The sequence below is a fragment of the Vipera berus genome, assembly GCF_964194415.1.
Source record: "Vipera berus genome assembly, chromosome: 3".
Lineage (NCBI taxonomy): Eukaryota > Metazoa > Chordata > Lepidosauria > Squamata > Viperidae > Vipera > Vipera berus.
This window is the reverse complement of record NC_138204.1, coordinates 125207276-125279364: the sequence shown is the minus strand read 5'-3', so window position 1 is coordinate 125279364 and position 72089 is coordinate 125207276.

Genomic DNA, 72089 nt, shown 5'->3' with positions numbered 1-72089 from the left:
TAACCTAGTGGAAAGTAGAGGACTTTTGTTGCTGCAGGAACTGCAGTAGTCTGCAACATGACAGTAATTGAATGTGTGTGTATGTGTGTTTTGCCTTCTCTTACAGTTAGGGGGAAAGTAGTGATGGGCTTGTGGTATTTTTTTGCCTGATCTCTGTATTTTGAAGTCTGCAGGGGCGAACATAATTGCACAGTCAGATTCAAGGTGCTTTGAAGGCACTAGGGAATAGAAGTGGAGCCATGCATGTGAATGTCGAGTGATTAGGAGCTGAGCGTGTGGCATTGTGCACAATAATTGCATCTCACGCTTCCACCGGACCCAGAGGATGTCGAGAGTGCTTGCATCACAGCTGGATAACTCTCATTTGAAGAGCTCCTGCAGATATTTGTTTCAACCCCATATCTGCAATAATAAATTTCATGGCCTAAGGTTCATACTTAGGCTGAAGGAGTGCGGGTGTACTCAAGCCTTTGAACAAAATGGGCAACAGTTTTTTTTTCCCCCAGGAAAGGATAGTATTTTGTTTTTAAAATTGGCCATCCCCTTTCCTTTAATTAAAAAAGAGGAAAATTATAAACCTTGCAGTGGTGGTATATACAGAGATTCACCTTGAGACTTAATTGCTACTGTATATTGGCTTTTTAAATTGGGTACTACTGTGAGCTTCCAACTTCCAAATTACTTTTCAATGGGAAGGTCCTGGAAATTAGCCACTGAGTGCAGAAATCCTTATTTAGCAGAAACAACGAGTTTCTTTTAAAGATGCCAACCTTTTTCCCCATTCCCTGCCTTTCTTGTCTGTGCAGACTGTGAGTCTTCAAATCTAAGCACTGTTTAATTATGTTGTGAAAAGATCACTGTCAACACACTGGTCTGACTGGGGTTTATAATACATGAAAACAACACACATGTACACATACATTAAAAAGGTCTTTGCATTTTGCTTATGAGTCACAGCTTGGCTTAAGCAGATGAGGAATCCAGCTAACTCTTCCCATTTCTTGTCAAAACAGAAACATGTTCCCAAATGAACCCTGTGACAAACTACAGCTTGCATGCCAAATGGGCAGACTTGCTGCCCTCCATCTGATTCATGGGCTTCGCAAATTTCTGAGGGTTTTTTTTTAATAGTGAGTGCACTTTAAGTCCGATACAAATATGTTAAAGAAATATTTTAATAATGTCAGCCTTGATCCATAAGTATAGCACCTTGCAGCCCTTATCAGAGTCAGCTTTGATTACACAGGCAAAAGAAAAAAGCTGTGACTCATAAGCAAGGAAGATGGACCACCGGAGCATCCTGGGGGACAGAATCTGGGGGGTTTGCCTGTCTGTGGTGAACAGGCCCAGGAGTGGTTTGTGGTCCGTGAAGACAGTGAACTCCCTGCCAAGCACACCCAGACGATCCACCCGTCCACACAGGACACCAGCCTACCTGTCGGACTATGTGTGCAAGTGACCCTCACACAAGGACACCACTTTTTTTTATATATATACTCATAGTTATAGTAGTTGCATGTTGTTGTTGTTATGTGGGTCTTCTCTAAGGGGGGAGGGGTGTTATGTATGCAGGCATCTGCATAGCAACAGCCATCAGGGGGCGTTGGCCTGGACAGTTTTGGCAGGAAACCTAGGGCCAACCCCATTGGCTGTTAGCTCACCTGGCCAGGTATATAAGGAGGCCAGGTAGCCCTCATTCCCCAGTTCACTTCCCCTTCCAATAAAGAGCTGAACTCACACACCGGCTGGCGTCTCTCTTGCGTCGGACCCACTACACAATAGTGGCGATGAAGGTGGGATTGCTGCCGACCAAGAGCTGAAGTCACTGGGGAAACGCTCCGCGAGCTGAAGGAAAAGGCATTTTTCCTTCTTCCCCACACGACCGCCAGCCGAACCGGCAACGCCAAGCGCCACATCCACGACCAACTGCCGCCATGGCTAGAGCCGGACAACCCCGCGAATTCGAGACCCGCCGCCCCGAAACCTGGACCCGTTACCTGGCTCACGTTGAACTGTACATGCGGTTCAATCAGATATCGGAGGACGGTGCAAAGGCGGCCGCCCTGCTCTGCCTTGGGGGACCAGCGCTGCTGGAAGTCGCCGCGAACCTGTTCCCCCAGGAGGCCATCAACACCGTCGCGTACCGAGACCTCGTGGCCAGGCTCAATGCACATTTCAGGCCCCGGCGCTCCAAGGTGGCCGCACGGTCACAATTCGAGAAAAGGGACCAGCGGCCTGATGAGACCGGCGCCGACTTCCTCGCCGCCCTGCGGGAAGCTGCCGTCGCTTGCAGGTTCACAAATTTGGAGGAGCGACTACGGGACCGGCTGATTTGCGGCCCACGCGACAGGCGGTTGCAGGAGCGCCTGTTCGAAAGAGAGGAGGTCTCCCTCCAGGAAGCCGAGGACGCCATTCTAGCACACGAAGCGGCCTGCGGGGCTGTCCAAGCCTGCCAGGGAACCCGGCCCGGCAACCAGTCAACCAGTGTCCACCGGCAAGGGGCCACCGAGGAGGACGACCTGAGCATCGACCTCCTCCAGCGGAAGTCGACCCCCGACCAGCGAGCCAGACGCCCAGACAGGCCCAGGCCTCCCAGCAACACCGCCGTTCCCCAGAGGTGCGCAGGGTGTGGTGGGAACCATGTGCGCAGCCTCTGCAAGTTCCGGTCCGCCACGTGCCGGGCCTGCAAGAAAACAGGCCACATAGCCGCCGTCTGCCGTAGCCGCCGCCCCCGGGAGGAGATCCACGAGCTGCAGCCGGAGGAACCGCCGTTCGAAGGTACTGGGGCCCCCACCAAAACAAAAATTGGCTATGTTGAGAGCCGGCTGGCCATTAACCACACAGGTAGCCGCCGGCTGCTCAAACCCAAAATTAGATTAGCAATCCGTTTGCAAGGCGTCCCTTGCAGCATGGAGCTTGACTCCGGATCAGCGGTCTCGATTATTTCGGACGAGACCCTTAACCACATAATTAGCCGGAGCAAGCAACGGATTAAATTACGGCCTACTAAATTAAACCTGACCGATTTTCAGAATTCGCCGGTCAAGGTGAAAGGGGAGGCCACCATTTCAGTGGGGTTTAAGGGTCGTGAAGGGCACCTGGACGTTGTAGTGGTAGAGGGCTGCAGAGCCAGCCTGGTTGGGCTGGACTGGTTTGAGGCCCTGGGAATCTCAGTATCCGGGATCCATCGGATCCAGGGGGACTCCATTGAGGCCGTTTGCCGGGAGTTCGCTGACGTCTTCGATGGGTCATTAGGCAAGTACACCGGGGCCCCCATATCGTTCAAGCTTAACTCGAACGTCTCCCCCATTAGGGTCCGGCCGCGGCGAGTCCCATTTGCGCTCAAACACAAAATCGAGCGCGAACTAGACAAGTTGGTGGCCCAGGGAATCTTAGAGCCCGTAGATGGAGGGGAGTGGGAAACCCCCATCGTGACCCCCCTCAAATCCAACGGGGAAATAAGGATCTGCGCCGACTATAAGTGCTCGGTGAACCGCGCCCTAAACCCGCACGCTTACCCGGTTCCCGCGGTCAGCCACGTTCTCGCTTCCCTCCAAGGCGGCGCCATCTTTGCAAGGCTCAATCTTGCACAGGCGTACCAGCAACTCACGGTCACTAGGGAAATAGCTGACATCCAAACCATAGTAACCCATAGGGGGGCGTTCCGGGTGAACAGGCTGCAGTTTGGAGTCAGCGTTGCTCCCGGCATTTTCCAGGAGGTTATGGAAAAGACACTCAAGGGCATTCCAGGAGTCTGCCCCTATTTTGATGACATCCTGATCGCAGGAGCATCAGCAGAGGAACTGGCAGGGAGGCTTAGGGAAGTGCTGGCAAGGCTGCGCACAGCTGGCCTCAAAATCAAAAAGGAAAAATGCAGCATAGGCATTCCTTCCACAGAATTTTTGGGGTTCAGAGTAGACGCCAGGGGAATCCACCCCACAGAATCCAAGGTGAGGGCCATCAAACTAGCACCCACACCCAAGAACAAAGCAGAGCTTCAGGCATTCCTGGGTCTGCTGAATTTCTACCATACATTCCTCCCACACAAGGCAGCCATCGCTGAACCGCTCCACAGGCTGCTAGACAAACAGGCAACATGGGCCTGGACGGCCACCCATGATCAGAGCTTCAAGGCCCTGAAGGCATTGCTGTCGGACAAGTCCACAGTAACCTATTTCATCGAGTCCAAGCCCATTTGTATCGCCTGCGATGCATCCCCTTATGGTGTGGGCGCTGTCCTAAGCCACCTTGAGCCCAACGGGGCACAAGTCCCCATAGCATACTATTCTAGGACACTGTCTGGAGCAGAAAGAAACTACGCCCAAATAGACAAAGAAGCCCTGGCAATCGTGGCAGGAATCAAGAAATTCCACGATTACTTATATGGCAGGGAGTTCACTGTCTTCACGGACCACAAACCACTCCTGGGCCTGTTCACCACAGACAGGCAAACCCCCCAGATTCTGTCCCCCAGGATGCTCCGGTGGTCCATCTTCCTTGCAGCATACAATTGCAAGCTGGTACACAAGCCAGGGAAGGAGATGGGCCACGCAGATGGTCTAAGTAGGCTTCCCCTAGACACACACGACCCAGACCCAGCACCAGCCACACAGATCCTAGCCCTGCAGGAACTACCCGAGTGTCCAGTTGTTGCCAAGGACATTGCCAGCCACACAGCCACAGACAACATCATGGGCAGGGTGCACTCATGGGTTTGCACAGGGTGGCAGGACAAATCCCTGGGACCAGAGTTTCAGGCCTATTTCATTAGACGCGATGAAATCTCCACACACAAGGGGTGCCTCCTTTGGGGTAGCAGGGTCATCATTCCACCCGCACTACGCGCCAGGGTATTGGACTCCTTACACGAAGGGCACCCGGGGGTGGTCAGGATGAAGGCACTGGCTAGGAGCTACCTCTGGTGGCCCGGGTTGGACAAGGAGGTTGAGGATCGGGTCAAGGCCTGTTATACGTGCCAGAGATCCAGGCCAGAAGTGCCACATGCACCAGTACACCGGTGGGAGGCCACACACACGCCATGGTCCCGCATTCACATTGACTATGCGGGGCCATTCCAGGGTCAACTATTTTTAGTAGTGGTGGACAGTCACTCCAAGTGGTTAGAGGTAGTCCCTGTCCCCAACATGACCTCGGGGAGGACAATCCAGGTGCTCAGAGCTCTCTTTGCCACACATGGCCTCCCCGACGTAATTGTGTCTGATAATGGGCCTCAGTTTACTGCTGCTGATTTCCAGGCGTTCTTGAAGGCGAACTGGATTAGGCACGCCACCTCCGCGCCTTTCCATCCATCTACCAACGGGCAGGCCGAACGGATGGTAAGGACGACCAAAGACGCACTCCGGCGCATCATCAGCGGGGACTGGCACCACAGACTGGCCAAATTTTTACTAGCCCAACACACAACACCATGCGTGGCTACCGGAAAGAGCCCAGCAGAACTGCGATGGGGACGGCGCCTCATCACCAAGCTGGACCGCCTACACCCAGACCGGGTAGCAGCCGAAACCGGAAGGGCAACATCACCACCATCACCATCATCACCATCACCACCAGCATCACTACCATCACCATTGCCATCATCACCCACACACAGGGTCCTCAACCTGGGGGACCTGGTCTGGGCAAGGAACTATGGGGCTGGACATCCTTGGGTTCCGGGGACAGTGGTCGGGAAAACAGGACCCCTTTCGTACATTGTAGGGGTGGAGGGGGACAGACGCATAAGGCGACACATCGATCAGCTCAGAGGAAGAGTCCCTGAGCACGTCACACATGCCCCTGAGCGCGTCACACACGTCCCTGAACTCAACGCACACGATCAACAGGAGGACCACACTCCAGGAGGGGTCAACCCAGCTGAGGACGTCACAGGGCAGGGACCAGAGGAGGAGGACTTCCTGATGCCGGCTCCTTGCAGCCCTGCACAAAGGCCTCAGGAACCCACGGTCCAAGCCCAGGGGCCAAGCACACCCAGACGATCCACCCGTCCACACAGGACACCAGCCTACCTGTCGGACTATGTGTGCAAGTGACCCTCACACAAGGACACCACTGTTTTTTTATATATATACTCATAGTTATAGTAGTTGCATGTTGTTGTTGTTATGTGGGTCTTCTCTAAGGGGGGAGGGGTGTTATGTATGCAGGCATCTGCATAGCAACAGCCATAAGGGGGCGTTGGCCTGGACAGTTTTGGCGGGAAACCTAGGGCCAACCCCATTGGCTGTTAGCTCACCTGGCCAGGTATATAAGGAGGCCAGGTAGCCCTCATTCCCCAGTTCACTTCCCCTTCCAATAAAGAGCTGAACTCACACACCAGCTGGCGTCTCTCTTGCGTCGGACCCACTACACAATAGTATATCTTGGGGGAAAACGAGTCTTCCAACCTTTTCTGCTTTGGGACAACCCAGCCCCAGTAAGCTTTGCAAAATGCAGGACTTATTCTCTGTCTTTTGAATGTATAGGCCAGACGGGTTATTTCACAACTCCAAAAATCTCCACCGCTGCTAAATCCTCTGCTTGATTTCCCTGTTTAGACAAGAAGCAGGGATGTACAAGGGCTACTTGATCTATTTAATTATTAGAGCCTCAGCTTCAAAGGTCAATAGAACCATCCTGTGGTGTTTTCAGGATAATCATTTTACAGGAGTAGATTGCAAGTAATCTGTTCAAGGAGGCACTTTACCCTATGAAGGCACGTCACTCTGCCTTGCTCTAATAAAGCATCTCTCAAAGGAATATTGCTCTGCCTTAAAGTTTTGGGGGGCAGGGCACTCTGTCTCAGTCAGCTAAGACATAATGGGGTTACAAGCAAAGCAGCGTGCCCCCTCTACTCTTCTAGTTAGAACCGGGACATCATTTAGCTTTGGAGCATTGCTTTCATGAGAACTTTGCTTGAACATTCAACAAAGTGTCACTTCCAGGGTTAGCACTACCTTATTGTCTTAATTCTGCAGCATACATACCTAATGTTCCCACCTCCTGTTTTCTTCCACAATAGCCCTGTAAGGTAGGTTAAGCTGTGAGAATGTGACTGATCCAAAGCCAGCTGGGTAATAATAGGGATTGTTGTGGGGAAAATAGGTGGTGGGTGCATTGGGTGTGTGTGCTGCCTTGAGCTGACAGGAATAAAGGCAGAGTAAATAAAACAGAAAAAAACAGAGTCTGCCCTCACATTTTCCAGCATGGGGAAAGCATACAGTAAGTACCCAATGCTGCAGATATATAATAACTCTTATCAGCATTGATTTGTAGGAAAATTAGATTGTGATGAGGGAGGAAATGTGCTCAATTTCATAGGTGTTATGTTCCGCTGATTTGATTTATGAAAGTCTTTTGCTTTTTCATGAGGATGGTATGGAAGTTTAATCATTATTAGGAGATGAAATCTGTCATAGTAGAGTCCTAATGAGCCAAAATGACCAGTCCTAAAGGAAATTGATGGATGAGAAATATGAATTTTTGAAGGAAGGATGGACTTCTGTTAGTCAAGCCATTATCGTAGGGACAGGAAGTTCTGCCTCAGGTATCCTCCAGGTTTGATCACCACAATGTCTAGACAGCATGGCCAATAACAATATTTTCTGGAAATATATGTATTGCTTACCTGGAATTTTAGTTCTTCAGATGGTTTATTTGTGCATCAGGGAAACGGATGGTGTGCCTGTGGAGAATCTATTAAGTTCTGCAAGGGAATAAATAGGAAGATGTGCAAATAATCACTTGGAAAACAATAGTTATAGGTAAATAAGAAATTATTCAGAGCATCATATATATAGTATTTGTGATTAGTGAGCATGGTGGGATAGAGAGTGAGTAGCCAAAATTACTGATAAATATTGATAAGGCAAGCCTTTAAGATTTAAGAGGTGAAAACTATTTGGAAAGTTGAAGAGGGCAGATCAATTGTTTATAAAATGGGGAAAGAAGATTCATTTTTAAGCATGCCAACACACTGTAGATAATTTGTACATGATGCATCTGAGTCTTTGGATACATCTAAGAGGGATTAAGCAATACAATGTTAATGAGTCTAAGAAAGGGATGCACGTGATTCTGACATACATAATCTCTATAGCAGGGGTGTCAAACTCAATTTCATTGAGGGCCGCATCAGCATTGTGGTTGCCCTCAGGGGCCGGGTGGGCGTGGCCTGTGTGGGTGTGGCCTACTGGGTGGGTGTGGCCTACTGGGTGGGCATGGCCAGCTCTACATGGTTTGCATCAAGGGTGCCTATGGGGGCCTGGGCAGGAGTGGGACAGATCTGAGGGTCTCTGGCAGAAGGAGGGTCTCTGGGCCAGGGCCAAGTCAGTGGGGGCCGTTACCTCACTGTTTCCAGGATGGCTTCGCGGGCTGCATGAAACCACTTTGCGGGCCGGATCCGGCCCCCGGGCCTTGTGTTTGACATGTCTGCTCTATAGTATTTTAGTAATCGGGGATGAGAAGAAAAGCATTGATTTCAGTTTTCAGGTGTAAAGGGGGCACCCATTCTGACTTCAGATCATATTCTCATTTCGGTATTGAGAACAATGTGCTTTTATCTAAGAAGTAAACAGATTTATCATTGCCTTTCCTCATAATCTGAAAAGTTTGTTCAATCACTGTGTGGCTACACCCCCCCTCATATGATAAGATTTATGATCATAAGCCCAACACCTATCTCTTAGGAGTTAGATCATGGCGGGAACTGTAAGTTGTATATATGTTATGGAACTGTTGGGCTTAATCATCAACTCCAAATCAGCAAAATAAAGTAGAGAAGCAAGGGGTACATCCTAATCTTGCATTTTTGGGATAATAGTTCACTAAGTGCTAACTTTGATTTGAACAATATGGGTGCGAGAGCAGGAGGAGATTCCAGACTGGAGATTGCTTTGATGATGGATAAAGTCTCAGAAGTTGGTTTAACTGGAACTCTATTTCATATCCAACTTGCATAATTAAAGGCACCCAGCCGTCTGTGGTAATAGCCTCCCATGCTGACACAATGAATGGAATGATACTCCATCCACCCACTCCTGAACTTGTGATATACCACTAGCAAGGTGCCCCGTGGAGGAATTTAAAATCCATTTAGTAGGTTATCCAACCAATTTGCCAAAGCAAGCATGTGGATGGGAGGAAGGGGTAACTCTTTGACAGACATGTGAAGCTTTCCTCCCTCCCTTCTCCCCCCTCTTTCTTTCTCATTGTCTTGACAGTACTGCTTATGAAAGTGAATTTGTATAAAAATAGGAAGGTTTCTTGAAGGGTGAGAGAACTGTTACTTTTTCCCCTCCCATGTTTATGTATACAGACACAGATACACTCCCACACATATCTTGTCTTAATTCACAGAGGGATTTTGAGAAGAGATCGAAAATATAGGGAGTTCATAGCAACCAATTGGCTACAGTTTTGCTTCTTATACTGCAAAACAAGGGCACTCTCCCCTCGGAGAAAAAAAATAATCTTAGCTGTAAGCCACCCAAAGTCATTGATTGAAATGGGAAGCTCTAGAAAATAAATAAATAAATAAATATATAATCAGAATAAGGAGGACATTGAATGAATTCTACAGCTGTATTCTGTGATTACAGTTCTGCAAACAGCCTGCCTAACTGTGGGCAAGAGTCAGTCTCAGCTCATAATTGCCCAGATCTGTTTTTAGCAGCAAGAAATTAAATTTGTGTAGCTGTTTAATAGCAACTTTTATTTACTTTTATTTCATAGGAAAGATGAAGAATTTATATTTTTAATCTGACTGCATTCAAAAAGCTTTGGCAATACTGTGGATGTAGCATACTTAGACTTCAGTAAGGCATTTGATAAAGTAGACCACAACCTACTCCTTGGTTAGCTAGAAAAAAGGTGGAATAAACAACATCATCACCAGATGGATCTGTAGCTGGCTGGCAAACCGTACTCAATGAGTAGTCCTCAATCCAGCAGTGGGATTCAGCCAGTTCACACCACTTCGGCAGAACTGGTAGCTAATTTTTTGTTGCCCAGGCCCAGAATGGACTTCTGGAAGCAGCATCCACACAGAGAACCGGTTGTTCACATATTTGAATCCCACCACTGACTACATCCACATGGAGAGAAGTAAGCAGTGGGGTACCACAAGGTTCCATCTTAGGCCCAGTACTCTTCAATATCTTCATCAATGACTTAGATGAGGGAATTGAAGGGGAACTCATCAAATTTGCAGATAACACCAAACTGGCAGGAGTAGCCAACACCCCAGAAGACAAACTCAGGATCCAAAAAGATCTTGACAAACTTGAACAATGGGCCCTATCCAACAAAATGAGTTTCAATGTGGAGAAAAGAAAAGTTTTACATTTAGGTAGGAAAAATCAAAGGTACAAGTACAGATTGGGCAAGACCTGGCTTAAAACAGTAACTGTGAGCGGGACCTTGGAGTCCTAGTGGACGATCACTTAACCATGAACCAGCATTGTACAGCAGCAGCCAAAAAAGCTAATACAATCCTGGGTTGTATAAACAGAGGCATAGAATCAAGATCACATGAGGTATTAATACCACTTTATAAAACCCTAGTAAGACCACACCTGGAATACTGCAGCCAATTTTGGTCACCATATCACAAAAAAAGATGTTGAGAGTTTGGGAAAAATTCAGAGAAGCGCAACTAAGACGATCAAAAGCCTGGAGACTAAAACATACGAAGAACAGTTGCTGGACTTGGGTTTGACTAGTCTACAGAAGAAATAGGGGAGACATGAAGCAGTATTCCAGTATTTGAGGGGCTGCCACAAAGAAAAGGTGGGGTCAAATTATTCTCCAAAGTACCAGAGGGTAGGACAAGAAAGAATGGTTGGAAACTGACCAAAGAGAGAAGCAGAATTAAGGAGAAACTTCCTGACAGTGAGGACAATTAACCAGTGGAACACCTTGCCCCAAGAAATCGTGGGTGCTTCATCACTGGAGGTTTTTAAGAAGAGACTAGACATTCACCTGTCTGAAAAGGTATAGGTTCTCCTGCTTGAGCAGGGGGTTGGACTAGAAGACCTTCAAGGTCCCTTCCTTCTATTCTAACTCTTCAAAGCTCCATCAAGTTACCTTTAGGGTAAGAATTCATAAAGAATCAAACAGTTTCATTTGGAAAACAATTAGTATTTTACTGTGTTTCTGTTTTGGATTTCTGCTTCTTGTATCACCTTTTATTAGTCTAGTAGAAATTATTTGTTTCTTGGCTCCCCTTTGGCTGCCCAGAGAAGAATGAAGTGTCTGTAGCAGTTTCTCAGACTGTGGCAACTTTAAGACGTGTAGACTTCAATTCCCAGCATGCTTCAATTTCCCAGCCTACTGGCAGAGGAATTTTGGGAGGTGAAGTCCACACATCTTCAAGTTGCCAAGGTGATGAATATTGGTTTATATGGGGTGGTTGGGGAGTAGAGATTGCATTCAATTGATGGTCTTTGGCTGGATGGTGGGCAGAAATGACCTGACTGTCTAGACCTTCTGATTAATTATGGCAATTGGTGGTATGATGGACCCTTTGACCAGGATGTGGGGGAGGATGGGGGTCAGGTAGGTTGTTGAGTTAGTGGTGATGGGCAATTTTTTTGTGTGAAGATGGGTTAGGCCATTGATAAGGAAGGAAACGTTGTTTAGTGTCAATCCTGTGCTTTATCCTCTTCCATTCCACTTTAGTGCCCAATCATCAAAACCTCAGAGTCCCTTATTTCCAGCTATTGCTACTGAATACACAGTTGACCATAACCAAGGTACTCTCCATGATTCAGTTGTGGATGAGAAGGCTCACTTTGTATGCATTGCCAAAATCGGGTTGGACCTCAGTAGGGGAAGTCCACAAGGGTTTCATGGGTGCCATCAGCTGCAGTTCCACGGCAGGGGCAGTAGAGTGGCTGTTGTCATCTAAGGAATTCCAGTTACTTCCATGGGCACAGATAGGAGATTCTGTTTGTGAAGCTAGGCTGTAGGAATCTCGTGGGGTTGCTGCTAGTATACCAGAGGCCTCCTCCTATAAACAACTCAATGCTGTGAGGGAATTGGCAGGGGAGTTCCCTAAATATGTGATGGTGTTGGGGGGGGCTTCAATGTGCCATATCTATATATAGATTCAAATCCAGTTTGGCAGTTTATGGTCACCATGGCCCTGACCCAGATTACTAAGGGACTAATTCACAGTCGGGATCTCATGCTAGACTGCAGTGTTGTCTCAGGGTGATCATGATATGGTGTGAATTTGGACAATGAGCCCTTTGTTGTGATTATTTCAATCTTTTGGAGTTTTGCCCCAGTGGCACCCTGCCCAGCAGTGAAGGCTCTACTAGACTGGTCCACCCGCCGGCATCTAATGGGCCCAGTTGAAAATCAATGAGAGCCTGGACTTGGAAGTAAATTTGCACTCCCGCAGATTCTCTGTACACATGGATCCCAGAGCAACTCTTGAGTTTCAGAGGAACTCTGGGCGATGAAGTGGTATAAATTATAAAAGATGCCTAGAGTGGGAGTCTTTAAATTGAGTTCTGAGTCCTATAAGGGATTAAGTTGGGAAGAAACACGCTTGAATACACTTCCCTTCCCCTCTTTGACATTGGCTTCTCCCCTCTCATTTGCTGGGTTTTCACTTTGTCCTGTAGCAGAGAGAGCCAGGGTGGTTTTAAGAGGTCTATTCAATCAACAAGGTGGCAAGTTATGCACACCTACTTAGGCATAAATTTAATTTAATTTTTAATTTAATAATATTTCTATACCGCCCTTCTCCCGAAGGACTCAGGGCGGTGAACAGGGCAAGAATAAAAATACAGACTACAAAAGTTAAAACAAGATTAAATAAATGCCCACATACTAAAATACATCTTTAAAACCTAATAAAATAACAATAACAACCCCCCCCCAATCCCCTCATCAGGCCAGGCCAGCTTGTTCAAAAAAGTATGTTTTTAGCTCGCTGAACTTTGTGGGAATTACAGGCAGTCCTTGACTTATGATCACAGTTGGGACAGGAATGCCTGTCATAAGTCAGGGTGGATGTAAAGCAAGCCATCACATAACTGAATCCAATTTTATGACCATTTTTATTATGGTTGTTAAGCAAATCACATGATCATTAGGTGGATCCAGCTCCCACAATGGATGTTTTTTTGTTGCAAATCACAATCGTGTGACTGCAGGATGCTGCAAATGGTCATAAATGTGAACCAGTTGCCAAGCACCTGAACTGCAATCACATGACTTGGGTGGATAAAAAACCTCCACATACTAAAATTAATTATAAAAGATTATCAAAAAAGATCTAAAATGATTATTTATGTTTCTGGCGAATCCCGAATGCTGCTGCACAGAATCTAGCCACCTGCGCTGTGATCACTGCCTGCTCATCCTTAAGCAGCCACTGGAGATAAATACTTTTCGAACAACCAGAATACCTATCAATTATGGGGAGGATATGTTTTTTTCCAAATAGCTCTGTAGAAGGAACATCGAAGGAGTATGTGTGTAAAGGTCTCTGTTGTGTAGTGGGTTCTTTGGAAGCAGGAGGCGAGACGAGAGGAACATTGCTTTATTGAAGTAATAGGAACAGAGGCTTCTACACAGCTACTTATACGGTTGGCCACTAGGCGGCGGCCAATAGGTTTGAAGGAACCTATTCCCACCCCAGAGCCAACCAATGATCGTCTTGGAGACTGCATGTCTGGGCAGCCAGTGACCATTACACAGACACCCTAATTAAGCAATCTCAAGCAGCAGTCAAAGACACATGAAAACAGTTCAAGCAAAAGGCCCAATACATTACAGTCTCCACCTCTGCTGAGCCACAGGAGCAGAGTCTTTCAGTCGGTGGTGTCTTTTTATACTTGTCGTACAGGACGGCCTATGGAAACGCAAGCGAGAATGCTTTCCAGTGGTTTACTGACTCCCACTGACTAAGATACCTGGCAGGTGTAATCACGTGACTTGAGTGGTGCGCCAATCCTAATTGTGATTACAGGTCATTAAGAACCTTTTTCAAAAGCCATCATAAACTGTCATTAAATGAATAGTCATAAGCTGAGGACTATCTGTAATAAATTTAATCCATATGCATTGCATCACATGTGCCTCAGATTTCCTTAGAGCAACACTGCCTTCAGAATGAACATACATGAAAATGATGTTTGCAAAGGCAGGCAGGCAGGCAAAAGGAAGGCAGATGCTTAAGTGGCTTATGCCAGGCATTCACAATGGGGGGGGAAAAATCCAGTTTAATTTCAGTATATTAATCTGTTACTTCTATGCATATTATTGTGCTGCATATCATGTTTATCTACATCAGGCTTTCCTAAATAACATCACATTGTGATTCTCCTGCATAACTTTTCACCTTTGTAATATTAAACTATCATATCAATCCTAGATATATACAGTACCTCTCAGGATATGCATATTATTTCCTAAAGATATGCGTATTAGTTTATTTTTTGTATTAGGCTTGATACATGTATTATGATGTGAATATTTTTCCAGATATGGATCGTTTGCTAAGAACTGATTCAACTGCAGATAGTACAGAAACAGGTTAAAACAAACAAAAAAGCTAAATTCTAGTACTGTAACTGGGACATCCAGTTTTGTGAAATTCAATCATGTTTAATGCATTAATTTGCATATATGAATTACAATGGGCGCAAGTTTCATTATACTGCTAAATTTCCACCACGAATGCTCTGTCTCTTGATCAGGGTTTCAGGGAATTTCTTTTAACTGACATGCTTTTTTAACTAGCATACCCATAATTAATTTTTTTGCCTTTGCATCCATGCCTTCAAGATTCATATACGTAATTTGAGGTAGGCCTGGTTGAGCTACTGACACGGCAAAAATACCAGTTATGAACAGACTAGGATGGGGATTTCCATAATTTTGAGTTCTGCCACAAGGCAGCAAATTTTTATGTTTCCAGATTATCTACATACTTCTGATGATGCTAGGAAACAGAATATTATCCCAGCATCAAAGATGATAAGCATAGTATTAGGAAAGTTTATGTGCAACTAAGGGAGTTTCCTTTTTGAGCAAAAGTACTCAATCCTAGCACCAACTGGTTTTGGTCTGAAACAGAACAAGTAATATAGAAGCAAGAATCTAGCATAGGCTTACCAGATCTGGGGACCAAAAATCAACGTTGTTGTGTTTCGGGTTCGAATGAGCAGGAAAGATGCCAGGCAGATGAGTACAGAGAAACAGCAACTTTATTGATAACCATAACTGTACTGAGGGGTTAGGGTGTACATGCACTCTTTATATACTTTCTTAGCCTTCAGACAACCAATCAGATTGAACCCATTATTCCCGCTATTTTGGTTCCCGCCTGAACTGTTAGAGCTCAGTACATGTGCTAGAGAACTGTCAGTTCCCAGTAACCCAGTGAATAGGTGTTTCTCCAAACCTCAATACATAACAAACGTATACCCTTGATAGTAGCCAAAAGTTACTGAAATTTCCAACTCTGTGGGAGGCTATACAATAGCCCCTTGCACATACCTACCGGGAATTACAATTGTCACACAGAAGGCAGATTCTGGTTGATTGTTAGGTAAAAGTTCTAGATGATGGGCGGATGGAAAACCTTTATCTCCTTTGGTCAGATATTGATAATGCGGTTGACATATTCAGTAGTAGTACAATTGCATTTTATTTTCTTTACAGGGTATCTGCCTGCATGTTTAATTCAAGTAGCTAGAAAAATTAAAAGATGCATTTTGCTCAGGGGGAGATAGATAAGATAGACAGACAGACAGACAGACAGATAGATAGTTAGATAGATAGATAGACAGACAGACAAGGAAGGAAGGAAGGAAGGAAGGAAGGAAGGAAGGAAGGAAGGAAGGAAGGAAGGAAGGAAGGAAGGAAGGTCTGGTGCTGGAACCAATTATAACAGAAGTACTAAGTTCTTTTCACTACATATGTTTAGCTATTTCTCAGAGATGATTTAGTATGGATTCTTTCCTTAAGAGTGCATCCATGTCCTGCTTGCCCCAGCATAAGAATGACTCACTAACTGCTTCTGGAAGACAGAAATACACAAGGCTGTGGTCAACCCCCTCCCAGTCCACCATGAAGGCACCTACCCTCATGTTTTCTTGCTCCATAGCAAAAGTTCTGTTTCCCTGCTTCTGTTGGTACAAGCAATGCCCTATGGTCCATCTGCTATGCTTAAATTAATTTTAGGCAATGTTCCTGCTCTAACTGGCTAGTATGTGTGATCCGTAGGCCGTATGGTCATTTCATTCTTGGTTTCTGGATTGGTGATTTTTTTTTAAAAAAAATACATATAAAGTAGTGTGGACTCTGGTAAATTAGTAAAACGGTGGATCTCCTCTCAAATGGACTAAAAAGAGAAGTGGTGCAGAGACAGGAGGCTGGGGATAGCTGAGAGGAGTGAGTGGAAAGCTGCAAGAGAGAAAAAGGACAAGGATGAAAGGAACCTGTGAATAGGGGTGAGTGCATCCATTTGTGCTCGGGGGGGGCTAGTACACTAAGAAAGGAAACAACTCCCACTTGCTTGCACTTCCCACTTTTCCTGCATTAGAACTCAGTAATACTTTTGGCTTGCTAAGCTCTTTGGAGAGTAAGTGCTGGAGTGAAATTGACAAGAGTTTGCCAGTTCCCCTGTTCTAATTGTAGTAACAGGAGCCAAACAGTGGTAGCTTTATGTTTTCTGCTGATCTTGCACTGAGCAGGTCATTAGACTAGATGACCTATATTGCCATCAAATTCCTTGCTCATGGAAATCAATTAGAAACCTCTCCACAAGGACCTGCCCGCAGAATGGAAAACAATCGGTGCTTATTTCCCCAGCGCAGGTAAAAGAAGCAGAGGAGTCCACCAGTTTGGGGAATGGGCAGTGGGAACAGCCACTCAGACAGAACATCTGGCCAACTTCATTGCCAAAGCTTGTGAACCAGGCAGTGATGGATCATACGGTCAAAAAGATAGAATTGCTGTAGATGGCAGTCCTTCCATATCAAGCTCTCCAGTCTCTGGGTCTGCTGCTCCATAGCAGAGCTGGCAAATAGCTGGGGGAGAGTTGAATTATCTCTCATCTTTGGACCATGTCTCAATGACCACAGAGATCCAGGATTTCTGGACAACCAGTCGTTTTATCAGCCACCAATCCAGCAGGATCTAAGAGGAGGATTCTAAGAGTGGAGGGGCAACCTTTTCTGTGTTTGAGTTCCTTAATTAAACTGTAGTCTCAAAGCAAAAATATGGCCAGGTTGCAGTCATTCACCATCTCTCTCCTTGTAAATTGTTCTTTCAAAATTCCTATGAAGTCCATTTCCTACCTTCATTCTCTCCCATATTCTTGATGTTTCTCTTAATACTTGGTGCAAATAGAAGCAACAGTCCTTCTCCATCCTATGCTGCTTGTACACAAAACAGCTTTGGATACCTTTGGCTTCTCCTCTAGGGACACCCAAGCCAGTTTCTTCCTTCAGTGACGTCACAGCTCCAGGATAGCTCTGCTGACAACAAAGAGACCAAGCCCTCTTCTTTAAATGTATGTATTTAATCAATTTATTATTTGCCTCATTTGCTGAGGCAATTCTAGGCAGTTACAAAGATTATATTTTTTTAAAAATAAAACAAGCTAAAGATAGTCAACAATAAAGCAAAGCAAACCACCCACGGGCAGTACAAACACATATACCAACAGGGAGGTGTGAGAGTGATCCAGTTTCTACATCTGTTTTAACAAACCCATGCTGGCTTCTAGTAATCCTCTTGTTCATTTCTAGGTGCTCACAGATCCTCCACTTGATTATTTATTCTAGGATTTTCTCAGGTATTGATGTCAAACTGATTGGCCTATAATTTCCCGGATCCATTTTTCCTCCTTTTTCTGGACTGGTATTACACTACATCTTTTCCACTCTGATAGTTCCCTTGTGCTAAAGGAGCTCTGAAAGGTTTCATTTAGTGGCACCAAGATTATGTCTGCCAGCTCCTTCAGAATCCTGGGAAGTAAACTCTCTGTCCAGGGTGGATAGGTTTCACACCATTGATTGCCAGGTTTGATTGAGGTGATCTGACTGGCTAGGCAGACATCCCCTTCCTCCCTCAGGACTCCATGTGCTTCCTTCTTGAAGCTGCTTGCTCAGTGGAAGCTCAGAATGCAAAACCTCTGGTTCTGGTGATTGACCCAGATTGGATCCTGCAACATTATCCTGGGACACGTATATATTTGCCTTCATTTGCAAGAGTATACAGTAGCTGCCCTCCCCTGCTAGAAACTCCATGTGCCAACAGGAGAACGTTGTGTCTTATAATGAGGCACTATAGCACCAAGTGTCTCTTGAAGGTTTGATAACAGACAGACCAGAAGAAGGGTAGCCAGGCAGGAATCCAGGTGGTGCAGCAAATCTCAATCTGTCTGCAGCTCCTTGAAACAGCTGAAGCTTTTCCAAGGATCGCACAGATGACTTCCACAGATGTGTGATCCAGAAGAATGCATTTGGGCTAAGCAATCCCAACAGATGTTATGGGAGGAATCCCCCTACATTTCAAAATATCTTGTCTTTGCACCCACTACACAGCCCTAGCCTGTGTGTACAACAGACTCCCCTTGCCTTTTAGTTCAATGAGAGGAATCACTTAAAATGTTCTTGATGCTTGCAAGTGAAAGTCATGGCCAATCAATACATGGCAGATGAATGATGAGACCTGCAAGGATCCACTTACCTTTGGTGCTTTGGTGCCAATTTGTTCTAAGTAAGTAGAGAAAGGAGGTGAACTTCCCCTGTCATTCTCATTTCTTACATGCCACAAATTACTGAAATAAATATATGTCAAAGGTTGGGCTGCTCGTGTCTCCATACTTACTGACAATTAAATTTCATGACCGTGAGCTGTTTGAAAGCCAAATGAGGTTCTGTGGATATATATTCTGCAGCACTTGGCAATAGCTATCATGCTGCCTAATTTTATTTACTCAAGTCATCCTTGAGATAGCTTAGACTAAAAGATAATGACCAGCCCAAGGCCACCCAACAAACTTAAATTATTTTTGAAAAGCTTTGAAAAACCAGCATGCTCTCCTTTCCTCCATGTAATGCTGGCCCCTGCCAACTATCTGACCTTATTTATTTGCACTGTTATCCCATCTTTTTCTCACACAATCCCAATAATGTTATTTCTAGAACAACTGTTACAAGCTAGTCTGAAACATTGCACTGGCTCAAGGTCCCTTAACATAGTTTGTGTCTAAGCAGGGACTTGAACCTAAGTATACACAGATCTAAGCTAACACGCTACCCACTGTCTGTCTGTATTTGAGTCAGAAGCACCTACAAAGCTAACAGAAGGCTGCTGCTGGGTTGAAAGAGTTTTCCATCGCCCAGGGGATGCCTAGATCCCCAAAATAATGAAATTTTTGAGGAGGCTCTTTTCATGTCCCTCATTCAACCCACTAACCTCACCAATTTCATTTGAATAGGAAGCCATATATAAATGGGGCACACTAGAGAGATCTATTACTGTATCAACACTGGTTGATGATATGTAGAAAGACTAAAATAAGGTCAAAGACCAAAATCAATGGGAAAGTACTGTGAAAACTACATAAGTGTACATTATGCTTCCAAATGAAAAAGCTACATAACAACTACTCCTTTCAGCAAGTGAACAGAAGCTTCAATTGAATTATTTATTTATTTATTTTAAAAAATGTATATAGCCACCCATCTCATCACAAACTCAACACACGCTCTCAGTTAAAGAACCTTACTGGCATCAGCAGAATTAAGGCTGTGAATTTCTGCATAATTATATAGTCATAAGAATATTTTGATTTTTGTATAACTATAGATAGGATCCCTCAACTGCAAATCAAAAAGTTAATCCATGATATGGGAGGGTGTATAAATTTTGATAAAGAAATAAGTGCTTTGAAACTCATTGTCAAGAGGAGTTGCTTTTCAATATAAAGAAAAATGGTGTTGTGTTAAAAAACATTCTTTTTAAATTCCCAAATTATCCTGAATGTTCAGGATTTTCATTATAAGCTATAAACATGGTTCAAATTATGAGCCCAGTTAGGAGAAAAACTATATGAAAAGATTGAGAGTAGTATTCATATACTTTTGTTCTCTTATATGTTTTAATTATTTATGAGATTTACATAAATAAATGTTTTTTGGCAGATTGACTTCAATCATTGGTGTCTGATAGAAGCTGCACTGATATAATAATGCACATCATGACATCAATGTATGAATGATCTACAAGTGCATTTGTGTACTGTCATGATGTGTAATGTCATAATGTGTATGAAGTCATTTGCTCTCCTGCTTGTTTCCCCCCTGCAGAGTCTGTGTCTGCAATTTATGTTTGATTCTAATTGTTCAATGAGAAGATCTGTGATGTGACTTCCGGTCCTGTGCGGTAGCAACTGGTCGCGGGCTTGCTGACCACCGCACCCCCATGGCTAACTTTCGTCCTTCCTGGAGACCCTAATGGGTCCAAGCCACCCCAGAGAGGTGACAAAGAAAGAAGGGTGCCCCGGCGACTCTGAAATGATGGTGGTTGTTCATCTTGGGGAAAGCCTTCTAACCCAGCAGGAAAAAAGGCTGTATTTCATCGATCACCCCAAGCTACTTGCAACCGGAGTCCAAAAGAACTAACGAGCACTACAGTAAACAGCATGCTTGAAACTGGGCGAGGAATCTGATTTTCCCTTTTCTATCCTACAATTAATTTCCTGGAAAAGATCCCCAAGAAGCAAAATACCTCCGAAAGTGAAGGAGGGGTACTTCTGCCCCATCATTATACTAATGGAAGCGGCGAATTAAAATTTCTATGGAGGATCAAAATATATGGTAGTGAAATAAATTTATAAACTTGAAAGCTAAAATTTAGCTTTGGACAAGTTTAAGATTGTTGAATGGTTAAGGCTCTCATTTTAAAGGCCATTGTTCATATTGAAAACTAAATAGATGCTGACACCTAGTGGTGGATGAAGATTATGACAGCTATGATTTTCATAAAGAGCTTGCCAAAACCTGGGAAAAGGTGTGACAAAAAAAAGACAACAATCAGGGCTGCAGACAAAGAGAGAATTACAAACTTTAGAAAAAAAATCTTTTTTGAACTCTTTGTATTATAAATATCTTTTTAACCAGGACTCTAAAGCTATTTGCAGATAAGAAGGAAAACTTCAACTTTTGGCCATCATGGATAAGAGGCATGTAGACAGAACACACCAAGAAAAGATAAATACCTCTCAGGAGGAGATATATAGTACAGTATACTGCAATTAATTCAAATAACACTGAGTTCAAATCACAAAGCAATCCAAAATAATTTTGCAAATACAAATCAATCTATCTCTCCTTTACTTTACAACAAAAAACTTCCAGGAAACAACAACAGAGAAGGAGCAAACAAAACAAATAAGTGGACATAAAATTGAAAATAGAGACTCAAAGACGGAACTTAACAAAGCAAGAAAACATGATTTAATCCTAGTGGGGAAAAATTTACAAGAGATGGAAAAAAACAACTCATCCCTTAAGACTACAAAATAAATCTGTGGACATAAAAAACAGATTGGATAAAATGGAATGTAGAGATGTTGAAAACATCAGAGGGAAAGGAGGTGATAAGAGAAGCAAAGAAGGAGAAAGAGAAAAACATTTTCAAGAAACATGGAAAGGCAAAAGCCTCACATAAAGACACTTTATTCGATTTACTTTTTTACCTACAGCAACAGTCATGAATATATGGAAAAACTTTCTGATTCAGCAAAACACATTGATCAAGAAAAAGAGATGATGGGATCTAACAGAGAGAATATTTTAGAAAAAAACATTTGTTTGTCTATGGTTAAAGAAATAGAAAAGATTCTGAATACATATGTCATTCTAAGAGAGATGAATTCTTTAAATGATACTGTATGCTTTCCCCCCTTTTTATTTTATTTCTTGATATAAGTAATATAATACTGCCGAAATGGCCTAGATGAAGGAAATGTTTTAGACAATTAAATGTGTCTGAATTTAGGGAAATTATAATGTATAAAAAAGAAAAAAAGTTAGATTTGATGACTAGGCACATTAAATGGAATATTTAAAGATTAAATATATTTTTAAACATGGTTAAAAAGAATAAGAAATTTTGGGAATGAATATAAATTAGCTTAGGAGGAATACATATTTTAAGTAGTATTTTACTTTTTATGTTTCTTTACTCTTGCTCTTTTTTCCTTTTCTTTACTGTTTTTACCTATTCTTTACGAAATGTAAAAGTGTTGAGATGGTTTACATGGGAAAAATGGATTTAAACCTTTAAATGTAATTATCTGCTGAGAAAATCTTAACCAACAAGAATACTTTGAACTTTATGGGAGAAAGAAATCTAAATAAGGACTGTAACAGAATATAAGATGAGGCAACCAGAATGATTAGATAGAAAAGAAATATTATATTGATGTGATCATTATTTCTAGTAATATTGGGAAAAAATCATATAAGGTAAAGGTAAAGGTTCCCCCGCACATGCGTGCTAGTCGTTTCCAACTCTAGGGGCCAGTGCTCATCTCCGTTTCAAAGCCGAAGAGCCAGCGCTTGTCCGAGGACATCTCTGTGGTCATGTGGCTGGCATGACTGGACACCAAAGGCGCACGGAACGCTGTTACCTTCCCACCAGAGTGGTCCCTATTTTTCTACTTGCATTTTTATGTGCTTTCGAACTGCTAGGTTGGCAGAAGCTGGGACGAGTAACAGGCGCTCACTCTGCTACGCGGCACTCGGGATTCGACCCGCCAAACTGCCGACCTTCTGATCGACAGGCTCAGCGTCCTAACCCACTGAGCCACCGTGTCCCTAAAAATCATATATGTAACTGCTATTTATCAAAATAATAAGAACTGTATTATTTCAAGGTTTGCAAAGAAGACATTTTGGAGAAAAGGGGAAATCAACTAAATTATTATGGATTATAGAAACCAATGGTTAATTATTTTTCTTTACAAATGTAAACCCAACAAACACACTGTTTACCAACTATTAAGTGATTTATGTTTTAAAAAAGATCAATAAAATAAAATATATGGGGGGGGGGGAAAGAGAAGATCTGAGATGTTCTTATTTTCTTTCTGACTTCATAATTGTAAAGTGTCCTTAGATAATTTATGATAAGCCACATTCTAAGATCTCATGTTTTTCAATACTGATGCTACGGAAGAAGAATTTGTAATTCTTCCAAAGGACTCTTTTATTAATTCATTGTATCCAATCAATCATATTACTTGAATAATTACATTAACGGCTTTTAAGTTACTAAAGATATACATTTCCCCAATTCTCCAACTGTAATTATTATTACAGTATGAAATGAAAGGGCCTGGGGCTGACATAATGCAGGCTGCCACTACACAGCGTGTATCCCTTCTATTGTCAAGCTCTCCAGCAACTGATTTATGAATGGGACCCACCATTCCCAGATGCTGTGTGAGTTGATGGTGGTGGTAATGGCGATGATGATGATGGTGGTTTGGGAAGGAAATGAACAAAACATTGAACAGAAATATTTGACTTTGCCTGAACTGATTGTCATCTTTTTTGGCATTGCTGTTTTGCACATTATAGGATTCTAGAGTTGGAAGGAACTTTAGAGGCCATTCAATTAAGCCCGCTGCTCAGTGCATGATCCATTAGGGCATCCAATAGATTATGGGTCTCTGGCAAAGGAAAATCACCACATCACATGGTAATTTGTTCCACTGTCTGGCAGCTTGTACAGTCAGGATGTTTTTTCTGACTAGTTTGGGAGGAAGAACAAAGAGTTGGCAAGTAGACTGGCTCTTCAAACCTCTCCAGACAAAGGAGGATAAAAGATTGCTCATACATGCCCTAGACCAGGGGTCAGCAACCTGAAAAAGTGAAAAAGCCACTCGGAACCTGTTCCCTCAAAAAAGGAAAAACTGGGAGCCGCAAGAAATGTGTGCACATGCACGTACATGCACGCATGCACACTTTTTTAGTCCCACTTTTTTTTGGACTGCACATGGCAGAGGACTGGGAGCCGCAGGAGACGGCTGAAAGAGCCGCATGCGGCTCCAGAGCCACGGGTTGCAGACCTGTGCCCTAGACAATTGGTCTCTGATGGATTTTGATCACTGAGAGACAAAGGAATAACCATCTTGCTCAAAGCTTAGTCAGTACCTTTGAAAGGTCACTAGGTTTTCAAAATTCTTTTTCTAATTACTTTCAAGAAATGCTTGTTAACTACTTTTCAGCTATTAGAAACCTTTGGATCAACAAGTCTGAAAGCAACGGGTGAGTTTGTCTTCAATTATAAATGAAATAAAGTTTTGACTAAAGAAATTAATTTTTTAAAATGAACAGCAAAAAGTTGGTTAAAACTTTGATTCTAGAAAGTTACAAACAGGTCAACTGATGTTTGTAATAATTAAAAGGGACACACACACACACAATGAACAAGGATAGACTAAAGATTAAGATGGTTAGGAGTAAAAGGAAGGAATATAAAGTTGATTTATTTGACCAAGATGGAAGTAGATATGATGTTATTTCTGGGAACTCTTAAAGGAGTTTTGCTGATACCGGGACTAAAATGACAATGCTTTATGGATATGTTTGTAAATAAAAGATGGGATATGAAAAGACTATTCGTTATACTTTAAAAAGAGGTGAACCAGTTACTGAAATTGTTTAGACTTCTTGTAATGGTTTGAAATAATTTCTTTATATATTTCTTTTTTTCTTTTGCTAAATTCTTACTTTTCTTTCTTTCCTTTTTTCTTTCTTTTTTTTACATCTTTCTTATTTTTCCTTTGAGCCTTTTACTCTTTTTTTCTATCTTTCTTTTAGTTAGCATTAATTTTTGCTATTGTAATTACAATCCTTAATAAAATTACTTGGGGAAAAAAGAAGTTCTCCTGATGTGTAGTTGGAATCTCCTTCCTTGTAATTTTAACCCATTAGTTCTGGTCTGGTTCCCTGAGACAGTATAAGGAATAGTCCATTATTTCTTTTATTTACAACTTTGTGATAGTTTGTTGAAAAGATTGTTTTCATATCTTTCTTCAGTTGTCTTTTCTGTAGGCTAAACTTAATTTTTCTTCATAGGACTTAGTTTCTTCCATCTTCACTATCTTAGTAGGATAACTCGCTCCAATTTATTCTTGTCCTTTTAAAACTGTGTTACCCAGAACTGATTTAGTACTCTAATTGGATTCTTACCAGGCTAGAATAATATGGAAATGTTGTTTTTCATGATCTAGATTCTATGTTTCTATATCAACACAGGAACTGTCATTTTAGCAAATACATTACATTGCCACTTGTTTGCTTTGTTTACTTTGTCATCAACAAGGATAACTCGATCCTGTTTGCATGCACAGTTGCCATGCCAGGTGCCCCTCCCGCTAACATTTATGCATTAAACATTTTTCCTACCTGGGTTTAGAACCTTTTTTTCATACCTTTTAAATTCCATCTTATTCATGTCAGCTCACTGCTCAAGCCTATCTAGATCTTTTAAAATCTTCTGTCCTTCATCTAATAGTAGTTTTATTACAGTATCATCCATCACTCCCAGCTTTGTATTATCTGCAGACTTTTATAGTATTCCTCAATTGCCTCATATGATTTACTGATAAAAATGCTGAACAGCACAGGGATCTGGACAGAGCCCGCTGGCATGCTACTCAAACTTTCCCTCCAAGCTGAGGTGGAATAATTAATGTGTATGGCCATTCAGCCATTCAGTTGACTGTAAGCCAATCTAACAATGGCATGGACCCCTATGTCTCAAACTGTTTAGATGGTTTTAGTAAAGAGTAGATGCCCAACATGTAATATAGCTGAAGCCACAAGTGTCACAGATACCTGCCGTTCTCTGATGCTCCTCAACAGGGTAAGGGCAATCATGGTCCTTCCAGATCTCTTATAAAACCATTGTATTAACCTGTGCTTCATATTTTTCATTTCTCTTACCAGACAGAGTAGAACAAAAAACAAAACAAAAAACCTAACAGCTATACTGACAAAACAGCTGAACAAGAAGGGAAGCCATTTTGATTGCTTACTTCTGATGTACTATGTTGTTTTTCTATTTGAGATAAGTCCTTGATTATTATTATTAGTTAAATTGCCAGTATTAGCTATTAGATTAGTTATTATTAGTTATTAGATTATTAGTTATATCATGCTATAATGAGGTACAATAAAACTCTTGCTTCTTGTTCGTACCTCAATATTCTTTTCAGCTTCCCAGCAAAGTTAGCTTTTTTCCTGAATAGAGGACTATTGCCACTCAAGAACAAGGTATACACACACAACAACAACAACAACACTTCACCTCTGGTTTATTCCCAGAGTACAAAGGCCAGCTTTTTTGCACCTGCAATTATTTCTCTCTTCAGTAGCTCTTTCCAAAAAGAAGAAAACACCTACTTTTATAATCTTTATGTTTCTAACACTTTCCTTATCATTTTTCTTACTGTAGAAAATATATTTAGGGGAAAATAAAAAGTAAAACAATAATTCATTTTTCTTTATTTCTCAACAGTGGGAGGAAACTGTACAATTGTGGCACAATTAGAAAAGAGGGGCCCTTGGGAAAGATGTGGCTTCTTTTCTATTCCTGTTTTACCCCAAATTTTTTCAATTCTTACTTATTGACCTTTTACAAAAGAAAAGCTGAGATGTTTGGTTTGGATTTGCTGTAAGTCTGGGAAAAGAGATTTTCTGGTAAATTATAGCATTAAAATCTGTGGCTGCCCTGCCTGTATTTGAACAGGTTAATAAGCTTGGGGAGTGGTGGAGAGAATTTTAATGGTAAATTTTTATTTTATAGTGCAGAGTTTAGGAAGTTTAATCCTTTCCAATCATTCCACAATATTCCCAATTCAGACTGGATCTTTGGGTTACCTAGAAAAACACACTTGGATACTCTGACAAAGGGGACAAATCATATTATTTATATAATCATGGAAAAGTGTTCTATCCTATTGCAAAACTGACTTGAAAGCAGTTATAAAATTGCCAAATTAGGCTTGTTAATAAAATTGGAGTAAAAGTGTTTAGTTCTGATAGACGAGGACTCAGAGTGGTTTAACAAGGAATGAGTTTATTGAATACACAAAGTCAACTGCCAACTGTCAAATGTTGCAACCCTTTTATAGGGAAAGCGTTTGAACTGTAACCAATACAAACAGTCTCTTTTCCCGCTCCTTGGTTGTGGCGTCCAATGATTGCACCTTATTTTCCCGCTTTAAACCTTGCAAAGCTGCACTATGTTTGCAATCTCTTCCAAGGCCTATTGCTAACTATTTACATACATAACACCCCTTACCCCCCAGTTGATGTCATTTTCTTACAAAATCCCTTAGGTATTTTGGTGGCCTATGAATTCTGGACGGGTATCTGTTGCTTTGGCTATTAGGGACCCTTCTTTCTGGTTGACTGCTAGGCTGCAGGTTACTACTGGACCTGGGCTCCGGGTTACTGTCTACAGATGTACTGTCTTGAATAATAGGATGTGTTTGGGATTCAGTGGTCACTGGCCTACTTCGCAGGGGTATTTCCCAATCAATTGGACTGAATTGTTGTTGTTGGGCATCAGGGAATGAGTTATCATGCCCAACCCCCACAACGCTTTCAGGCCTAATGTTGTCTGTACTGTTTCCCCTTACTAATCCTTGGTCCCCCTCAGCAGGCACACACCCACTAGATCTTTTCCTCAGTTGGTCTATGTGTCTTTTACAAATCCTATTCCCTTCCCCCTCAATGATGTAAGATAGGGGACCCAAGATTTCAGTTACCACCCCTGGAATCCATTTGTCCCCTTGGGCGTAGTTCCTGGCCCAAATCAAGTCCCCCACTTCAAATGTTCTGTTAGGAATGTCAAATTCAATGTTTGGTTGGAGTCTGTCAGGATGTAATCTGTCCAACTTGGTCAATATTTTCCTGCCCCACCTCATTTCAGCTGGGCTTTTCCCTGTAGCCGAACAGGGGGTTGTGTGTTGAGCCAACAAGAACTCAGCTAGTCTCTGATGCCAGTCACCTCGAATGATTCTTTTAAGCGCGTCCTTCGTGGTCCTCACATTCCTTTCAGCCAATCCGTTGGTGGAGGGGTGGAAGGGTGCAGAAGTCTTGTGCTTAATCGAGTTGGCCTTGAGGAAATCCTGAAATTCAATAGATGTGAATTGTGGCCCATTATCAGACACTATTAAATCTGGCAACCCATGAGTGGCAAAGAGGCCCCTTAATGCCTGTATTGTTCTGCCTGCCGTTACTGAACTGACCGGTATTACTTCTAGCCATCTAGAGTAACTGTCGACCACTACAAGGAACGTTAACCCCTGGAAAGGTCCCGCGAAATCAATATGAATCCTGGACCAAGGATTCCTAGCTAGCTCCCATTTATGTGTGCGGATGTGTTGTTGTTCAGGCCTGGAGCGTTGGCACAGATGGCAATTGGCAACGCATTCCTCAATGTCGTGGTCCAATCCTGGCCACCACAAGTGACTCCTAGCCAGGGCCTTCATCCTTACTATTCCAGGGTGTCCCTCATGCAATTCAACTAGGATAGCTGATTTGTGGATTTCCGGAATTACTACACGAGTTCCCCAGAGTAAGCACCCCATATGAACTGATAGTTCATCTTTCCTTCTGAAAAATGGACTGTATTTTACGTCCGGGTTGGCGTTGGGCCAACCGCTCATGGCCCAAGCCATTACTCTTCTTAAGATGAGGTCCTTATTGGTTGCCTCAGCAATGTCTTTTGCCGTTAATGGCAAATCAGGAATATCCTGTAGGGACATTATTTGTCCCACTGGGGCAGGGTCCTCCTCTGTTGTGCTAAGGGGCAATCTGCTAAGAGCGTCTGCATGACCCATGTCCTTACCTGGCCTGTATTGGAGGGAAAATGAGTATGCTGAGAGGAAAATGGACCACCTCAGCATCCTGGGTGACATAATCTGAGGAGTCTGTTTATCTGTGGTAAACAGTCCCAGCAAGGGTTTGTGGTCAGTCAGTATAGTAAAGTTCCTACCATACAGGTAATCGTGGAACTTCTTAACTCCTGCCACAATTGCTAATGCCTCCCTGTCTATTTGCGCATAGTTCCGCTCTGCCTTGGTTAGTGTGCGGGAGTAGTATGCAATGGGTCTTTGTATTCCTCGGTTGTCTAAGTGGCTGATTACCGCCCCTACGCCATAAGGCGAAGCATCGCATGCCAGGAAGATTGGTTTGTTTTCAATAAAGTGAGTCACAGTTGAATTACTGGAAAGGATGTCTTTTAGAGTTTGGAAACTCTCTTTGTGCTTGTTCTGCCATTGCCAAGGGGTCTTCTTATCTAGGAGTCTGTGCAGAGGTTCTGCAATGGCAGCCTTATGTGGCACAAAAGTGTGATAAAAATTTACCAAGCCTAGGAAGGCCTGTAGTTCTGCCTTGTTCCTTGGTTCAGGAGCCCCTTTTATTGCTTTGATTTTTTCAGGGGTAGGATGGACTCCACTTTTGTCAATCCTGAACCCCAAAAAATCAGTGGATTTAACCCCTATGCTACATTTTTCCTTTTTTAATTTTAACCCAGCCTTTCTAAATCTGCCCAGTACCTGTTCCAGCCGCTCTACTAACATTCCTTCATCTTTTCCAGCTATTAGGACATCATCAAAGTAAGGGCATACTCCAGGTATGCCCTTTAAGGTCCTCTCCATCACTTCTTGGAAGATGCCTGGAGCTGCTGCAATTCCAAATTGCAGCCTGTGGACTCGGAACGCCCCCTTGTGGGTAACAATTGTTTGTGCCTCTGCAGCCTCCTTGGAAACAGTTAACTGTAAGTACGCATGCGCCAAGTCGAGCTTGGCGAAGATGGCGGCGTCCTGGATCGTGGCGAGGACCTGCTTCACCGTCGGGACCGGGTAAGCATGTTTTTTCATCCCAATGTTGAGGGTGGCTTTATAGTCGGCGCAGATTCTCACATCCCCATTGGGTTTGAGGGGTGTGACAATCGGCGTCTCCCATAAACCGCCCTCAACAGGTTCTAAAACTCCAAGGCCTACAAGCCGGTCGAGCTCGGCCTCGATTTTTTCTTTTAAGGCAAAAGGTACTCTCCGGGCCTTTAGCCTGATCGGGTTTACTGAGGGGTCTAGGTTAAAGTTAATGGGGGGCCCTTTGTACTTGCCTAGAGATCCATCGAATACGTCTGCAAATTCTTTGCAGACGGATTCGAGGGTCTTATTTCTAATCACAGAATTTATTCCCCCTATCCAAATTCCTAGGGCTGGAAACCAATTAAGCCCTATTAAGCTGGTCCTATTCCCCTCCGTAACTACCAAATCTAAGACCCCCTTAAACCCCTTAAAATTTACTTTAAGGCTGGTCTTCCCTTTTACGATTATTGGACTTTTTTGGAAGTCCATTAATTGGATAGTTGTTGGTTTAAGTGGAATTCTTTTTCCACTTAGTTGTTCAATTTTCTCAAGGGTTTCAGTGGAAATTATCGACACTGAAGCCCCTGAGTCGATTTCCATTCTGCAAGGGACCCCTTGCAGAAGGACCGTGATTTTTAATTTTCCGTCCGGAAAATTGTGCCCCCTTCCCCGCCGTCTCCGATTGACGCGGGCCACCTCCCTTAGAGTTGGACTTTCCACCCGGGGTTCAGGGGTCTCCTTGCCACTAGCATTAGGGGTTACCTTACCCTCTGGCCACACATCGACTTCGTTCAGACGGGTGTCCCGACCGCGACTTCTGCAGATGGCCTGGATGTGGCCAGTCTTGCCGCAAGCCCTGCACTTGGCGGTACGAAATCGGCAGGAAGCGCGGGAATGGTTGCCGCCGCAGCTGCCGCATCGGTTCTGGGTTTCGTTGTCGCGTGGTCTGGTTGCGGTGTCCCGCCATGGTCGTTGTGCCCCGGTCGGTGGTCTTTGCGGTGTTGCGGTTTGTTGCCGGCGGCCTGGGTCAGGCCCCTCGCTTCTGAGTTGTTTTGGTGCCATCTTTCCGAATCGCCTGGAGACTTCGGCGATCTCTTCCTCCCACTGCTGATCCACCTCCCCGCAGTCCACATAGCCCTCTTGGTTAATTTCGGGTGCTGTCGCCATGCTACTGCGGGGGGGGTCGCGATACCCGGTTGACTCATACGTGAGGAGTTCGTCTAACACTTCCTGTAAATCGCCGGTAGGTTTGGCGATTATTCTATTCTGTAATTGTTCATCGCGTAAACCCAGCACGACTCTGTCCCTAATTCTAATCTCTAAATTGTCGTATTTGCAACGAACTGCTGCTTCCCGGACGGCAGCGACGAATTTCTGTATGGACTCCCCCGGTCTCTGATTCCTCTTCTCGAAGATGCGCCGCCAAAAAAGTTCGGACCTTCGGGGAGTAAAGTGAACTTTTAATTTTGCGAGGAGGTCGGCATAGGGCACGCTGGAGACTGGTTGAGGCTGGCACAGCCCGACAGCAACTCTGTAGACCGGTGTGCCGCAGATTGTCAAGAGTGCCGCCGCTTTTTTCCGGTCGTCGGTGATTCCGTTCACTAACAGGAATCCTTCGACCTGCCCGATGTATTCTTCCCAATCCTCGGGGAAGTTAGGGTCAAATTCCTTCAGTGACCCAATCTGCGCCATTCGGAGAATTTTTTTATTCTGCCGCGGCCGCTCGGTTGACTTGACACGTATTCGAATTCCGCCGCCTTGGCGCGACAATTCTGCCGATTCTCTGGTCTTCTGTCTATCCCACCTTCGTCGCCAGTTGTTTAGTTCTGATAGACGAGGACTCAGAGTGGTTTAACAAGGAATGAGTTTATTGAATACACAAAGTCAACTGCCAACTGTCAAATGTTGCAACCCTTTTATAGGGAAAGCGTTTGAACTGTAACCAATACAAACAGTCTCTTTTCCCGCTCCTTGGTTGTGGCGTCCAATGATTGCACCTTATTTTCCCGCTTTAAACCTTGCAAAGCTGCACTATGTTTGCAATCTCTTCCAAGGCCTATTGCTAACTATTTACATACATAACAAAAAGCTTTGCTGTAATCCCAGGGCCCTGTCTTGTCTAGTACATATTAATATTTGATGCACACGTGTGATGAAAAAGAGCTGAGAAAGACGATGCTTTGTCATTTGACCACAATCTTAGGAACTGGGACAGATGGGCGAACAAGAGAATATGTGAAGGAAATGTGCCATGACTTAAAGGATGGAAAAGTAGGAGAGTCACACAAGTGACTTATTTCCACCAGAGGCAGAATGAACAGAAGATAATGAGATGCACATTTCACCCCTCCTGAAATGTGATTACTGTAATACCTTGTAATTTGATGACTTTGTTAAAATGTAAGTCAGTGGTTCTTAATCTTTTCTTCACCATGGAGTCCCTTTAAATATCTTTTGTGGTCATGGACCATGGACACAGACCACCAAAACCTAACTCAAGATTTAAATCATAACATTTCTTCAAGCCTTCACTGACCCCCTATGATGACATCATGACCCCCCCAGGGGTCTATGGCCACAGGTTGAGAACCTCTGACATAAGGTGCTTTCCCTTGCTGTCCACAAACTTTCAAACCTGACACAGCTTAAACCAGTGTTTCTCAATTTCAGCAACTTTAAGATGTGTGGACTTGGACTCCCAGAATTCTCAATTCCCATGCTGGCTGGGAATTCTGGGAGTTCAGGTCCATACTTCTTAAGGTTGCTGAGAGTGAGAAATACTAGCTTAGATTAAATAATCCTTGGAGATCCTGGAGGACTTCTTTGGAAGACGCACTTTTAGATATTCATCAATGTGTTTGTTTCCTATTAGGAGAATACACAGAGCATATGCTAATGCACAAAGAGAGGTACAATAAAAAGTGGGTGTCTTTCTCTGCCAGTTTTATCCACATCAGTGCCATAATAAACACTCAACAGACCATAGATTGCAGTGTGCTCTGTTATTTAAGAACGTAAATTTAAGAACAGAGGTGAAGTGCCACAGGAGAACCAAACTAGATAACAGAAACGCAGATCTAAGTGTTTAAGCATGAAGTTACTTCAGTCATATGGGGGGGGGGAGGCACTGTGAAACCTATCAGAATAAAAGCATAAATGGAGTGCCAGTGAAGGAAGTTGATCTCTGTTTTCCACTGCTTACAGTCTTCATCCATTCTCTCCAAAGGTGGTCTTCTTCTTCAGTGTCTGCCCCAGTTTCTGAGACCTGAGTTTCTTTATGTGACAAGGGATTAGGGAATTGACTTGAAAAAGTGAGGAGCATTCTGAATCTATAACCGTTGCTTCTCTTTTTCTTTTTTACTTCAACTTCATTGCTTTTTTAAAGCAATTACACATGTCCTGTTTGGTTGGACATGGAGATGGACAATCAGATATAGTTGAACGGTAATTCCATTCCCATTTATAGAGTAGTCTCCCTTAGGCTATGACATGACTGTGGCCATCTAGCTCAGATATATACCCTTATTTTGTCTTAGCAGTCTCCCGAGTCTAACAAAATGCATTATCGAACTTTTCAAATTTGTTACTTACTGACTTTTGTAATTAGTTCTATGTCAGTGTAATCAGATACAAACAGAAGTGTTTCTCTTAACAATTTGAATAGCTCCCCAGGTTCTTTGTTATCAGTGAGCGGTTGTTTACTTTGCTGCATTTTGCCAGAATAGATGCTCTTCCTCCAGTCCTTATTTCGTTGCCTGTGTAAAATGATATGCTAAAGATTCTAATCCACTCGCTTCTTGAGAAATGTTGTGCCCTTATAAATTTAAAGAGGTTGCAGCTCTCAAGAGGATTAAAGACTTGCTAATGCAAGCACAGATTTTATTTTCCTGGGCTCCAAGATCACTGCAGATGGGGACTGTAGCCAAGAAATTAAAAGACACTTGCTCCTCGGGAGGAAAGCCATGGCAAATCTAGACAGCACACTAAAAAGCAGAGACATCACCCTGTCAACAAAAGTGCGTATAGTCAAGGCTATGGTCTTCCCAGCTGCAATGTATGGAAGTGAAAGCTGGACCATAAGAAAGGCTGAGCGCCAAATAATTGAAGCCTTTGAACTATGGTGCTGGAGAAGACTCCTGCGAGTTCCTTGGACTGCAAGGCGATCAAACCGGTCAGTCCTAGAGGAGATCAACCCTGAGTGCTCTTTAGAAGGCCAGATCCTGAAGCTAAAACTCAAATACTTTGGCCACCTAATGAGAAGGAAGGACTCACTGGAGAAGAGCCTAATGCTGGGAAAGATTGAGGGCAATAGAAGAAGGGGACGACAGGTGGCTGGATGGAGTCACTGAAGCAATAGGCATGAGCTTAAATGGACTCCAGAAGATGGTAGAGGACAGGAAGGCCTGGAGGAACATTGTCCATAGGGTCGCGATGGGTCGGACACGACTTCGCAACTAACAACAACAACAACAACAATGCAAGCACACCCCTCCCCATCAATTTTATTACTAGTTCTTTTTGCTTCTTTCTCTTACTTTTCCTCAAATAAAAAAGAAATTTTCTAAAAATGTGATAAAAACAAATGCATAATGGATGACTGGGAGAGAAGAAACTAAATTTAAAATTTATTCTTCAGTATCTTCACTAAACAAGTCTTTCTACATTCTCAAAAACCGTGCAAATATAACTACAGAGATATATCTGAATTCAAACTTAGAATCACAATTCAATCTAATAAGTAAGCTTTTTTTCATATAGTGGTTCAGACACAAATTGAACCACAATTTCTGAACATCACAGTTCTTCGAACAAAGCTCGGGATTGTCAAAATGTATTCTCAGAGCTAAGGACTGTACACAGAATAAAAAGTTACAAGACTGTTTTTCTCAGTGTCCCTTACTTCTTTATTTTATTATCTACTGAAAGGAAAAGTAGTTATGAAGTACAAAAACACAGCCTAGTTTTAGAAAAATGACATTTTAAAGCAGATATTGAAGAAGTAATATTAAAAGCTGCACGAAGTACATTGGGATTAAAGCATGCCTACAGTATATGAGTGTAGAATATTTTTATATTAAAAATATTTGCTATGCTTGTGACAGCCTGGTAGGATGTGATATATAGGCCTACTGTTTCTTGAATGGAAAGTTTCAGACAGCCACTAGATGGCTGGGGAAAAAAAGGAAATAATTATATTTTCCTGCTTGGCTTTCATATTTTTTTTGCTGCTGTCTAAGGCCATCTTTTTCTTCCAGCCAGAAACTATATGCCCAGCAATATAACTATATGAATATATAGAGTAATTGGAAACATTTACAAGTATTTAAAATTTCACCCTATAATGCCACATATTCAGAATTTTATCCTTTTGAAGTCCACTCCCAAACTTAATTATCTTAGAAAGTCTAGTCATTTCAATGGTCTTATTTAAATATATGAGCAATGGTGTTCCATAGGGCTTACTCAAAGAATTAAGATTTTGTCAATATCTTTAATTCTGACAGATTGAAGTCACAGCATATGAAAAATGTTATCTGGACTCCAGCTAGCCTGCATAAAGTATAATCCAATAAGACCAATGCAACTTAGACTGTATTCTAAAGATACATTGATTAGCCAATTATTGTAAGGAAATACAGCCAAGCCTCTATTCATCCATGATCTTTGTTTTCCTAAATAACTCACAGGGAAGAGAGTATTTAGTCATAGTAAAGATCTCTCCTTGCTTCTTGTTAACTTGTTTATTACAGAATTGAACACAAAATGAAAAATATGTAATACACACTAAAAATTCCCTAACTGTTAACAAGAAAGTTAAATATTTGTATTTGTTGAAGAAAAAGTAAAATATATAGTATAAATAAAGGATGCAATCTCTCATGCTTCAGGCCAAAAACTGCCTACTGACTTATTCAGCAAAGAGATGATTTAATACATTAACTTTGCAGAATTTGCTCCAAAATTTCCAAGTAAGATTGTTAGCAGAGGAAGAAGACCAAATCAGAAAGATGCCAGCTGCTTGGGCAGTCTTTCTTCCTTTTTTCTGACTGGCATATTTGCTAAAATGATATAATTGCACGCATCTTTAGCAAGCAGTCACAGAAACAGCCCTTTCTCATTCATTCTTATTTATTTGATCAAGCTCGTATTCAGCTCCTTTGTTTAAAGGGTGTGGAGAAAATAATCAGCAGATTTCTTTAAATGCAAGAATGGTTTTGTTCTTCCTATTTTGTTGTTCAGGAAAAAGTGCTGATCTCCCCAATTTCTGTTGTTATATTCAGGTGTTGTTAAATGAAGTTTGGGTAAGCAGCAAAGCATTGCATGGCATAAGGAGAGAGAGGGAAGAAGGAAGAAAGGGAGAGAGGCATGGATAGAGGATGTTTCTCTGTGATATTCGAAAGAGAATAAGCGGTCTGCACTTCCATGACTCCTTTTATATAGTCTCCTTATCCTCCACAGGTTGCATCACTAAAACTGAGGGTATGTTTTCTTCTTGCACCTGTAAAAGTCTTCCCTGCACTTCCCCCCATCAAACTGAAAAATGGGCTGAAAATTGCATCTCTCTTCCTTTAATACAGTGGTCCCCAACCTTTCCAGCTTTACGGACTGGTGGGGGCAGGGAGAGGGGATGGTTCTGTGTGAGTGGTGAGTGAGTGGCACGAGGAGCTCTATTTGTGCAAGTGCAAATGGAGATTTGTGTGAATGCACACTCCCCGGCTGTCCATGTAAGTGGAGCTGCACTGCTCCATAGTCCATTTCCAAACAGGCTGCAGCCAGGTACTGGGCTGTGGCCCAGAGGTTGGGGACTCCTGCTTTAGTAGAATCATCATCATTGGCAGCTAAAAATCATCATTACCATTGAAGAAATCACCATCAGCCAATTGCAAAGGTAGCTTTATTTGGAACAGCTCACATTCTGTGACACTACCGAACAACACTTTACTTTGGGATGGACAATGCCAAATCCAGTCTAAACATTGGCTGATTCTGCAACCAACCACAATAATAATATATTTTTCTAGCTCCCAGCTATTAAAAAGTTCCTTGCCCCAAAATAGAAAGTTGAAACATTTTATTGTTGCACTTTTATCTTCTTAGACCAGATATTAACAATGTGGTTGATGTATTTGGAGAGAAAAAAGTACTACAAACATTTTATTTTGTTTCCAGGATATCTGCCTGTATATTTAATTCAGGTAGAAAAATTAAAAGATGTAATAGATAGATAGATAGATAGATAGATAGATAGATAGATAGATAGATAGATAGATAGATAATAGATGATCAATAGATGATAGGGATAGGGATAGGGATAGACACAGAGATAGGTAATAGGTAGATAGGTCAGCTTTCCATTTGTAGAGTCACCACATCTCTGAAGACAACTTACAATACACTGATGCTTATTTAATGTGCTCGTGCATTTTTACTGCTCCCTTCAATAATGAGAGAATTCTGGGGTGATGCACAGGTTTGATTTCCTGTGTTTTTTGCAGGATGGGGTGCTGAGACATTTGATGCTTTTTCCCCCAGGGCCTCTAATTATGGCTCTGCCTACTCCTCTTCATAACCAGATCCAGTTTTGACCTGATGTACGAGATGAGCAGGCTGAGCTATAGGGTGGAGTTACACATGTCATCAGTTTGGAATCATTGCACAGTCACAAGAGGCCCAAGTCCAGTCTCTGATAAATTCTGTCAACATTTATCTAGCGCCAATTTAACTTGGATTGTTAGTTGCTCACATTCTTGTGTATAGGTGGCAAAAATAAACTTTTAGTTCTTTGGACACAGCTCCTATTCCTGCTTATTTGTGTCTAACACCTACAGCTTTTTTCCTCTACATTTTTTTCTCTGAGTCCTGTAAAACATGTCTAAAGCATTTATGATTTGCCTTAATCTTTAGAACTGTTTCTATTACATTCTCTCAATTTCCAGTAAAGCATTGAGCTCACAATTCGGCTGAGATCCACTACTGCCCTGCCCTTTCTCATCTGGCCTTAGATTACCTAATTAATGTCAAGAGATCCTGTTCCTGGTCATCCATAATGCTGTGATTGGAGTGGCCAATGTGGTCTGATCACAAAGGTCATTCAGAGTTGAAAATATTGATTGCTAACTCTAGTTTTCCCCCTCTTTGCCTTCTCTTTCCCATGACATTTTATATAAATGTTGTCCGTCCCTGATCTTTTAGTGAAATGTTGATTCCACTTAGGGTAAGGAAATGTGTTCATTTTAGTCATTTTCCCCCCAACAAGGTGTGAGATTAAATGAGCAAAAGGAATGATTTAAACATTCTACTGGAGGATTTTTAAAAAGCCCTGTGAAATTCGGCATTAGTAAAATTGCAAGAAAGATAATCTTTTTATATTGGCATATTTCTTCCATTCTTCCCATCAATAATATTCATGAAGTTCCATTTTCTGTTTTTAATCATATGAGGAATAGGATAGCTGATGCCTGGGACCATTGATTCAGCAAACTCTGTTAGATTATGATTTTAATATTCCTGCAAAGTTATCGTTCTTTTGCCCTCCTTATTATACAATGAACTCTATGAAAGGAGCCTCCAGCAGTGTCTGCTAAGAAGGTCTAAGGCTTCCTGCTGCTGTTAGATATTGGTTTGCCAACTTGTCCTTCCCCCTACTTTTCTTAAAATGACTTTTGAGAGTCACGATAAATAGGTAAATGAATGCACTCAAAGGACTGGAGCCAAAGATAACTACAGTTGTATAAGTTCTGATGCTTCTGTCTGCTCTGACTGCATCTCAAATCACATTTTAAGTTGATTGATATATCAGAAAGCATCACCAGTGGGATCTGCATACATGTACACCATTCTGCATCATGTATAAGAGGCAGTCAGTTTGGTATAGTGGTAAGACACTAAGCTCGAAATCAGAAGACTGTGAGTTTTAGCCCCGCCTTAGGCATGAAAACAGGCTGGGTGAATTTGGGCCAGTCACTCCCTCTCTCAGCCTAACCCATCTCACAGGCTGTTGTGGGGACAAGAGGAGGAGAAAGGAATATATGTCATGTTCAATGCCTTGAATTATTTATTTGAAAAAGTAATTGCAGGATAAAAATATAATAAATAAATAAGGGGGATCTGGAAGCCTTCCCATTAGTTTATCTTGGAGAATCTCCACAGTATTGCATACACAACAGTTTATCTTCAGTTAAGTAATACATTTCTTGAACACACACACACACACACACACACACACACACACACACACAGAGAGAGAGAGAGAGAGAGAGAGAGAGAGAGAGAGAGAGAGAGAGAGAGAGAGAGAGAGAGAGAGAGAGAGGGGTATAAATTCACGAGACTTCTTAAATGGTTTCTTTGGCCAGTAGATAAACACTCATTTCAGGATCCCCAGAAGGCAGGAATTCAATCAGGGGAGCTTAATACAGAGTATGAAGTGAGCTGGTGCAAGGTATAAAGAAATTCATCCAGTTGATTAAATAAGGCTAGGGAGGTTCTATGAACAAAGTTTACAAGAAGGAGTTGGGAAGTTGATGAAGTTGGGATACATGTATACTTGGAAAAGAAGAAAAATAAAGGCAGGATTTGTCGATGTGGACATGCTTTAGATTGGGGTCACACTTGCATTTTTTTTGTACTTTTGTACTTTCAAGTTCTGAAAGGTGCTTTAATGAGCCCTGGTGGTGCAGTGGTTAGAATGCAGTATTGCAGGCAAACTCTGCCCACAACCAGGTGTTCGATCCTGATGAGGCTCAAGGTTGACTCAGCCTTCCATCTCTCCGAGGTCGGTAAAATGAGGATCCAGATTTTTGGGGGCAATATGCTGACTCTGTAAACTGCTCAGAGAGGGCTGCTAAGCACTGTGAAGTGGTATACAAGTCTAAGTGCTATTGCTATTGATTGCTTTAAAACAGAAATATGGGGTGAATTTAGGAATCCATAACAGGTGACAGCATACAGGGGCTCATCTTAAAAAAATTCAGCAGGGTTGGTCCTGGATAATTCTCAAATGGGAGCCATTAGGAAATACTAGGGCTGTAAAAAGGATGATGATGATGATGATGATGATGATGATGATGATGATGATGATGATGATATCCACTCAGTCATGTCCAACTCCTGGTGATTCTATGGGCCAGGTCTCTCCACATCTTCCTAAGCTTTAAACATAGTAGGAAGCCAAATCAAACCAAACAAAATCTCCAAAGAGACAAAAATAAAAGCTGTAGTAAGACTTAATTTATGAGTAAATAAACTCAAGATTGAATAGGAAGATCCTTAGTAGATACACAATAATAAAATTGAAAAACTTCTTATATACAATGTCTTATAAAAACTGTCAGAATAATGCAATAATGTTAGATCTTGAATATGTGTTAAATTCAAATAACATTATTTTAGTAGGGATAGTATAAGAAATTTACTGAATGGAATTTATATCTAATAAACTTTATACGGGGATATTGGCCTTCTCAAAAATTTGTGGTGCTATATTAACTGTTGCATTGAGCCAGCATTTTAATTTTGCTCTTGACTAGTTCCAAGATTGCTAAATGTTGCCCAATGTTGCTAAAAGGACCTTGTATCAAAATTCAAAAAGCAAACCTCTGTATGTTCCTTCCAGCTGAGTAGCTTCTGAAATATTGATGATAAATTTTGAAAATGGAGACTGTGCATTTATATTTTTCATGACTGCAGCAGCAGATTTAAGGGATCTGTCAGAAAAAAGGAATCTTTTTCATAAGGGGTATTTCTGTTCTAAATACATTTCTTTTGTTTCATTTCATTTACACGCGAAGAATCAATATAATACCGTGCTTCAGTATATTATTAGTTTTAGGAGAATTTATTTATGTCCTAAGCATGGAGTTATATAATAAGTAAACATGCATTAGTAGCTTTTTTAACAAAAAATTGCTCTGATTGAGCAGGTTTTGTTGCATCTTTATGGAATTATGTAACCAGCTTTTGGAAGCTTTCTCATGTTATATTAGTAGCTTTAAAAACAGTATTTTGATATGGTCTTTTTCTCTCAGTTTAATAATAGATATTGATTGATCAATTTGACATTGTGTCAAATTACTATTTTGATTTTTGCTTAACATTCTTTATATGTATCTCTTATCTGTGTATGAAATTTATACTTGAATTTTGGAAAGGTGGATAAAAATTTGTTACCAAAGCAAAATTACTGTAAGACTTCTGTAACAGTGACAAAAATTGGTGGAATTTTCTTCTATTAACATTGATCTACAATTTATGTAGGTCACTGAGACAATGGCAATTCCTGAGCCTTACCCTGGATATACGCTATCTTTATACATTGGATCCACTGCTGGCTTGTAAACCACTCAACTGACTATTATGAAGGAAAGGAGTGCACATCATCTTCTACCTGTCCCAGGCTACCAGGAAGGTAACCACCATCCAAAGTAGGGTTTTCTCCCTTGTGCCAGTTCAGGTGGTGCTGTCTGGTTCATCTTCTTTGTGTCAACTTCTGAAACGAACCTGGCTGAAGCCATCTTTGTTGTTCTAAGTTGCTACAGAAAAGGGGGGGGGAGTTTGCTTTTGCTAGAGTAAACAGAGCACGTCTTGTTGGAACCAAGGTCATTCTCACCAGACCCAGAAGGCGGAGGGAAGATCTGTCAAGAAGCCTGCCAATTAGTCTCATTGGATAATGTGATCAATAGCATAGCAGAGGGGAGGGAACTGTTACCTTTAAACACATTGAATCCCCAGAGGGAATTTTAGAGTTTTGGTTTCCCTTTTGACCATGCCGACACGATGTATCCAATAAACATGTTCTTTGAGGAAATCTCAAACCTTGGAGTTCTGATTTATTTGGTCCCATCAGTCAGAACCTTGACACTAAACCAACTCTCATAAAGAATTTTCTCCTTCAGGGTCCTGGGCCCCGGATGCCTACTCACCGCCTGTGGAAGGACAGTAAAGACTCAGGGAAGATTCCAGGATGGAGAAGAAAGAGGAATCGCCAATCTTGGCACAATCCCTACAACTAGAACATATAAACAGTTGCCCAAGCTGAGAGTGGAGTTCCATCGGCTGGGGTGCAGCTGAAAACCTGTGCGATCCAATTTGACAAGCTGGTGGTGCAGGAGGGAGATGAGGTGGGAACCAACCCAGCCATTGAAAATCACAGCTGAATGATTACCCAGTGTCCAGCTCATTCTTAAGGAATACCGGGATCTAGTGGAAGCATTCAGTGTGAAAGAATGTGATGTGCTTCCCTCTCATCAAGCCACTGACTGTGCAATAGAAATACTGTCAGGTGCAAAACTCCCAAAGCTAAAGATGTACTCCATGATCCCCGGGGAGATGAATGAGCTAAGAGAATACATTGACAAAAACCTGGCTAGGGGTTTATCCAGCCAGCAAAATCAGGTGTGGCTGCCCCTGTATTATTCAAAGGAAAAAAAAAGATGGAACTTTAAGTTTGTGTGTGGATTTTAAAGGCTTAAACGCTGTCAGCGTGGAGAATATATACCCTCTTCCCTGATGAGCGACATGTTAGCCCACTTAGTTAGCCCACCTAGCCTGCCGGTAAGTGGGTGCAGGGCATGTGTGGCAGCTTCACCTCCTCCCCCACTTGCCTCACCTCATTGTGGTGGCCGTGGCACAATGTGCCATGCGGCCTCCTGCCCCATTGCGGCAAAGAGGTGGGATGGAATGGGTAGGGTCATAACTAGGGCTTATTTTTGGGTAGGGCTTATATTACCCCCCAAAAAATCAGGGTAGGTCTTAGTTAGGAGAGGGGCTTATTTTTGGGGAAACATGGTATCAACAAATGAACTGGGCAGATCTCCTGCCTTTTGCTGAAGTAGCATACAACAATGCCATGCATAGCAGCACTGGACTTACTCCTTTTAAAGTGGCTACTCGCAGGGAATTTGTTCCTATGCCTGAGTATCCTCAAGAACCCCCTTCCTCACAAACGCTGAGTGGGTGACATCACTGCAGAGCACTTGGGCAAATGTCAAACGAGCTTTAAACCAAGCTGCTAAGGTCTATAAGGAGCAAGCCGATAAGCAGAGATCCCCTCAAAAACCATTTCATGTAGGAGAAAAAGTTCATCTCTCAACTAATTACCTAACGTTGTAACTACCCTGTAAAATGCTAGGACCTAGATTTTATTGGTCCTTTCCCCATAATAAAAATCATAAATCCTGACACAGTTGAGCTTAAACTTCCTCGGCTGTTAGGAAAAGTACATCCGGTATTCCATTGCAGTTTGTTAAAACCAGTTACAGAATCAACATTGAGAACAATACCTCGAAAAGCACCAGGTCCCATTCTAGTGGAGGGTGACACCCATCCCTTTTGACAGTGCCAACACCACGTATCCAATAAACATGTTCTTTGAGGAAATCTCAAGCCTTGGAGATCTGATTTATTTGGTCCCATCAGTCGGAACCTTGACACTTTGCTTCCACCCACTGTTTGCAAAATCAAACTCTCCATTACAATTAGCTACTGTCTACTATGGCTGGAATTCCCTTGTCCCCCCAGTCACTGAATTGTGCTGCCCATGCCATTATTTATATGTCCATCCATCAATGGAACAGAGAAAAGCTGGACTTTAAAAAATGAACAAATAACAAAACAAGTTTGCTCATGGAACATTGACGACTGGTCCCCTTCTCATACTGTAATCATGTCAAATTGATAAGGGTTCTGCCACTTTCCCCTATTAAGTCAAGAATTAGGAAAAATGTTAACGTTAAACTGATGTTTCTTTTTCATTCTCTTTTTTTCAGCTAGAATGAGCAAACAATAAAGGAATTCATCAGTCAGAAGCTGTGGTAAACATGGCTTGAGTGGTTGAACAGTCAAAGCTGAGAAAGTGTTTGCAATCCAGAAAGAGGCTTCTTAAACCAGCTTCATTGCCAGCTGTTTACATATGGGAGATGAACTTATAGCAGCAATGTAGAATACTGTAGACTATGGAATTTTGACTGGAGGGCATGAAAATTAAATGAAATATAGCTCAAAAACTGTATAACGAAGAAGAATTTTCATCAACAATTCACTTGGTTTTCACCACACTAAAGCAAGTTATTGGACTGGATGTGAAAAGATCCAATTGTGGCTCCCTTACTCTTCAATCTTGAAGGTTGGGAGGAACAGCTTATTATGCAAACCACAAAAATAAAATTCAAGTCAAATGCTAAAGAGTTAGAGAAACTAGTGAAAAGTAAGAACATATTCTTAAGAACAAGAATAAAACCAATAGAGAAAAATATTAAATTCTTCGCTTAACAAAAATCAAGTGCAGAGATGGGGAGACTTGGCTTGCTAGCAGTACTTGTAAAAGATCTGGGAATAATAAGGTAAAGGTAAAGGTTCCCCCACACATGCGTGCTAGTCGTTTCCGACTCTAGGGGCCGGTGCTCATCTCCGTTTCAAAGCCGAAAAGCCAGCGCTTGTCCGAGGACGTCTCCGTGGTCATGTGGCCGGCATGACTAGATGCCAGAGGCTCATGGAATGCTGTTACCTTCCCACCGTAGTGGTCCCTATTTTTCTACTTGCTTTTCTATGTGCTTTTGAACTGCTAGGTTGGCAGAAGCTGGGACGAGTAACAGGCACTCACTCTGTTACGCGGCACTCGGGATTCAACCCGCCAAACTGCCGACCTTCTGATCGACAAGCTCAGCATCCTAACCGACTGAGCCACCGTGTCCCTTTTCTGGGAATAATAGGTTATTGCAAACTGATATGAAATGACAGCATGATGTAGCTGTTAAAAGAGCAAAAAAGGCAAACAAGAATTTATGTAGCATCATCCTGAGCATGAACTAAAGCATGTTCTAAGAAAGTCAACAAGGATGTTCAGATCAGGAATGTTTTTCTATGAATAGAGATTCTAAGAACTGGGCACATTTACTAGAATAGTGCAGTGCTTGGTATTCAGTTTGGAATAAGCACTTCAGAGCATGGAGAGCATGAGTGCAGCACTTGTCTGTGACTTAAAGATGTGTCTTGCAGAGAGATGACGCATTTACATTTCTGTATGCTCCAAATATCAATCCAGAGCACTTTAGGGACTTAATGTTTACTTCTGAAAAGAGAAAACTGAGTGTGGATGTCATCACATTCCAACTTGAAGGAATGTTACACTGATATTCAAGGTCTTTTTGAACAGAATAATGAACTTACGTTGCAGAAAGTCAGATTCTAATGGAATATCTGAAAAACCCTCCTAACATTAAGAGGAATTTGAGACTAAAGGTGAACTAAAGTATCCCCTGTCCAGTTATGTCTGACTCTAGGGGGCAGTGCTCATCTCTGTTTCTTAGCTGAGGGAGCCAGCATTGTCTGAAGACACCTCTGTGGTCATGTGGCCAGCATGACTATACACCGAGGTGCATGAAACACAGTCACTTTCCCACCAAACTGGTACCTATTTATCTACTTGCATTTGCCGGCTTTCGAACTGCTAGATAGGCAGGAACTGAAGCAAGTAATGGGAGCTCACCCCATCACACAGCCTCTGGTCTCGAACCCAGGCTGTCAGCTTTTCAGCTGACGAGCTCAGCATCTTTAAGTGCTGAGCCATCCCACCCCAGTTTGAGAGTAGAACCACCTACTTAGAGAAATGGTGAGCTCCATTTTCTTTGTATTCAAAGAAAAGCCAGACAGCTATCTGTTGAAGAATGTTTAATATGGATTCCTGCTCTGTATAGGGATGGATACAGTGAGCTGAATAGTCCTTCTTCTAAAATTTCATAATTTTATAATTCTCTGTGCTAAAATATTCATTTACTGTGGCTCATAAATCAGATTAATTTTGCAGTCTATTCATATCTTTGTTCGTGATATCTTTGTCCCCATTCAGCTCCATATTTTATCAAATCACCAAGGAGAGGATTTTCATTCACTCACAGTGGCAATGTATTAAGTAAACTATACAAGCAATGTTTGCACATTGAAGGTAGCATCACCTACTCTGACAGCCTCTTTAAGGAACTAATGGTTCATAATTTGTTCTATGTGGTCCACAATCTTTGCGGCACACTGGTAGCATTTCAGACTCAACTGCAGTCAATTTTACTTTTTTATTTACTGGTCTTTTAAGTTAGTCCTTGAGGCAGGGATGGCTGGGGAATTCTGGGAGTTGAAGTCCACATATCTGAAAGTTGCTAAGGTTGAGAAACACTGCCTTGAGGTGAGATTTGGGATGTCAGACATGCTTTGCACGTTCACCTAGTAATAAGCAATTAGATTCCTTTCTTTGACAAAGAACCATTCTTGATTGAAATTCAAAACGGCAATTTTATCACCCTGACATATGAAACTAACATTCCTGGATGCTTGGGAGGTGGAGATCTTGTAGATTTTTGCATTTAAATACAAGGCCTTAGCTTTATCTCCCATACCAATTTTGTGCCAACATTTCTCAATGAAGTATAGATTTATAACCCCAATATCTTGTCTATTCTATCATTCAACTCTCTTATTTACTGGCGGGGCTAAGCTAGGACCTTAGAGCCTCATTAATAGTAGGTCATGGGAATACAAAACATTTCCAATGAGATCTCCTGATATACAGTAAACTCATTGTGAAAAGAGGTAAGCTGCAGCACTGACTACTTGATTGGGAAGTGAGTGATGTTCTTCTGTCTTTGCTATAGTTTGCTCCACATCCATTATTCAGTGGTATCCCGCTGCAATTGGATTTTGAATAGAAAACAATGATTTTTGATACTGAGCAGATGCTAAGTCATCATCATAGCTTCCATATTCTTGTGCTTATCCTAAACTTATATAAATTATAGTATTGAACAGAGTTGGTGCACCCCAAGTTCCTTCAAGCAAAAAAATGCCATCTATATTGCAACCTAGAAAACATGAGTTCTCTGCTGCAGAGTCTGCCCTCCAGAACGTCTTCCCTGAATAACAGAATCACAGAGTTATTGGAAAGGACCTTCTAGACCAAACTCATGAGACCCTACTAATTTCTTTCTTTTGGACGTACATAATCTTTGTTCTCATTGTTGTTTTCTTGCTTGTCAGAATCTTGTGGAACCTCTAAATTAGATAGATAGATAGATAGATAGATAGATAGATAGATAGATAGATAGATAGATAGATAGATAGATAGATAACCGTGTTTTCCCAAAAATAAGACCTAGTCTTTTTTTTGCCTCCAAAAGAGGCACCAGGTCTTATTTACAGGGAGGGAGTATCTTTTCCACTCACCTCTGGCACCAACAGTCCTGCCCAGCTGGCCCACTTCTTCTGCAACCGAAGAAGCAGCTTCATTCTGCAGCTCAGAATGGAGCTGCGGCCTGCATTTCACAGTCAAAGGCCTTTCTGGAAGGCCTCTGCAGCCAAGTGCCAAGCTTCTTGGCTGCAGTGGCCTTCCAGAAATGCCTCTGACTATGAAATGCAGGCCGCAGAAGAAGTGGGGTGGCAAAAAGAGGCCTGGCTGCAAGGTGGGGAAACTCCACACCCCTACCCTTGCCCTAGGTTGATTTTTATGTGTGTGCCTCACCCCAAAACTAGAGCTTATTTTTGGGGTAGGGCTTATATTAGGCCCACCCCCCAAAAAGCTAGGGCTTATTTTTGGGGTAGTTCTTACTTTTGGGAAAACACGTTAGATAGATAATAAATAAACAGTTAATGTTGCAATTGATAGCATTGTAATATACTAGAGCCTGACTAATTAATATATAGAGGGACGCGGTGGCTCAGTGGGTTAGGACGCTGAGCTTGTCGATCAGAAGGTCGGCAGTTTGGCGGGTCGAATCCCGAGTGCCGCGTAACAGACTGAGCACCTGTTACTCGTCCCAGCTTCTGCCAACGTAGCAGTTCGAAAGCACATAAACATGCAAGTAGAAAAATAGGGACCACTACGGTGGGAAGGTAACAGCATTCCATGCGCCTTTGGCGTCTAGTCATGCCGGCCACATGACCACAGAGACATCCTCAGACTGGCTCTTCGGCTATGAAACGGAGATGAGCACCAGCCCCTAGAGTCGGAAACAACTAGCACACATGTGCGGGGGAACCTTTACCTTTATCTTTACTAATTAATATAATTCCCCTTCATGGTGAAGGGGCTTATGTAATTCAATGAAGCTATGAGCTATGCCGTGCAGGGCCACCCAAGACGGACAGGTCATATCAGAGAGTTCTGACAAAATGTGATCCACTGGAGAAGGAAATGGCAACCCACTCCAGTATCTTTGCCATGAAAACCCTATGGACAATACCAAAAGGCAAAACGATATGATGCTACTGGGGAAGAGCAGAAGGCTAGTATGAGTAGCGCCAGAAAGAATGAAGTGACTGGGCCAAAGCCAAAAGGACGCTCAACTATGGATGTATCTGGTGGTGAAAGGAAAGTCCGATGCTGTAAAGATTTTTTCTCCATAGGAACCTGGAATGTAAGATCCATGAATCAAGGAAAGCTGGACGTGGTCAAAAAAGAGATGACAAGACTGAACATTGACATCTTAGGAATCAGCGAACTAAAATGGACAGGAATGGGTGAATTTAATTCAGATGACCATCAGGTATACTACTGCGGGCAAGAATCCCTCAGAAGAAATGGAGTAGCCTTCATAGTCAATAAAAGAGTAGGAAAAGCAATACTGGGATACAATCCCCAAAATGACAGAATGATCTCAGTTCAAATCCAAGGCAAACCATTCAATATCACAGTAGTCCAAGTCTATGCCCCAACCACCGGTGCTGAAGAGGATGAAATTGACTGGTTTTATGAAGCCCTACAGCACCTTATAGAACTAACACCAAAAAATGATGTCCTTATCATCATGGGGGATTGGAATGCTAAAGTAGGAAGGCAAAAGATAACCGGAATAACAGGCAAATTTGGCCTTGGAGTACAAAATGAAGAAGGGCACAGGCTGATAGAATGTTGTCAAGAGAATATGATGGTAATAGCAAACACTCTTTCCCAACAACCCAAGAGACAGCTCTACACATGGACATCACCAGATGGTCAACACAGAAGTCAGATTGACTATGTGCTCTGCAGCCAAAGATGGAGAAGCTCTATACAGTCAGTAAAAACAAGACCAGGAGTTGAGTGTGGCTCCAGCAGTATGTGGATCGAGAACTACCAGAAGTACAGGCAGGATTTCGAAGAGGCAGAGGAACTAGAGATCAAATTGCCAACATACGCTGGATCATGGAGAAAGCTAGAGAGTTCCAGAAAAACATCTACTTCTGCTTCATTGACTATGCTAAAGCCTTTGATTGTGTGGATCATAACAAACTCTGGCAAGTCCTTAAAGAGATGGGCATACCAGACCATCTTATTTGTCTCTTGAGAAATCTATATGCGGGCCAAGAAGCAACAGTGAGAACTGGACACGGAACCACTGATTAGTTCAAAATTGGGAAAGGAGTCCGGCAAGGCTTTATATTGTCACCCTGCCTATTTAACTTATATGCAGAGCACATCATGAGAAAGGCAGGGTTAGATGAATCATAAGTGGGAATTAAGATTGCTGGGAGAAATATCAACAACCTAAGATATGCACATGATACCACTCTAATGGGAGAAAGTGAAGAAGAACTAAAGAGCCTCTTGTTGCGGGTGAAGAAGGAGAGTGCAAAACGTGGGTTGAAACTTAACATTAAGAAAACCAAGATCATGGCATCCGGCCCTCTCAATTCCTGGCAAATAGATGGGGAAGAAATGGAGGTAGTGACAGATTTTATTTTCCTGGGCTCCAAGATCACTGCAGATGGGCATTGCAGCCAAGAAATTAAAAGACGCTTGCTCCTGGGGAGGAAAGCCATGGCAAATCTAGACAGCACACTAAAAAGCAGAGACATCACCCTGTCAACAAAAGTGCATATAGTCAAAGCTATGGTCTTCCAAGTTGCAATGTATGGCAGTGAAAGTTGGACCATTAAAAAGGCTGAGCGCCAAAGAATTGAAGCCTTTCAACTATGGTGCTGGAGAAGACTTCTGTGAGTCCCTTGGACTGCAAGGTGATCAAACCAGTCAGTGCTAGAGGAGATCGACCCTGAGTGCTCTTTAGAAGGCCAGATCCTGAAGTTGTAACTCAAATACTTTGGCCATCTAATGAGAAGGAAGGACTCACTGGAGAAGATCCTAATGCTGGGAAAGATTGAGGGCAATAGAAGAAGGGGACGACAGAGAATGAGGTGGCTGGATGGAGTCACTGAAGCAGGTTAGGCGTGAGCTTAAAGGGACTCCAGAAGATGGTAGAGGACAGGAAGGCCTGGAGGAACGTTGTCCATGGGGTCGCGATGGGTCGGACACGACTTCGCAGCTAACAACAACAATTAATATAATTAGTTAAGTTCACCTCAGTATAAATAAAAATTACATTGGGGAATGCTTTCTATATATTACCATCCACTATGAATGATCAGTAGAAAGCTACTCTCAGACCTAATTAAGTTTTGTGCATATAGTGAAGAGCTTTTTCTAAAACTACAAGATCTAACATTCATCTCAATACAGATCTGAAACAGTTATGTCCAGCAGATACATCCCATGCATCTATGGATAATGATCCTTGGCTTTTAAGTTACCACAGTGCAATTTTATATACTTTCTTCTAACACTACTGGTGTTAGCCAATGTGCTGCCACAGTGACAGATTTGTAACAAGAATCTTCAGCGATTGTCTTCTAATGGACTGCTTTCCCCAAGTGTGATGTTCACTCTGAATTTAATTAACTATAATTTATGATAGCATTTCTGGGAACTTTCAGCATCCATGCCTGCAAGGTAAGATTTTCACCTGCTTCATAAAACTGCAAGCAAAAAAAAAAAAGTGGACTAAAGATTTTTTTTTCTCAAGCAATTGTTCATTTTTTTAATATTTGTAGTTGAACTAAGGTATCAGAAAACTTCTATTATTTTGCTGTTCTGATTCTTTGTTTGCTGCTCATTCATCTTATAATCTGTAAACTTAGGTGCCTTTGTTTCTTATTTCAACCCCTCAGCCAACAAAGTATTTCCCAGTACAATTATTTCCTTTCTCTATATGTGACCTGCAAGCCTCATGCTTTCTCATGTGCATGAAATCTCTCCCATGTTTCTTTTCAAATGTCAACCAAAACCTACAGAACCTTTAGACTAGCAACTTCATTTTTTTTCTTACACCTCTACTTTCTGCAGCTACTATAAGTGATCAAGATGGAATGTCATTCTTCTCAAATAGATTTTGTACAATTGCATGCAATGCAGATGTGGCATTTTCTTCCTCAACTGTGCATACTGTTGCTTTATACCTCTTCGCTGATATTGTGCAAATAACATCTTACTTTTGATCCATGTGAAACACATTACAGGCTCTAGCAGGTAAGAAAGTACAGGTGAACTGTTACCTTACATAATATTTTAAATGTACAACTTTACCATTTTTCCCCATCTTCCTGATTGCTTAATGTCATATAATATCTGAACAATTTTTCTAGTAGTTAAAAACGGGTTGAAAACACCTCCAGATTTTAGATGACTTCCTAGTCTGTAAAACTGTATCTGCTATGTAAATATCATGGGTAACTTTGTGATACATGACCTCAAATACAGAAAAAAAAACCTGTTAATATTTAATTTTTATTTATTTTAATTCCATTTATATCCCGCCCTTCTCCGAAGACTCAGGGCGGCTTACAAGCTTAGCAGTAGCCTTCATTCTATGTATATGCCTGCTTATTAGGGCTTTCACACACACCCCAAGCGGCATTATTACAAAGTCAGCTTATTGCCCCCAACAATCTGGGTCCTCATTTTACCTACCTCGGAAGGATGGAAGGCTGAGTCGACCTTGAGCCTGGTGGGATGCGAACCTGCACTAATTGCAGGCAGCTGGTGTTACTTAAGGAGGCATCAGCCCACTGCTCCACCAAGGCTCTTGTTATTCTTTATGACAAAGCAATATTCTTTATGACAAAGCAAGAAGTGTTGGGAGTTGCTAAAATGAAGTGAATCAACTGGAAATTGACATTTCTCTGCTAAATGTGACACAAAAGGGAATAAAAGTGGTAGAAGCATAAACAGTGTTGTGATACCAGTGTAAAAAAAAAGTAAATGTACAACCTATTTCCTAGGTTATTCAAATCCCCAAATTTCAAAGCTGCATTGGCTTCCAGTTGTCTTCCGAGTGAGATTCAAGGTGCTGGTGATGACCTATAAAGCCCTTAATGGCATGGGTCCGAGTTATTTACGGGAGCACCTCTTGCTGGCGTTAACTTCCCATCGCCCTGTGCGCTCCCACAGAGAGGGCCTCCTCAGGGTGCCGTCGGTCAGGGAATGTTGACTGGCAGCTCCCAGGGGGAAAGCATTTTCTGTGGGCGCGCCTGCCCTCTGGAATCAGCTTCCAGTTGAGCTCTGGATGGCTCCCGACCTTCGCTCGTTTCGCCGCAACCTGAAGATTTGGTTGTTTGAACAGGCCGGCCTGGACTGAGGGATTGGATTTTAGAGTTTAAATTTTACAAATTTTAAATTTTAGAATGTATTTATTATTTAGGGCTATTGATTTAATCTTATTTTAATTTTTATACCTTGTGTGTTGTTAGCGTATTAATTGCCCTGTACACCGCCCTGAGTCCTTGGAGAGGGGCGGTATATAAATCTAATTAAATAAATAAATAAATAAATAAATAAATAAGGCTCTTACAGCCACCGTGTCTTTCGTTTTCAGTCTTTATAAGTTAGTTCATGTTATAATTAACCCACATTTGCAATATGTAGAAACTAACCCCTATGCATACCTCCCAGATGTCTGGTCATCCAAAACATGAAGGTCTTCTCAGCTCCTCCCCTAAAGCCACCAGGAACCTATAAAGGGCAGCAGTTGAACAGGAAAATGTTAGAGGCAGATGATCATCTTAGTGACAATGGAGAAGACATCAGTTCATACTGTTAAAGGCAATGGTAGACCACTCCTATATTTTTATCAAGAAAACCACATGGATTGAAAATATAAATCATGGACAAAATGTACATATGTGGTGGCTAGGAATCAACGCTGACTTCATGGGAAATAATCAGTCAATCAATTGGGATTCTAAAATGGCACAAATATTTCACAGATGTATATCTACTCTCACAATAGTTTGGACGGGAAATAGGTGATACAGTATATTAAAATTAACTGCTGCAAATATTAACAAACTACAACCCTACGGTAATTTCCCTTTTCTTAATAATTGGCTGAACCAAGTTGGACTGGATGAACCACTGTCATATTTACATGCTGAAGAAGAAAATTAGCATAAAATTAATAATTGCTATTATTTTGGAAGCTGAGGAGCTAACTCCAAAATGCAGAGCATTATTTTTATTGAGGCAAGCATGTTGAAACAAAGCTTGGGAACTATACTTTAAAAAATATAACACAGGACCAACAAATTCTATTTGGTAGATTGAGAGTTTTATTTAAGTTATCAAACATGCTTGGGCATCTCAAATTTTGGAGAGGAAAGCATTCCAGAAGCCATGCTCTGCAAATTTTCCCAACCTTATTTTTTTTCCCCAACCTTATGCGAAGGGGGAAGTGACTCTCTCCATCTGTCTCTTTGTCAGCAGAGTAACTGTTGAGACTTGAAAAGACAGACTCTCTGCTTCTGGTAAAGAAGAGAGCAACTTTTTTTTCTTCATTTTTATTAGTCTATCAAAATACAAAATACAGAGATAAATTTTAAAAAGTAATAGAAAACTGACTGTGGGAGGAGAAAAAAAGAGAAAATATAGTGTAAAGAGGGAAAAGGAAAGAAAAAGGCACCGACTTTCAACTCTCTTTAGCACAGTAGAGGATAACAACATTACAACCTCAACATTTTACTTTTACATATCAGTATATATTAGCCATTTCTATAGCAACAAACTTATCTAATCAGCAAAAGCAAACTCAAGAGAAGAAGAGGGCAACTGAGAATCAAGTTACAAAAAAAGGCCAGATACAGCAGGGGGCTGCAGTGAAACAAAAATCCCCAAAGGGTTTGGGCAATGGCTTGGAATGTTGGTGACTGTTCCATTCTAAGCTCCACTCCCTTCTGGTCATGTGACCTAGAGAAGATCACAATGTGTCCTTTGCTTCCCAGTGCACACATAAGCACAAGCACCTCATGAGGCAATATAAGGAAAAAGCGGAAACATAAACACATACATTGATTGATTTATTCGAATTTATCCATTGGAGTCTGGATAAAGTACAAGTACTTATTCAACAAACACGTTGTCTGAGTTTATCATTCACTAATACGAATTCAATTCCTAATCCCTTATTCTTTTCTCCAGCCATTGACAGAATAAGTCCCAAGTTTGAAAGTATTCTGTTTCTTCTTTTTCCTTCAACCTCAGATTAAGTCTGTCCATTTCCACACAATCTAGTATTTTTTTTTAATTATTATTTCTTCCTCTGGTGGTATTTCTTCATTTTTCCAATATTATGCGAATGTGATTCTTGCTGCTGTTATCACATGTAAAATCAAATATATACTTTGTTTGTCAAGCTTTTCTGGCATTATACTACTAAGAAAAAATTCAGGTTTAAAATCTACATGTTTTCCCAACACCTTTTCTAGCCAAGTATGTATTTTTCTCCAAATCTCTTTGCTTTAACACATGTCCACCATACATGGTAATAGGTACCTGACTTGTGATTACATTTCCAACATCTATCTGATATATTTTAAAACATTTTTGATAGTCTTGCTGGTGGCAAGTGCCATCTATAAAACATTTTATATAGGATTTCTTTGTAAGAGGTTGACATTGTCAATTTATAATTTCTTTCCCACAAGTTTTGCCATTTCTCTAAGTCTATATTATATCCAAAATTCTTTGCCCATGTTATCATTGTTTCTTTTACTTGTTCATTTTCCATTTTCAAATTCAATAAAAAGTTATACATTTTCTTAATTAGTTTCTCATCACAGGTTAATAATATCTAATCAAACAAGGTCTGCTCTTTATAAAATTCGTACAATTTAATGTTCAGCATATCTCACTTGCATTTGTAAACATGCCCACCATGATAGATCAATACCCTGATTTTCTATCTCTTGTTTAGATTTTAAATTCTCTTCAGAGTTTAGAATATCTTTATATGTCTATATTTTCTCAAGAGTGACTAAATTTGGATGTACAAATGCTTCCATTATTGAAAGCCATCCTGGAATTTTCAAGTATATTTTACATTTTATTTTTCCCCATGTTAATAATAATGCATTTTTAATATAGTGGTTTTGAAAATATTTATGAATTTTATTTTTCCCATACCATAGGAAACCGTGCCAACCGAGTTGTAAGTCATGTTCCTCCAAATACAACAACCTTTTATTTCTAAGAGTTATTCATTCTTTTATCCATGTTAGTACTGATGCTTGATAATATAAAACTTACTCTGGCAAGCCAAAACCTCCATTTTCCTTAGCTTCTTGTAACATTTTCAGTTTAATTCTAGCTTTCTTTCCTTGCCAAATAAAATTTAAAATTAGAAAATTTAAGTCTTCAAAGAATTTTTTTCTCCAGTTTTATAGGTATCATTTGAAATAAGAACAATATTTTTGGTAATATATTCATTTTCACTGTAGCAATTCTTCCTAAGATCGACAATTGCAAGTTTTTCAATTTTTTTCAAGCCAAGTTTTATTTAATTCATTTGAACAAAATGTACAACAAATAGAAAGAACCCTTGACTTGGCACAATACAACATATGCCTTTTAAAGAAAGCATTTCTATTACTAGCTAGATATTTTATCTACTTTTACAGACACAGAGTCTACCTGAAGTGTATAATTCTTTATTTCAATTCCTGGATTTGCAGTGTCTTCTGAGTTTCACATGTTACTCAGATACAACTGGGGAGATAGAAAACTGATGTCCCGTCACAATCCTTAATCTATTCTCAAATTCTCAATTTTGTTTTAAACGGTAACGGAAGGGGCACTAGTCCAATTCTATATATGACAAAGGGCTATTCCAGGGCAATGGGATTATGGATCTATCTGGAAATTGGCAAACAGGCTACCTTCACAATACATCTCCTGTTGTCTTTGTTGGTAAAGGAGGTTTGAGAGAATGCCAGAATTTTCTGGATGCTGGCCCTATCTTGTTTAGCCAACCAAATGGAGCAAAAACTATCCAGAAATCCAACACTTTAGAACACCCCATATTTCTTCCAATGTATATTGTTCAATCTCCCTTCTTCTCCTTTTTTTTCATAGACCAAACTTAGTGATTTTTTAAAAAATCATTAATTTGTTTTTTTTTAAAAACACCAATGAAAACAGCTACTAGGGAAGGTGCAGTTTAACCATAGTCTTTCCTGATGCAGATTGGATGAAAATCACTCATCAAAAGCTACTTGAAGTATTTTTGGAAAAAATCCCCATTACCCTCAATGGGAGTTTTTAAAATTCTAGTTCAAAGAGTAGCTTTGGATGAATAATTATAATCAGAATTTCAATAGGGAGAGAAATGCTATATCCTGCTTGCCTGCTTTCAGCAATCTTGATTGTTCTTATGCACGACAACAGATGCCATTTGCCTATTAAACCTCCTAAAGCACTTTGTGAGAGAATGCTGGTAGTCCTCAACTTACAACAGTTTGCTTAGTGACCTTTCAAAGTTACAACACTGAAAAATTTGACTTATGACCATTTTTCATATTTATGATTTTTGCAGCATCCCCAAGGTCACGTGATCAAAATTTGGATGCTTGGCAACTGGTTCATATTTATGACAGTTGCGGGTCATGTGATCCACTTTAGTGACCTTTTCACAAGCAAAATCAATGGAGAAGCCAGATTTGCTTAATAACCAGGTTACTAACTTGACAGCTGCAGCAAGAAAGATCATAAAATGGGGCAAAACTCACTTAACAAATCTCACTTAACAACAAAAAATTGGGGCTTAATTGTGGTTGTAAGTTGAGAACTCCCTGGACTACAAATTTATAAAATATAAATTAATTTAGCGCCATTTCTAGTTTGATCCATGGTATACATCTCCTAGGAGGAAGGATGGTATCCTAATCTGATTGTTTTCTTCCTGGCAAACTACCCTTCTTCCAAGCTGCTTGGAGAAAGTCAAAGCAGAGTCTTAAACTATAAATATTGCTGAAAAATTACTGTGTGTAATTTCAGGCTTAGTCTGCACCCCATAGATTCCCAGTCAATCCTCACATCCACTTAGTACAACTAGCAAAAAAAGCTTGGTATTTATTAAACATCAGCAAATATTAAAAGCACTGAACTAGAAAAATGGGACAACAGGTACACAAAAAACAGAGAAAGAAAAACAAATGAAAATTAGAAGTTGTCCTTGCTTGGTAATCACAACTGGGACATCAATTCAGTACATCAATCTAGTAATTGGCTGTTCGTAGCCACCAAACTCAGCTAAATGGTTATTTAAACAAACACCTTGCCTCAGCAATAGTGAAAAACTATCTTCGTTATTTCAGTTGAAATAAACACCTAGCAAGAATTCCTCCTTGCATGATGAGTGCAATACTATGTAAGAATTCTACCCTGACGTCCCATATTAATGAGGGGGGGGGGAGATTTATGCACAAGACCAACTTCCTTCTCCTCTAACAGCATCACAGCAACACATTTTCCCATTGCTGGCGCACTTTTTCTTTCTGGCAAGTGCTGGAGGCAATCTTCTCACCACTACAGTTTCTGTCATCACCAGCCAGCAGGTCTATAGATGTGCTACTTGAGAGCGATGGAGGTTATTGAAGCCATGGGGATGCTGCTTTATTTAATGGCCAAATCACCATTATACTAAAGGAGCACCAAATACTGATCTAGGCTGAAGACAATACAGCATTTGTCAGAAAGAGGGTGAGTTTATATTGTGAGTTCAATTTTGTCAGAATAAAGCTTCTCTTCTCTCTTTACCAAATCCTTTAATTTAGAGGTGGAAGTTCTAATTTGCTTGCACAACCCAAACCGTACCACATTGCATTTTTCTGTGCAATTAGTTAAGCTCATCTTTTCAGAGGCAGAAATAAGTTTCTTCTTATCCCCTAGACAAAAGCATGTAAGAGTGTTTATACAGAAGGAGGAAAAAGCAATTTCATGCTACAGAAGAAGAATGCAGGATGAAATTATTTTATTCATTGTCTTAAATAGCTGAAATCCTACTTTCATTTTCCAAAAGGTAGTGCAGGATTTGTCCATTGGAGAGATGAAAAAGCCAGATTCCTCTATTATTCCTGTATTATTTTTAAATTTTCAAACCAATATCCTTCAGTGTTTCTTTAAGTAACATTTACGTAATCAATAAAATTGTGTGCCTAAGGTCAGTTGAAGAAAACACAGCAAAAAACCCCAAAACAATCCTACCAAGAGGAAGGAGGCTATTAAACAGAAGACAGACCTATTATATTAGCCAATCCTAGGTGACTTTTGAACCCTTTTGGTTCCCAGAGAGAATTTGGGATTTTCCATGAGAACTTTGGTGGACAGTTCAGCCAAAATTGTAGTTGCAGCCTGAAATGGATTGGTGCTTGAGGCCTTCAATGTACTGAATCATTGCTGTGGCCTCTCCCTATGTGCAGATCTCAGAGTGCCCACACTGTTATGTACTGAGCTTGTGGTACCACACCACGTGAGCCAACGGCTCCCTTGAAACCTAGACAGGCCGTCTGCAGCCTTGCAAGTGTTCTACCTTGGCGGGAAGCATGGTTCCATTCTATTGGCTGCTGCTAGAGGGTGGGACTGTATATATATCTAGTGGCTGGACATGGCCCGGGTTAAGCTCTGTCATAACCAATAAAGGATGTGTTGCATTATGAGCAACTATCTGTATTCATTCCTGCTCACCCGAGCCCACGACATAACACACACTTTTGGAGAAACTTCAGGAGATTAAAGCACTAGAAGAGATACCTAGAGCAGGACTGGAGAAAGACAGAGAGTAAATCTGAGTGAATACAAGTAAGAGTCCATATATAGGAGCACATCATGGCGATAAAGGCAGTGAAGCATTGTTAATGCTTTTCCCTTATTGCATCTGCCAGTAGCCATTTAACAACCCTGCTTAAGAAGATTCGATCTTTGCTGGGGGAGGAGTGAGTCTGTGAATATTATTATTATATAGTTTTTTATATCCCACCTTTATTATTTTTATAAATAAGGCAATGAACATACCTTCCTCCTCCTATTTTTCCCACAACAACAACCCCATGAGGTGAGAGAGAGTGACTGCTTCAAAGTACACCCAGTCAGCTTTCATGCGTAAGGCAATACTATAATTCACAGTTTTTGGGTTTCTAATCTGGTGCCTTAACCACTAGACAAAATTGGCTCTAGCTATTCTAGCCATCTGGCAGATAAAATTGTTCAGATCCTCTCTGAGCTAGATCCTGTCAGCTCTTCCAGGTAAACCAGACAGGAAACATGACCAGATGAAGTAATTTTGTTTATTTTATTCTATTGTAAGGTTAATTAACAGAATGTTGCAAATCTTCCACTGCCACTTCCACTGCCAATCACTGCTTGATCCATTATGGCAGGTCCTTCCTAAGATTCTTTTTCTGACCACTAAACCACTGGGGGCTCCTGCCTCTCTTGTCTGATTGTTTTCCAAGCAACATCTTTTCCCCTTGTTGCTTAAGGTCATCCACACATTCCATTACAGAGCTTCTGTCTAAGTCCAACTGAAGTGCCTGAGACATGGTCTTGTGAAGTTATTTAGACTGAATGTGAGTCTGTGGTTCCTGTTGAAGTGGACTAGTTCTTTCAAACTATGAACTCAGCAACAGGTTTATTAGTTTCAAGTCCTTTGTGGGTTGCTAAAGGTGCCCAGGACATGACATGCAATTGGAACCTCACAGTGGCATTGACTTTCTCGAGTCAAGAGGTTAATTCTTCTGGCCTTAAAAAAGGTGGTGGTGTGCTTTCTCTTCAAAGGCAATGCTTGACCCAATGATTGCTGCCTGCAATTAATGCAGGTTCGCATCCCACCAGGCTCAAGGTTGACTCAGCCTTCCATCCTTCTGAGGTAGGTAAAATGAGGACCCAGATTGTTGGGGGCAATTAAACTGACTTTGTAATAATTCCACTTGGGGTGTGTGTGAAAGCCCTAATAAGCAGGCATATACATAGAATGAAGGCTACTGCTAAGCTTGTAAGCCGACCTGAGTCTTCGGAGAAGGGCGGGATATAAATGGAATTAAAATAAATTAAAAAATAAAAATAAAAAAATGATCCAGGACAATGTTCATCCAGTCTTCAATTTTCACTTTTTTAGGTAAAGTTATTGAGAAAATGGCCAGACAACAACTTCTGAGGATCTAAAGGAAATGAATTATCTGGATTCATTTAAGTCAGGTTTCAGCTGCTCCTTGATCTCTCAGAAGCTTTCAATACCACCAAGCATGACTGGCTGCAGGGATTGGGAGCAGGAATCACCACGTTAGAGTGGTCCTTTTTTCCTCTGTACTCGATTTCAGTTGCTGTTGATGGGGAGAGAGATCAAGCGCATAGCCCCTGCACTTGTGAAGTGCTTTAGAGCTCAATGCTTTCACCTTTCCTCTTTAAAATCTCCATGAAGCCACTGAGTGAGGTGATCTGCCAGTTGGGATTTGGTATCTTCATTATGCTGATGATACTCAATCCTGTGCTATCCAAATGATGTTGATAACCTGTCCCAGTGCCTAAAGGCTATGTGGATTTGGATCTCAGGCTCAATCCTTCCAAGACCAAATGATTGTGCATATTTGGGTTTTCTGGTCTAGGAGTCTTTCCACCACTAATCTGGGATGGTGTACAGTTATGGATGGGTCTTCATGGATTCACAGCCCCTGTTCAAAGAGCAGGTGGCAGCTATGACTAGAAGACCCTTTGCACACAGAGGTATCCAGTGTGTCTGCTATGACCATTACTGGATTCCAGAGGGTCACCCATGTGACTTCACAATGGACTGTTGCAATGCTCTCTACATGAGTTTGCCTTTGAAGTTGCAGCTGGTCCAGAATGGCAGCAGTGATGGGATTCAAATATGTGAACAACTGGTTCTCTGTGTGGATGCCACTTCCAGAAGTCCATTCTGGGCCTGGGCAACAAAAAATTAGCTGCTGGTTCTGCCGAACTGGTGCAAACCGGCTGAATCCCACCATTGGGGTATGTTGCAATATACTCATGTCACATTAGAGCTCCAGAGCTACACTAGCTATCAGCTAGCTTCCATGCACAATTCAAGTGCTGGTTACCAGCTATAAAACCCTTCATGGAATAAGGTCTACTTACTTGAGGGAACAGCATAACTCTAATAATTTTGCCTGCCCAGTAAGAGTGACCCACTCCAGGCCTCTTTGATTAAGCAATGTCATCTAGTAGGACCTAGAAAGTGTGCTACTCTGTCAGGTCATCTGCTCTCTGAAGCAGCATCCCCCAGAAACCTGTATGGCTGCCACCATTATAGGAAGTCACTGAAAACCTGGCAATTCTTCCAGCCTTTGGGTAAGGTGATAGTGTCAAGTTCTTATAGGAATGTTTTTTTAAAAAAATGGATCACTTTTCTGGATAACTCTAAATTATAAGATAAATCAAACAGAAGGGGTGGATTTGCTGTTTTCTCTTTCACTGTCAGAGGTCTAGGTGTGCAAAAGTGAAGGGCATTTTTCTGGGGCCTCTGAAAAGGAGGCAGAATCCTGCTCCATTCACAAATATTTCATTTCAGAGCACCTACAAAAGTGCCATGGTCAGTAGATTTATACTAACAGAGATTTTTGTTTTCCCCTGCCTGTTAAGAAGCTTTTCTACTGCATTCTAATCCTTTTCACTCAACAGTAGCTGACATTAGGATTGGACTCAAAGGTGAGGTGATGATTATTTGTTAAGCATGCATTCAATTTCCAGAGGATTTTCTGACTCAGCCATTACAAAGATGGCATACTGCAAAGTCCATTGGGACGGAGTGCAGTATCTATACAATTTCCCTCTGATGAAAAGGCCATCAGTTCAGATCCATCCATTTGCCATGTTCTTTCATGTAACAATGCTGCTCATTTTGCTGTTTCCTGGTGAAAATAAATGAATGGAATATTTAACTCTTAAAATAGGTTTACCTAAAGATACCTACTCCTCATCATGACAACATCAAGATATTGGGCATACTTTTCCCTATTTGCTGATCCACACAAATGTATAACTAAATCTTGAAAATGATTTCCCATCTCAAAGGTTAATAAATCTATCTATAGGCAGGGCTAATGAAACACAGACCCAATTAATATATATTTAAGCAGCTTCGTCTAATTTGCAATTGACATATTTTCCAGGTACATTACATCTGGGCTAGGTTTTATAATATAACCTGAAAAATTCAACAGTGGGTTTTATATATGTCAGTGGAGAAATGGCCTTTTTTGCAGCTTGTCTTTGAAACAAGAAAGAAAATCTTCATAAAAAAAGTCAGAATTTAAAAATAGGCCATAAATGACTTGGGAATACTACTGAGAAGAAAAATGAATCTTATCTTTGACTGAATACTGTACTTACAATCTGTTGTATGCTTTATCATATAAATTCTCAGATTATATTTGTGTAGAGGTGGCTGTGAAAATTACAAAAACAAAACATAAAAACATAGTGCATCTCCGTAAACGAATTGCATAAACTGAACTTTAATTATTTTTAGGAAATCAAATTGAACGTAGAGTTAATTATTCATCCTAGCATGTCTAAGCAGGAAAGAATTCAAATTAAAAGCAGAGTTAGAATATTACCTTGGGACAATGTTATCATAGAATGGCAGTTCTATTCTCTAAAATCTTGTTTTACAGTGATAAAAAAATTAACTCCTCTAAGTGCTAGAAATAGCAATAAATACATTTAATACTTGTGCATCTTCAGAGTTCAAGATCAAAGCTCAGGGCTTGTCATATTGTCCCTATGAATGTAAAAAAATATTTTGCATTTTTAAAAAGGTTTTTGAATGTTTGGCAAGGTTTATATTTGGATTACATGCAAAATCTTTGGCCTATCATTTCAAACAGAAAACAAAATAAGTAAATCCAAAGTATATTGTAGAACAGGGCTTTTCAACCTTTTCACCCATTGTACTGCTTTTAGGATATGGCAACATCTGCCTAGCAAGGTGTCAAAAACTTGATGACCAAAAAAGGAAAAAAGTGATGAAGTACAGGTAGTCCTCAACTTACAACAGTTCGTTTAGTGACTGTTCGAAGTTACAATGGCACTGAAAAAAGTGCCCCCCAAACCACAGCCGAGAAAGACACCTGCCCTGCCCACCCGGCGGCACTCTTCCTTCTGTCTGATGTTTTCATTGTTGTGAGCATTTCTGTTGAGGATTGGCAGCGGGGGTGGGGTAGGGGGTGTTTGGTTTTTATTCCCCCCGTCTGCTAGGTGGTTGCAGCAGATTTTGGTCACTTCACATGACCCTGGGACACTGTGACTGTCATAAATATGAATCAGTTGCCAAGCATCTGAATGTAAATCACAAGATCCTGGAGATGCTGCAACATTCCAGCTGATCGGTGCTTCTTCTGGGCTCAGCAGAAGCTCCGGGATCAGCACCAAGCTCCAGCTAGAGCCTGGCGCTGATCCTGGTGCTTCCACTGAGCCCTGACAGCCCTGCAGCTCCAGCCATCTCTCGCTCAGGCCTGTGCGGTGCTGCCACCGGTTCAGCTCATTCTCCTCCCCCACTGCCACTTCTCTAGGATGGTCATGTACCACCTGCCAGGCGCCAATGTACCACAGGTGGTACCCGTACCACTGGTTGAAAAGCCCTGTTGTAGAATACTGAGAGTTGTCCTATAAGTTGCCCAATGTTGTCCTTGTAAATGTTGCATTTATCCAATGGGGAGAATCCATTGCCAAGACCTACATAGATGCATTTTTTTTAAGTACAACAGATGGCTGGTACTTCCTTCTGCTAGTTCCAAGATTATTTCAGTCTATACTTTAGATATATCATATAGAAATAGAAATATATGCATGCTCAAAGCAGTTTCCCATTTATTATTGGTGAAAAAGAGGCCTGAAATGTCAAGGACAGAATGCATATGGCTGGCATTGTCACAATAAATGCTTCCTTCTAAATATTAAACATTGTTCAAACACAAGGGAACTGCAAACTTACCTGGGAAAGAGTCAGCTCCCCATCTTTCCTCTCTTTGCTCCTCCTCTGAGCCCTAGAAATCTGGAGATGTGATGCTAAGGCTGGAAGGGGTGGCAGAAGTGGAGAAAGTTGGCTGACTCTTATCATTTCCACATTTAATCATAGCCCTCTGAAAGAACTTCTTCCTACCTGCCTGAGAAGGCTCTCCAGCTAAAAGCCATCATGAATATTCCTAACTGCACTCACACAAGCTTGAACTAGATTCCAGTCTGAGAGGTCCTTGGTGCTCTCTGAGTTTGGTTGTTTTCTTGCAGATGTTTCACTACCCAAACCAGGTAACATCTAGTCAGTGATGATGTTACCTAGTTCAGGTAACGAAATGTCTGCAAGAAAACAACCAAGCTCAGAGAGCACCAAGAAACCCTCACGTCAACTTTGAGCTGCAAATATTTTCCTTTACTGAGATTCCAGTCTCTCCTGCAGCACAAGGCAAAATGATGATGGAGGAACAGTACCACTCAGCAGAAGGAAAAGGTCTTGTCTACAAAAGCCTACAAAAGCCAATAAGAAATGGGCAAATCTCATCCCTGATCACATCATTGACCACAACATCATTAAGGTTTGGCAGATCCTTTGTATAGTAAGATATATCAGAAGGGGGAAACATCTCTTTTAAGTTAAAATAGCTAAATATTAATGCCAGCTGTCTCTGTGATGGGTTATGGATAGATGGAGGCAATGTGTTGTTGTTGTTTTTTGCTTTATTGATTTTTTAAAACATAAATCACATAATAGTTGGTTAACAGTGTGTTTGCTAGGTTTACATTTATAAAGAGAAATCATTAACAATTGGTTTCTATAATTTATAATCCACTTATTCAAACAAATGTTTCTATTTTCAATATTCTCTCTGGTAGATCCCATCATCTATATTCTTAATTTTCACTTTAATATTTTTCCTTTGACCCATATCTTTCTTGATCAATATGTTTTGCTAAATCTGAAAGTTTTTCCATATATTTTTTTACAACCAATTATACAATTTATTCCAGATTTCATAATAATCTGTTTCACACTTATCCTTGAGTTCTAACATCAACCTATCCATTTCAGCACAGGATAAAATCTTATTTACTACCTCTTCTTCTGAGGGTGTCTCCTTATCTTTCCATCTCTGTGCAAAGAGTAATCTTGCTGCTGTTAGCATATGTAATAATAGGTATAGGGATCCTTTATTAAATATGTCCTTGGTAATACCCAGCAGAAAGAGTTCTGGCTTTAACTCGAAAATCTGCATTAGTATCTCTTCTAGCCAATGTTTTATCAAATGCCAAAATGTTTGTGCTTTTGAGCATTCCCACCACATATGAAAGTAGGTCCCTAATGATTCTTTGCATTTCTAACATTTCGGTGAAGTCTTTTTATCCATTTTAGCTAATCTCACAGGGGGGAGGTGCCACCTGTAGGACATCTTATATAGGTTTTCTTTGTATGCAGTAGCTAATGTGAGTTTCCTATTCCTTTCCCATAATTCTTGCCAGTTGTCTAAATCAATACCATAACTGAAGTTTTTACTCCAAATTAACACTGTATCTTTTACTTGCTCTTCCAACATATCCTGTTCCAATAAATATTGATATATCCTTTTTATCTCTTTTTCCTCCGTTCCTAATAAAATTTTATCTAATTCTAGTTTTATTCCCCATTCTTCTTTATCCTTCATATATCATGATTGTATTTGGAGGTACGCTCACCATTCAAGTTCTATCCCTTCTTCTAATAACTTTTCCCTCGATTTTAGTTCTCCTAGATGGAGGCAAAGTTAACAGAGCATCTTAATGCCATGGCTACAGGGATGTGAGGATGAACCTATGTCTGAAGTAGTTTGATAATGTCCAGTCCAGATTTAGAAATTCAAGCATCTGCCAAACACCTGCTAATTGGCAGGTGTCATTTGGGTAGCAGATATATCAGATGAGCAAGAGGGGTTAACCATGTCCTGCCTTTTGCTTTCCCACTGAAAATTTCCGTTGCAAAAAGTTGCATTTCTTTGCTTTTCTATTGTACTTATGGACAGATTAAGAGAAGCAAAGTAGTACAAGCAGTGGCGTAGCGTGGGTTGTCAGCACCCGGGGCAAGGCAAGTAATTGGCACCCCCCCCCTCCACAGTGGGCGGCGACCCGGCGGCTCGGATTGGATTCGCACAGCCAGCACTGCAGTGAGAGAGAGTGAGTGAGCCAGGCAGGGGCAGAGAGCTGCGAGTGCGAGCGCCCCCCCCAGATGTTGCGCCCGGTGCGGCCGGCCCCCCCTGCACCCCCCACGCTACGCCACTGAGTACAAGGGTTAAAGGTGAAGGATTTCTGCTCTGCCTAATGCCTTTTCATTTCATATTGTATCTTTTCTTCATAGCTTTTCAGTTGTTCAAAATGGGAGATCCAATTTAGCCTAATTAATAGGCTCCTCTCTTCCTCCTCCTCCTCCTCCTCCCTTTTAACCTATCATAAAGTTAATTTCTATATATTTCAGATACTAGCTCCACTTATAGTTATGCTTGTTTGCTTTTGTTTTGAATTCTCCCAGTTGATCATTGGGGTTGAATCAAGTTGAAACAAAATATGATGATGACATACTTAAATAGTAACGTCCAGTTTGCTCCCAAATCCACTAAAAAAAAGTCAGGAGAAGGGAGAGGAGGGATAGGGCAATATAAAGTAAAGCACAGCTAGTATCAGCTTCATTCATTGCAAGATTCCCAGGACAGAAATACAGAGAATATAAACAGGCAATTGCCTGTTATTGTATAAGTTTGGGTAATCAGCAAGCAAATTACCACTACACAAAGGCAGATAAGGGGAGCTGGAACTGAAACCAAGGCATATATATAGATATAGGAATAGCTTCAACAGTGTGTCACTACCATCTATTTGTATCATTCTTGAGTTACAATAAAGATTTAGTTCTAGCTGTGTTGTGTTGAGTCCCTGTGGAGCTCCAGCAAGTTAATGACTGCGTCTTGACAAGCAGGAACTCACTAAACTCTCAATTTCTCTCAAGTCTTTTGCTTCTTGTGCCTATGCTGGTTTTTCCCATGATGGAAAAATGCAGTGGCTTTATAACAGTTGTGTGTGTGTGGGGGGGGGGGAACAGCACTCCACTGGCTATCTGCATTTTCATTTTACCTTTTTAGCCCGAAAAGACAGAGTTTCCCAATGTTTAACTTTGATTTGAAAAAAAATTGAGAGAGCAGTCTCCAGATAGATGTCTCCCAAATTGTTAGAGAATTGGATGCATCATTTTAGAGATGCCAGAAAGACTGATGTTCTTTCTTAAGGTTCACACTTTGTTTATGAGCCTCACCTCTTTCTTCAGCCCACTAAGATATCATGAATGGCAGGCTAATTTATCATGGCCATAATGATAGAGGAGTTCCAACTTAATGTATTTGTTTCAGAAAGAGGACACTTTTTATATTGATTTTTAATTAACTCTAATAGTAATTCTTTTGCTTGATCCTTATTTTCTATACTATTTTATAGGCAAATAGGAATGTGTTAACAAATAATAATCAGCAAGTGGCGACAGCAAGCTACAGTGGTGAAACAGTTTTCATGGGACAAATAGTATATAAGCATTAAGTCACCTTCCTCTTAAGTTTAGGATATAGGCAGTTTCATCTGAATTGAAATCAGAGGCAGGTCTTTAAACTTTGTTATGACAGCTGGGTGTTGAAGTGTGTCAGGGAGAATATACTGCACGGTTGACCAGGCACCAAACACACACCCCCACCACCCCCCATTGGGAAGGAGCTACCAACATTACATCCATGTATTTCCTTTGGTGTTTCAAGGGGGCTTTGAGTAACATATTCGGCTTAATGGGCTAGCTCTCAACCTCAGATCTTAGAAGTTTTTCCTAGGTAGACAGATATACCTTACATAGTTTTAGACACTACAGATCCAAAGACATCTCTTAATTACTGAATGTTCTAAACCAGGATGTTGCTCCTGAAAAAGCAACTGATTCTGTTGCAGAGGGAATATGCCTGTGGGTTACCTTCCATTAGTGAACCATCTGTTAAGGAATTTGTTTGTGCAGAGGTCTCCTTGTGCTACCAAAGAGTTTGCACAGACAAGGAAGGGCACTGAGAGCAGTAAAAGTCACACAAGAATACACTGAGTTATAAAAACAAAAAGTAGTTTACTTTAAGGTGGTGTAAGAACAAAAATGCACAGTCAAAAATAAACAGTCCAGGTCATAAACAATAGCAACAGTCCAAGTAGTAATCCAAACTACAAAGTCTTCTTACCGGTCCAGAGGTCAATACACAGTTTAGGTTACAACAGTAGTAAACCAACAGCAGAGCAAAAACAGTAACAGTAGAGATCAGTGAATTCAGAGAGAGAAAGAAGCTACGTTCCTAGCTTCCTCTTATGGCCATGAGAACACTTACACACCCATTGGCCAATTTACTTCTTAAAGACATAGCATTATGGTTAATATATTTTCAACCCAACATTGTAGGCTAACACCATATGCCTAACATTCTCCCCTTTGGGTAGAATAATATATAACTCTTACAATCTTATGCACATTCTTTCACAATTAGCATTGTGTTTCACAGCACTTTGTACCTTCGTAAAATGGTTTGCAATATTTACATCAGATGAACAATACTGTACTCTAGCTGTATTAATTTATCTTTGATACATTGTCTGACATTCAAATAACGAAGATCAGTATGTTTAGATCTTGTTCTTACTGCAGCATTATTAGCCATCTTTATTGCAGCTTGATTGTCCTCATACACAATGAATGGATCATTTACATTTAAACTCATATCTAACAATAATTGTTTGTACACTAGCAGTTCTGTACATAACACTGATAGACATGAAAATTCAGCCTCCATTGTAGACAAGCTTATGTGTTTCTGTCTAAGACTTCAACTCCCTGTTCATTGCAGCTTTCCATGATGCTTGTTCCTTTTCAGGATACATCCTGATCTCATCATAGTTAGAAGGTACTACACTAACTTGACATACTATACTTGCTTCATAGCGATCAGGTGGATGTCTGATGCGCGTTGAACGCCAAGGAATTACAGGGCTTTGAATTTCTGTCTCCTTTCCTTCCTCTGATTCCTCTTTTATCTCCCCTATCTCCTCTTCATCTTTTATATTTACAGGAGATGTATTATCATTACTAGTTACGTTATCAGAGGAGTCCTCAAACACTAGAGGATCAGTATTAACAGTTTCTTGCTCTAACCTATCCCAACCAACGTGCTCAAGGAATTTTGCACTAGCACTGTTATATACATTAGTTGTGCCTCGTTCCCAGAAACGATAGGATCTGTGGTTAGCTTCGTAACCTACGAAGTATAATTGCCTAGCCCTATGTTGGCCTTTACTCCTGAGTTGTGCAGGAATGTGGACCCAAGCTGGGGTGCCAAACGTGTGCAGGTAATCAAGGTTTGGTCTTCTACCATGCCATATAGTATATGGTATTTTACCAGTAGAAGTATTAGCAACTATATTCAGAACATGGTTTGCACATTTTGCTGCCTCCCCCCACAGTCTATCTGTTAAGCCAGAATCTCTTAACATAGTTCTCATCATGGCTTGTAACGTTTGCCCACGTCTCTCAACAAATGCATTATGTTGAGGTCTATAAGGGGCTGAACGTTTATGCTCAATGCCAGCTGATTGTAGCATATCAACAAAACACTTATTTGTAAATTCAGTACCATTATCAGTAATTATGCACTGAACCTTTCTCTTTGTTTTTCTCTCCACGAACTTCAGCCAGTTTGCAAATTGTTGGAAAGTGTCTGCCTTTGACTTAAGCAGATAACAAAAACCATATCTAGAGTAGTGGTCCAATATACTTAAAACATAACATGACCCTCCTAAACTTGGTTTCATGGGTCAGCAAACACAACTTCCAAAGGTACAGTTGTTTTGAAGCTGTTTATCCTGTTTGCAGGAGTTGCCTTGCTCTTTTCCTGATTACAGGCATTGCAATTCAAATACTTACTACATGGCTTCAGTTTAACTCCCTCTACTAATTCCACTGTTTTACGTAGTGAGTTAAAGTTTACATGCCCTAACCGCCTATGCAATAAATGTATACATTCATCATGTGGCTTCTTGTTCTCACATATTGAGTTAGCTTTAACTGTACTAACCTGGTTACTTGTGAGAATGAATAAACCATTTTTCAAATTAGCAGTTACACAGGTTCCATTCCTCTCAATAGTGCATTGCTCCCCTCTGAATGTTACCACAAACCCAACTTTAACCAATTCCCTTACAGATAACAGGTTGAATCTTAGTTTAGGTATATATAACATAGGTAACTGTTCATCAATGCATGGACAATAGGAATTACCTTCACCAGAGGCCTTCATCCTCCAACCATTGGCCAGTGAAACATATTGGTTGCTGTTTTTCATATTAACAAACCTCTTTTTCACTTTAGTAATGCATTGTGAAGCCCCACTATCAACAACCCACAATTCATTAATTCTGGATGTTGATTCACCAGAAATAGCCAAACCAATGCACTTCTTAGCCTTCCCACTGCTATTTACATTCTGTTTTCTACCCTTCCTACAGAATTTGGCTATATGCCCTCTAGCCCCACAAGAATAACATTTCTTGACGTTGTAAGCAGTGGAGAATGGCTGCTCCTCTTGTGGCTGTGTCTCTCTCAGCTGGTCTCTGTCACGCCTCCTTCTGGACTCTTCCAGCAGTCTCCCAGTAATGTTAGTCAATGTCAGTTCCTCTCTGGTCAGGACTTCCAAAGAAGAAACATATCCATCATAACTCTCATCCAAAGATGACAGAATAATGTAGACCTGATGCAACTCTGAAAAAATCAGCTCCTTTTCATGAAGCTCTTGAAAAGTTGCCTTCATATAATTTAAATGGGTCAGCATATCTCCATTCTTCTGCAGACGAGTTCTAAACAGCTTACGTGTAAGGTGTATATGTGCACCCACACTGTCACGAACATAAAGCCTTCGCAAAACATCCCAACACCTAACAGCAGACTCCTCACCACGAATATGGACAAGCTGCTGGTCATTCAGTGTTAGTCCAATAATGCAAAGAGCTTTCTCATTGCTTCGTTTAAAGTCGTCTAACTTCTTTGCATCCTCTTCATCATCTGGATCCCAAGCAGTAGTATCTGGTGGGTTATTTACAACAGCCCATAGTCCTTCCTTGCGCAAAAGCAAGCAGCATTTTGTGGACCAGGAAACATAGTTTGTCCCATCCAACCGGGTTATCCAGGAGATGCCTGACAACTGTTCTTGTGCCATTTTACACCAAATACAAACTCAGCTAGGAATACTGTGTGTACTTACTCTCAGTACAGGCCTGGGCCCATAACCAGTGTTAAGGAATTTGTTTGTGCAGAGGTCTCCTTGTGCTACCAAAGAGTTTGCACAGACAAGGAAGGGCACTGAGAGCAGTAAAAGTCACACAAGAATACACTGAGTTATAAAAACAAAAAGTAGTTTACTTTAAGGTGGTGTAAGAACAAAAATGCACAGTCAAAAATAAACAGTCCAGGTCATAAACAATAGCAACAGTCCAAGTAGTAATCCAAACTACAAAGTCTTCTTACCGGTCCAGAGGTCAATACACAGTTTAGGTTACAACAGTAGTAAACCAACAGCAGAGCAAAAACAGTAACAGTAGAGATCAGTGAATTCAGAGAGAGAAAGAAGCTACGTTCCTAGCTTCCTCTTATGGCCATGAGAACACTTACACACCCATTGGCCAATTTACTTCTTAAAGACATAGCATTATGGTTAATATATTTTCAACCCAACATTGTAGGCTAACACCATATGCCTAACACCATCCATTGGCACAGTGGAACTTTTTGCTACGGGGAAAACTCCTTCCTATTGGTGCAGTTATCACACAGACTCTTTTGCCATGTCATCATCACCATTTTATTCCCTGTCTAAAGTTGTTCAAAGAAGATTTGTTTAAATCACTCTCTTTGACTTTCTCACTTTAGAAGAGATTTTTAATACCTTATTTTAACATGACGGTGGATAATAATTCTCTTTA